Below are 72,089 nucleotides of genomic sequence, written 5' to 3' on the forward strand. Positions count from 1 at the left end.
TTAACGTTCTTATTTTGATTGCTTAAGGAAAACTGTTTGGTAGTGAATGGCTCTCCAATCAAAGTTCAGAACAGGAAAGCACGACAATTACCATTGCCGGCAACGCCCATTTTCTCCGTTACGGGGAAAGGAAGCATATTGTTGAGCACTTCAGTCGGGATTTCCATTAGTAAGAATAGTAATAGTTTGTCATTGGTGGATCAATGCAGGTTTTTTAAATATGATCTCTATTAAATCGTGGGTGGGACAAAACTTTGACTTTCCAATCCAGGTATTTTCGTGCGTAGGACATGTCCCATCTGTCCCACCCACTCCTCACGCCTCTGCTAATTCCCATCACAACCTTAATAATAATTTAAAACAAAAATGAAAAATCCCGTACCGCTCGATGAACCTAATCACAAAAACTCATCGGCAAAACCGTTTCCTGCTATATAGCAGAACAGAGTTTCAAAATCCATTTATCGAAAATGTAATTACCTCGTCAGCATCAAGTGTCTCTCTTCCAACGCTAAACAAACCAACCAACGTCGAGCTGTCTACCATTGCGGCGGTTGTTCCGATGATGCTAAGCCATATCTCTACGAAATGCCGTTCCAAAAGCCGAGTAGGTACTTCTCTGCCCGGAGGACACTTTTTCGTCGAACATTCTCCCTAGAGGCACTTGAGTACCACCATCAGCGAGCGAGCGGGGGTTTCAACGGCTGGCTGCCTTTGGCCAACCCAGTCGTCTGAACCGTCTGCTTAGCCCACAGCGGAGCACATTGCCAAAAGCGCGTCTTATTCGAGCCAAGCTGAAAGTTTCAAAGTGACTCGAGATTGGAAAACCAGCCAGCAGAACATCTCGGGGGACGGCGGCTGGTTGGTTTGCTCTGTTTCGGTGAAGCGCGCGTGCCTCAAAATTATGTTGGTATTTCGCCTAGTTGAAGGCCGCATCACACCACCCAGCCACCACCGACCGGTGCGGTACTTTGCCATCTGCGATCATTTAAGTGCGAGAAGATGAGAGCAGAATGGCAAAAGTGCAAAAGTGATTGGGTATGAAGCGAAGGGAGACAGTTTTCGGAGTTGGCACCGGATAGAGCCAGAGGGGATACAATATACCTACCTACCTATCTACTACAGTCCTACACAATGGAAGTTGTGCCGTGTGGCACGCAGTCTGTGAAAACAATTTCTGCTACTTAAAAGTTTCTGTTATTTTAGATGAAATTTTGTGGCTTTGTTGTTTTTGGGAACTTTGCTCTCATTTCGTCGTCGGTGCGAAGCCATGCTCTCTTTTGGCAGAGTGAAAACTGAAGCGCGCGGCAATGATGAGTGATTTTGATTCGCATTTTGGCAACCATTTATTATGGTCAGTTATTTTCCAAATTTGGAGTTTCAGTCAACTTTGCGGTCAGTGGTAACGGTGCTAACACCACAAACCAAGAGCAAATTTTCATTACGTCGAAAGTAACATTCCGAGAAAAATTAAGTTTTATATTGATGACCGAAAAGTGTATTTACCAGGATATTCTCCTTACGTTCATTATTTTAGGACCACCGAAATCATCTTAGCAACAAACAGTTCGAGTTATTCACTTTAATAATGAGAAATCGAAACGACGACTGTACACTTTTCATGGGTTTCTCTGCGCTGTTACTTAAGGCAAACGGCATCTCCATAGAAATCGGGTGACTTAAGTAACATCGAAAAATATGTTGATCGGAAGGTCACACACACACACACACCAAATTTTAATTTTCATTATCAGCGAAACGGTTTGCTGGATCATGATCAACAACAAAAATTCAGCTAACATAAACGGACACCCAGTAGAGAGCTGTCAATCTGTTAGCGTCACAGTCGCAAGTATTTGCATTCGTACGATTCGTACAAACCACCGAGGAGGAGGAGATAAACAAAACTACAAACATATAAATTTATGTTGGTAAGAGCACTAATTATAACAAATTTTAATAAAGTATGCATGGAAAAGACCCTGGCGATTTTGTCTTTATTATTTGTGTATTTGTATGAAAAATCATTAATAGAAGCTGCCAGTCCCAAGTGAAAATAAATTCGATTTACTGAGTTTATTCAGCAAAATTATGTGAGCTGTCAGAAATTGTTGTTGCTGAAAAATCAGTGAATAAATATTGCTGATTATCAGTAAAATGTTGTCATTTTGACAGAAGTTGGAATTGCTGGAAAATTCAGCAGCATTATTTTGCTGGAAAGTTTGCTGATCTTTCATCAAGTCTAAAATCAGCAAAATTTTGCTGGGATTCAGTGATTTAAATTTGGTATGTGATCCTATATTCAGACCTCGATTCGGACAGTATATTAGGGAAAACATGTCAGAAGGGTATAACTCGAAACGTAAACAATGACTTTGAACGTCGATTTCTCTTGAATGACCACACACCCACGGCATCTGAGTTCACCAGCTCATAGAACAAACATTGATCTTTCAGATGATTTAGTTAGTTTGAGCGGGTGTGTTGTCATTCGTAAGAAACCGACAATCCAAGTCATTGTTTACGTTTCGAGTTAGACCCTTCTGACATGTTTCCCCTGATAGTGTAATAGCAGGAGCATCGATTGACACTGATAGCTCGCCTTTATTTACCTTTGTTACTTTCGACGTAATAAAAATTTTCTCATGAAACGAAGTGACAGGCTCGGAAACTTTGGTGACGAAGCTGCTATTGGCAAATCAAAGTTGGCTGCCGCACGCTATGTCTGAAGGCATTTTTTTTACAACATTCATGTGCCTCAGATTTTTCTTCACAGAATGGTAGTATTGATCCCAACAATCAAATCTGCGATGGTTTTAAAATAGTTGATCTTGGGTTTTTTTGAGAAAAAGTGTTTTGAAGTTTACAAAGCCAATTGTTAGGTGTATATTACAGTTATGACCCGATCCTGTCAGTCTATTCGCGCATCAGACTGTTATTTTTCAATAACTCCACATAATTATAATTTCATATCTTCCTCCTTCAAGATGGATGTTTAAGATACACATACTTTGCTAGCTGACAAAATGGGGTCATTGCTGTATAATTATTCTCTTTTTTCAGCCTTCCAGTCTGATTTATTATTGATTAAAAATTATTTAAGTTTTCTTCCAGCTTTTCGATAACGGAACATTATTAGATTTATACTGTAATGATTTACTCTTACAGCTTTCACCCTGGTTTTGTCTGTTGATTTGATTTGTTTAGCAAACCCCACACGTATCAATATATTGACGCGAAGGGGAATTATTGACATTAATATTGATGATGTGAATACAGAAATATTGTCAATACCGATGTATTGACGTCAATATTGAATGTATTGACAATACGATTATTGTCAATAAAAGCAATCGTGTACGGTCTACATTTGAATTGGTTTTCAGCGCTTTGGTTTTGGCAGTCGCGGGCGGTCAATTTTGCTCATGCTCATGCTCTAAGTTTATTTTCAGCTTTTCGATAATGGAACGTCTTCAGATTTATATTATAATGATCCACCATTTTGTTTAGTAAATCCAAATCCAAGTATAATGCATGATAACACTGATTCATTTAAAACATGGTCGCATCACTTATCAAGGTGAATCCTGATCCAACGAACCCAACTTACTAACAAAATCTCCTTTCCTGTGTCTTTTGTTGGGGTACAGAGGTAAACACGGCCCACAAACAACAAAGGTCACTCTAATATTCCTTCCCTATTCCCACCTGATTGCAAGGACGTGGCCGGCGCCGTTATTGATCTACAAAATATGGAGTCACTGAAACTTGTACAATGAGAATGGACGATCACTCCCAGCCCCATTCAGTTGATTCATTGTACAATTTCACTGATTCTGATCAATCACGGAGTAGCAACCATTGATATGTGCAGTCAGTCTAAGCTAAGCTAAGCTAAAGCCAATTGTTAGGGTGTATATGGACTATTGACCATTCAAAACTATTATGAATTGAACAAATGCAGTTAAATAAGGTTCAAAAGTTGATAGAATTAACCCAAATGGCATTAAAGAAGTTATTTTCGACTCCCAAGTAAGATCCATATTGATTATGTCGACTTTGCGTAAAATCAATTAATATTGGTTGGTAGCACAGCGTTGTCAGATATACCGATTTATCGGTATTGATACCGCTTTGCAAACTTGATATCGGTATACAGATAAGGTTTCTCAGAATACCGATTTTTGAGATTTTATACCGATATTTTTAAATAATCAAAATGTGTATTGCCTAACCACACTTAACTGTCAGGAGAAACTATTATGAGAGACTTTAATCTTTTTGAACATCTTCCGTCTTCTCACAACAGTTTTTTTTCAACTTCCCCGGAACTTCAGGGATTCCAGAGCTTTATTTCAGTTCCATTAGTTTTAGGAAATCTACAGGAACTCAGAAGGTCTAAATTTTTGGGTCACTTTAAAGATCTGTAAGGGTTGGTTTCTATAAATCAAAGACAGTTACATTAATCTCAAAAATGTCCAGGGAACTCCAGTTAACTTAAGGAAACATCATAAATATTTTGGAAACTTCACAAGTCCAAAAAACTTCAAGGAAATTGAACAGTTTTCATGACAGTTCCATTCGTTTCAGACGAATTGAAGGGAAGCTCAGAGAGCATCAGTACAGATCAATTAAGTTCAAGTATATTACTGAAACTTTAAAGTGCTTCCGAGAAATTCATGGAATTTCCGAAAACTTCAGCAAAGTTCAGAGAGGTTCATGAAAATTTTGGAAACGTAAGGTAAGTTACATGTGTTATTATAAAATGGGGAAAACAATTGAAGGAAGATCCGTGTTTGTGAGGGCAGTTTGAAGATCTTTTCAAAATCGGGAAGATCAGAGAATTTCAATGCTGATGTTCCATTAATGTCATGAACATTGTGAGAGCACTTAAGAACTCAAGCAGCACAAAGCTGTGGCAGAAAGTCCCATAAAAGTTGCCTGAAGTGTGCTGCTAGGGAAATGTTCACGAAAGTCCAGAGACCTTCAAAGAAATTTTGATATTTTCCCGTAATTTAATTGAAGCTCCAAATACTTCGAGAATGATTAGAGTACTTCTAAACAACCCCATTCACTTAAGGAAAATTGCAAGAATTTTCAAGGAGTTGCGAAGAATTATGGGAGTACATTTCAGGAATCTTTCGAAAACTTCAGAGACATTGCAACGGCACCGGTGGTGTAGTGGTAAGCGTGATTACCTCTCACCCCAGCAGGCCTGGGTTCAATCCCAGTCGGCGCCGCCGGGATGTTCTGAGGCATAACATCTCTGATCACGCCTTCCTTCGGATGGGAAGTAAAGCCGTTGGTCCCCGGTTCATGAGTTGATGGGTCGATAGGTAGGGTCCAGGTGTGGGAGCTGCCTTCCTGGCACGTCGGTAGCATTGGTGCTCAGCACGGAAAACAAGATCGACGGAAAAAACAAACCAAAGGAAAAAAAAACAAAAAAAGAGACATTGCGAGGTCTTCAGGGATATTTTATGAATATCAGAAAAACTGCTGCACAGTTCGAAAAAGTAGTGTAAATTTCTGTTCAGTATGATGCACATAAATGGAGCGTCACATATCATATAAGTTTACATTATAGGTATATCATGTAAAGTTCTGAAACATTTCATGCAATGTAGCAAATATTGTACACAAAAGCCCATTGTTGTAAACAACATTGTTTACAAGTTTCTCGGTTGCGTGAAATGAAATACAAGTTTACATCACTATTAAAATTCAGAATTTTTATCTGTGTACATTCGTCGTTTCGCTTTCTCATTATTAAAGTGAATAAATCGAACTGTTTGTTGCTAAGATGATTTCGGTGGTCCTAAAATGATGAACGTAAGGAGTTTTTTTCTGATATTAATAAAATATCCCTGAAGACCTCGCAATGTCTCTGAAGTTTTCGAAAGATTCTTGAAATGCACTACCATAATTCTTCACAACTCCTTGTACTGAGTACACTTTTCATGGGTTTCTCTACGCTGTTACTTAAGGCAAACGGCATCTCCATAGAAATCGGGTGACTTAAGTAACATCGAAAAATATGTTGATCGGAAGGTGATTGCGTCAAAAAGCCATTTGACTTAAATTTAAAAATAGAATGTGATCCTATATACGGACCGTATAATATAGTGTAATAGCAGGAGCACCGATTGACACTGATAGCTCGACTTTTTTTTTTACCATTGCTACTTTCGACTTAATGAAAATTTGCTCGAAGTGATAGGCTCGAAAACTTTCGTGACGAAGCTGCTATAGAGATTGCTGACGTTTATCATACGCACACTACGTCACGTATACAGGGTGCGTGACGAATTTTTGCAGTAAATGGCATATTTGAGAAAAAATACACCAGTTAGTTATTCTAGCAATGAATTTTGTGCGATTTATTTTCTTTCGCAACATATGGAAGTTGTAAGTAAATTTATTCAAAAAAAATTGCCTTCCCTTTCGACGACTGTAGTTAGACGCTTCCGGAAACTGCAGTATGCACGTTTTAAAATGTTTCGATCCATAGATGTCATCACTGCCTTGATTTTAGCTTTTAGCGACTTAAGTGTGGTGTGAGGGGTTCTATTGGTATCCCGTTGGACGACGCCCTATACAAAATAATCCAACGGATTGATATCGGGACTGCTTGGGGGCCAAATTTCTTCCTCCCAAATTTACGAAATATTGCAAGCCATTTCTGTGCTTTATTAGCAGTATGAGCAGGTGCTCCGTCTTATCACTTTCCCAAGCCTTTTTTAATATTATACACTGTTCTTTCAGACACATTGACCGACCGAATTATTTCTTTCATGCATACTCCGGCGTGCAACAAAGCGACAACGGCTGACAGATTGCTCTCTTGTTTCGACATCTTTACGTTTACTCAACATTGTTTGTTTAAATCTTACACCTAACAGTATAAGCTATCCAGTGCTGCCAAATATATCTAAATCATGATGCACAAGCATGATAAATTACTATTTGAAATTTACTGCAAAAATTCGTCACGCACCCTGTATGTATACGCAAAATGTTTTCATCGGGAAAAAAACTTCATAGCGATAAAAATTTCCCGATGAAAACAAATCACTGACACAATCATACTTTAGCAATCTCTATAGAGATTAGTGACGTTTAAAGCACGCACACTACCGGGTGCATAACCGTGTAAAGATGTTTATTATTTTCCTCTGGCTAACCTAAAAAATGTATGAAATTAGATCTGTCAAAATGAGTTTGACAACGATTTGTTATGTATTTTTCTCGGATTTTCACTAACACGCTCTCACATATTGCACAAATACAACCAGACGTTGAAAATCTCAATTGACAAATCAAAGCTCAAGCTATTTTGAGGCTACTCATTTTCGAGTCGAAAATCACTCATTCCAGCCAAAAGGGAAGTTACTTTTACTTAATAGAAATCCGGACTTAGGGAAAAAAATATATTAGAACCATTTACCCAGAATCTATAGGGTAGATCCCACTCCTCGGAGCAAATTCAGTTTACTCATTTTTTGTCAACTCCATACAGCATGCAAAAATGAGTTCGATCTACATACCCAGTTACTGAGTAGGGGAGCTATACGAGTACAAGCTTAAAATGCTTTTATTTTGCAAATGGAGCATTTTTTTGACGTAGGACTACGCCTGTATTTTCTATATGGGGGTACACTTTGTGAAAACCGATAATGGAATGTGTAACAAAATTATGAAAGATTTTGAACGTTAATAACTTAGTTGCCCCTGAACCAATCTCAAAAGTTTTATCATCAATCGATCAGAAATACTTCTACGCATGTGTTAAATTTAAGACTTTATCATTTTTCAAAATGTCACTCTTGAAAATTGTACGAATGTGCAACTGTGGTAGTTAAAAGTATCACCGATTACCTGCGAAAAGCGATTTCCCTAACACAGATTTCAAAGTTGAATTCCATCCGGTCTCACCAAGCGGTGTTTATTGAATCACCGCGTGCACTGAACGAAAACCTCGGCCAAATATTGTATGATTATTGATTCGATGGAGCCCTATAACACTAATCATTCGATATTTGGATGATTATCTTTTGCTCTTTCTTACACCTTATCCCATATGTTTCATATGCGTGTCATCCTGGTTTTAGAATACTAGAATACAATTTTAAAATGTTCGATATCTGAAAACCAAACTAAAATTCATCAGTTATGTTAATGAAAATACGCTTAAAACTGAACGAAATTTACCTCAAAATTTACATAATTCATATGATGTTGAATTGTTCCCAGCAGAAACATTTATAAAGACACTTTATTTTCCTTAAACAATAAAAAATGAAACTTAAGGACAATATTGCTCAATATGCTAAACACCACCGGTGGAAGTCCTACGTGTTCATGTTGGAATTTGAACCAACCCGAGTCCATAGCATGCACCGTGTTGTAGGTGAGCTGCATAATGGTTTATGGTTGCACCAGGATCAGATGATGCAAGCGTGTTGTCTCGGAGTTGTCCTCGTGCCCACGGGATACCTGTGCCAGAGAATACTGTTCCTTGTTGGCACGAATCCACTATTTGTTACGCTGCCGTTTCAGCACTCGTTGTAGTTCGTTCTCCACCTGCTGGATCTGTTCCACATTGACGTCGATCAGGATATTATTGGCAAGGTCGGTATTTGTCTTCCTGTTGTTTCGTGCCCTGAGAAAATAAAATAAATTATTGTGGGAAGCGGCATCGCTGGTGCTTTTCAAACGTTTGTAACTTTTTCTGGTATTTGAAGTGAAAACACTTTCTTTTTTGATCGTTCTGTATGGGAATAAACGAAGGCTAGATAGATCTTTCATAATAACGCGTTGCGAATTTGTTTATTACTTACCTGTTTGGATATAATCAGGTAATACCGAGGGTAATACACAAATTAAAGAAAGTTGTCTACAATATGTCTGACTAGCATGAGGACTAACAACATTTAACATTGTAGTTCTACTTCTTATCACACACCCTCACGAAAAATGAATGATTTTCGTTATAGGGTGTTTTGATCTATTTATCTGTTGCGTTTGAGATGAAGTTCTTTAGCTATGTGTCCATACAAATATCAATCATGAAGGCATATACATATCAAAGCCATTATCATCTGCAAGCAGGATGATTCGCATTTGATATAAGTAATCTGTGTCGTTTGCTTCTGTTGTCATTCGAAAACGAACCGATGGCATTACAGAGCACTTTGAATGACGATTCATTTGATATTTGGCATGTATTTTCGTTCGGTGTGGTGAGTGGTGGTGTTCTCCAGTACACAACGAAAGGCTTCCTGCAAGCAGCGAGATGCAGCCCACATGAGCATCCATAGGAGGAAGAAGCCGCACCATTATTGATCGGAATCAGTAGCTCTTCGTGAGTCGCTGTGGGTCATCTATGTCTAGCGCGTCATCTTAAAAAGTATAAACAAATAAGATTTATTTTATAAGACCACATAGTCCTACGTCGTCATTGCGTACAACCCCATAGGGCTGTCCCTTGTAGTTTATAATCTGGTTGCTGCTACGGTGGTAGAAAAGCTAAAATCTGTGTATTAAACTAAAACTTTGAAAACATATTTTCTCTATATTATATTTCTAAAGAGTACTTTTTTACTAACGAAGCATTAATTAAATTTTATTAAAATAATTTGTTCGCAATATAAATGCATTTTAAGGTTGCACTCGTATACCTCACCGTGCTAAATTTTGAAATCATCATCACATTCATATTTCTTCTATGCTCCATGGGGGCAAACTTTGATTTGCCATTTGAAATTTTTAAGTGTACCACATGGCAATACCAACCGGTGGAAATTAACGATTAAAAATTGGCTCACTACTTGACTAGCCTATTGCTCCCAAACAAATCGATTAACGTACCCCATTCTAGTCTAAATTCTAGTCAATTTAACATCGTTAGTTTCCACCGGTTGATACTACCACTCGATTGTACTAGAATTTTCTTCAAATCTACTAGAATGCTAGTACTCTTTCACTCTAGTCGAAAAAATGCACACAAATCCAACTTTGATTAAAGCAAAACAAAAAATACAAGCGCAGCAAACGGCTCGTGCCATCAGCTTCTAAGAAAATTACCACATTATTTTAATTGATTTCTTCACCAGTTAGTCGTCTTTCACTTCATTTGTGTTAACACTGCTTGACCATTTGATGCTCATTTGTTTCAACACTACAAGCACACTCTCTGCCGTTCCGTTCCGAATCAATACTCAATCTTTTCAGAATGCGACAGAAAATCCCCAAAAGTCAAATTGCTAATCCTCATTCTAATCGCAACAGTCTGTGGCCAGGCAGAAGATCTTCCAATATCTCTTTTTCTTCTTTTCACCGTGTCTACCTCCGGCGTTCACTCGTCTTTTGTCAGCCCTGGTTTTGAATTATCACTTCTGGCAGCCTTTCTTAAAATCCCACCACCCGGCGAAGAAGGAGGAGGACCCGGTACTAATGATAATGACGGCGGGTACCACCTCGGCACGTCGGAACCGGATTCCCGCAGTTCTCTCCGCTTAAGCTACCTAAGTATATGCGGCCCCTAGGATCCCGGGGGCCTCCACAAAAGTTAATCCCTTTGTTTCGCCAACAAAACGAGTTAATTCATTCACTCCGTTTTTGGCTCATTATGCTTATCTCTCTGCCTCTCTGCCCGACTCTTTTATCCGGCATTAAGCCCATCGCCTAGGAAGCCATCAGGATTGGAACAGCGGTTTTAACTCCTTTCGGTTTTCTGTCGGTCTTTTGCAAATTTGCATTTTTATGCGCAAATTTCCCACGTTTCAACAACAACGTCCGACCGACGGCTGGACGGCAAGAGAAAGTGTGAAAATTGCCGTTTTCACGATTTTCGGGCCCCGGAGATGCATATTCATGAGATTTTGATTAAACTGCAATCGTAATAGATTGATGAGAAGGTTTTGGCCAAGTCCAGTGAGTAAGAAAATTTCCTTCTCAATTTTTTGTTCAATTATTCTCCATGGTAATCTCACAAATATAAATGTCGGCTAGAATCGAGAAGAGGTGGGCAATTAATCACATCATTTGAGCAACTTAAATAGTGTTGTTTCCTACCACTCGAACTTTATTTTGAAGCAATATTTTGAGATTTCATAAAAAAATTCCTGCAATGTTTGACGTGTTCTGTTCAACTTCTTTTATCAAACTAGGGGAAATGGGTGTAATGTCGGCCTAAATGCCCCAGCATTCGACTAAATTTTCAAAAGCGACCAAAATATTCATTAGTATCATCCCAACTCATCTAGATAAAACTGATAAATAGCTGATTTTTAATGATGGGCCCAATCTTAGATCCATAGGCCTACATTAGAGCCATTTCCCCTATATGGTGAAAATAGCAAGAAATATGATTGAATTGGGTTGTTTAGGGATATTGCGGTTAATACATTTTCATTATCTGCATTAAAAATGGAACCGAAATCCAAAATGTCATCAATTTTGGTACACTACAACTATTTTAAATATCGGCACCGGTGGTGTAGTGGTAAGCGTGATTGTCTCTCACCCCAGCAGGCCTGGGTTCAATTCCAGTCGGCGCTGCCGAGATGTTCTGAGGCATAACATCTCTGATCACGCCACGGAAGGGAAGTAAAGCCGTTGGTCCCCGGTTCATGAGTTGATGGGCCGATAGGTAGGATCCAGGTGTGGGAGCTGCCTTCTTGACGGCGGTAGCATTGTTTTTTTTTTTTTTTTTTAATTCTTTATTTAAGAGATTTTTAGTCTTATTTAGGCTAGTTCATCTCTAAGACGGTAGCATTGGTGCTCAGCACGGAAAACAAGATCGACGGAAAACAAATCAAGGAAAAAAAAACTATTTTAAATAAGTACGATTACATTAGCGAAATCACCATCTTAGCGCCCCTTGGTGGGACTTTGTATGGGCTATCAGATGATGTATACAAATTGGTATATTTTTCGAAGTTAAACAACCCAATTGATTACCAAAAGAGCATTCAATCAATGAAGGGAATTGATCAATGTAGATATGATAAAAATTACCATACAATACATAATAGCAAATCAGTGTTCACTCGGCTATCGACAGAAGTAGGCCACTCTCGATGTGTGTCACGCGATCGTCTGTTTACTCGGCAGCAACCATTGTGTGGTCCTCCTCATTGTTCTTCATCAGCAGTTAATTCAGTCGATGCGTCGTCGACTTTGGAAAGCAACAGTTTCATGATGAGTGTGGTAGTGATGACCACTTTTTGCGTCCATTACTGCAATGGAAGCACTCTGACCTCCGTTGGCGATACTGCCATACAATTAAACCACTGGCTTATTGGAAAGGGTAAGTCACTCAGCACATTGTGCCGAAATTAGATTCGACACAACTTGAGCACATCCATCGGCACACCTTCGGCACAATCTCGTAGGCATTGTAAATAAAATTGCGCTGCTGGACAACTGTCATTGAAGTTGTTCACAACATTACGTGCTGTTTGACTGTATATTCAGGAACATCCTATAATTGAATATACCAGAGGAACTCAGACCAGCAGTTCACTTCTCGGTTCACTTATAGATCTAAATACGAAATGTTGGTTCTAGCGTGGGCTCTAGAGACTGAGGCAGTTAATCAGACCCCATTAACTCAAATAATGCTGTACATGTCTTGCAATGTCTCACAATACAAACTACAGAAGTCATATTCATCATGCTCTATAGTCGGTCTCCAACAATGTTCCCCACCGGTTCCAACTCTTTTCGGGCGCTGATAGACCGTTGCTTTTCACATCATAAAACCTTAAAACACAGGATTTTTACTATCGTATGACGACAAAACACCAAAATTTCGTACACCCGCCACTTCCCGCGTTATCCTCAATCCGATTTATCCTTACGATTTCAAACCAAAACATTCAAGGTGTCAGAAATACCGGGTTGCCGGGATGGGTATTTTACAAACAATCGCTGCTTGCTCTATGACCGGCACAATCGGCACACCTGCGGCCTGCGGCACACTTGCGGCACACTGAAAAAAAGGTGACCCAAGATTGGCGTGCGGAGTGACCTACCCCTGGTTTATTGTGTTGTACGTTTGGACTATAGTTTTAAGATGTATTGTATAGTGAACAAGAATCCTCGGCTCTGTAAAGCTAATTCAATTGAGCCTTATCTAATAAATTAATAAACAAACAAAAACATAACAGCAAATACACCGAGAAAGGCGTCACTTCTAAATCTCAATTCTATATGCTCGAAAAATCTCACACTAGCAAACGAAAAATAATTAAAATTAATCTCGAGCACGCACGGACGATCAGACCACCTTAGAATTGAACATTTTAATCAGTCTAGGAGTACAGCAACCTCAATATATGCCGTCCACTCGCTGCTATTTCTTGGCCGGCCTGTACCAATTGTGCTGATTTTTCGTAGATAACTAGTTTATGGTTGACAGCTGATATTGTGACGCCCTGGTTGACACTAATCACACACACAAAATCAGCGTAATTGGTGGAAGGACAGCCGAGAAATAGGTAGGACGGTACCACCCACCGCATATATGAAGAAATTACTGTATGCTAATCGACTGAGTGAAACCTCTATCGATTTTCCACATATTCCTGAAGTTTTTCCTGGAAAATTAGACTCACTTTCGAATAAATCCAGTGTTGACGAAATTGTGTCCACTCGCCTCAATTTTGAGTTGATCTGATCGTCCGTGCAGTAGCGATAGCACTCAATTATATTTATGGATAAAGCTTCTGGGGTTGTCTCGGATGTTACACGGACGATGTTACCACTCAAAAGTAAGTTGAATTCGACTCACTTTTGTCAAAGGAGGACTTACTCACAAAGTGAGCTTTTCCAGGAAAAACATTTTTAATATGAGGAAAACCGAGAGGTTTCACTCAGTCTATTAGGTGGTTTTATCATGTAATAAGAAAGTAGAGGCTAGTTGATAGTGGATAACGTTGTTATTTTAAAATTGATTAAAATCCATATGGAACTGATATGCGATTTTAGGCAGAATACATCTAAAAGGAGTAAATTTTTGATCGATTTTCATAATTTTCAAGAAGTAGGGAAATGGATGTATTGTCGGTCCCTAATTTGGGCCCATTCAACAATCGACTAAATTTTCAATAGCAACCAAAAATATCCATTAGTCCGTCCCAATGACGCGTTCATCTAGATAAAAAATGATAAATAGCAGATTTTTAGCGATGGGCCCAATCTTAGATCCAAAGGCCAACATTAGAGCCATTTCCCCTATTTCCTGTAAAACCTTGGAAAATTTTACTCACTTTGTGAGCAAATTCTCTTTTGACTAAATTGAGTGGAAATTCAGCTTACTTTTGAGTTGATTTCATCGTCCGTGAACGAGAAAAAACAAGCTTTAGCCAGAGCAGCAAGAAAGCTCTCAATGGTCGATGCTTTGTTTCTCGCATGCGGTGCACATTATATGCACGGCGAATGAGAACAACCCAAATTTGAGTTCAGTTATCTCATAAATCACAAAAGTGCAGGAACTCAGTGATGAGTAAATTTCTCGATGAACTTTTCAAATGGTCCTATCCAGGGTGCCTTCCATTCATTTTGACTAAAAAAATGTTTTAAGAAATTATGGCATGATAAGATATTATGAAAATATTTTGATTATGTAAACAACAAGAAAAGATTGTTAAGTTTGTGTTTGACACATAATACCTCCAAATTTTGCTACATGAGAGTCGCAATAAGCAATTTTGTAATTTATCTCACCCACTCTTCGCTCTTCACTCTTCGCGAAGAGGCGATCAGAAAAACGCTCATTGTGACTCTGTCAAAGCTAAATTTGCAGGTTTGATGTGTGAAACACAAACTTTACAATCTTTTCTTATTACTTACACATACAAAATATCATCATAATATCCTATTATTCCATAATTTCTTAAAACATTTTTTTAGTCAAAATTAATGGAAGGCACCCTGGTCCTATCTGCTTTGATCGATTCTCTTCAAAGAAAGGTTTTGCAGCTGAGTTATTAACGAAAGAGAAAGTCGATTAAGAGAACCAGTCAATGCAGATAGGACCCTTTGAAATGTTTATCTAGATTTGCCTCGTGTATTTCCAGGTTTATCCAGGAAAAACTTCCCAAATATGAGAAAAGTAAGGATTGGTTTCACTCAGTCTTTGGTACTGCTCCTAGACTAAGTTAACTTTTCGTCAATTTTCCTATTTTTCCGATCGATTTTTGAAACTCAAATTTGTGTTGTTCTCATGTGATGTGTGATTATTTAATTCTAATTTGAGTTTCATTCCCTTCAAATTCACATACGGCAAATGAACCCAACTTATATTTCAGTACCGTTCACTCAAATTCGTAAAAAAATAAGTCACAGCTTACTCACCGGGTGAGTCGATCGAACTCACTTGCGTCCGATGTATCGAGTTGTCAAAAACTGAGTAAACGAGAAACGTCAATCTGAGTAAAAGCCACTCAGACTTAGAAAAAATGCCTGCCATGTTGGAGAAGACGAACGAATATTTTACTCAAAACCGGCGGAAATGCCTTCAGGTAAGTAGGAATTGCTTAGAGAAACGGTGTTGAACCATTTTCTGGTCCGGTAGAATGAATCCAGGGCAGGCAATTTTCATTTCCTTGAATAAAAATCAAAACAAACATCCCCCAGCAACTGAAAATACCGCTGCGTGGATTTGAATCAGTGTACGTTAGAACGTCGAATACTCAAAAGTGAGTCAACATAAGGCTACTCAATTTTGAGAAGCGCTACTTGCCGCTGAGATGAGTACATTCGGCTCAATTTTGAGTTGACCAGCGTGGCACTCAAAGAATGAGTAGAAGATTATTACTCATATATGAGGGACATTTATTCATATTTGCGTAAACATTTACCAACTCTATGAGTGACCAACGTTTTTGTAAATTTGAGTCATTTTCATTTGCCGTTAAAAACGTAGGTTACTGACACGGCTGGTAAAATCGATGCAATATTGTGTGGGTTTCACTCAAAATCACTAAAAACGTCGGCTGCTCATAGACTGAGTAAAATTTTCCTCGGTTTCCTCAAAAATCTGCCCGAATATATGAGGAAAATCGACAAAAAAAATCTCAGTATAGGAGTAGACTGAGTGATGCCATTCTTTAGTTTCCTTATATTCCATAAAAGTTCCCTATCCTTTTCCTCTCATTTTGTTAACCGACTTTGCTCGGGTATCTTCGCTTTTCTCGATATTGCTTGATTTCATCCAAAAATTCTTTCCGATTGCATTCTCCCAGAACGTTGGCAACCTGCGCAACATCCACATTTCCCAGCTTGCTCATGCTGTGTGTAGCATGCATGAGCGATGAGATCAACTCAAAATTGAGTGGTTTTCACTCATAATCGTAATACCGTAGGTTACTCATAGCGAGCTCATAAACGGCGCCGGTGGTGTAGTGGTAAGCGTGATTACCTCTGAGGCATAACATCTCTGATCACGCCTTCCTTCGGATGGGAAGTAAAGCCGTTGGTCCCCGGTTCATGAGTTGATGGGTCGATAGGTAGGGTCCAGGTGTGGGAGCTGCCTTCCTGTGGCACGTCGGTAGCATTGGTGCTCAGCACGGAAAACAAGATCGACGGAAAAAAACAAACCAAAGGAAAAAAAAAATAGCGGGCTCATAGACTGAGTAAAATTTTCCTCGCTTATCCTCAAAAGCTGCTCGAATATGAGGAAAATCGGTGAAAATTTTATTCAGTCTTGGAGCATACCATACGATTTTCTTCATAACCGAAAACTTTCCGAGGAAAATTTTACTCAGTTTATGAGTAAGCTACGTTGTTAAGAATTTGAGTGAATGAAACTATATTCGAGCTGGTTTTGAGATTTGTTTATTTGTTTATTTGTTTATTTAATAATTCAACGGACAATAAAAGGAAAATTTTACTCAGTCTATGAGTAGCCTACGTTTTTGCGATTTTGAGTGAAAACCACTCAACTTTGAGTCGATCTCATCGGTCGTACATCCTACACACCGCATGAGCAATTGAGCAAGTTGGTAGATGATGTGGGTGATGCGCAAGTTGCTAACGTTCAAGGAGAATGCAATCGAAAAGAACACTTTTGGATGAAATCATGACACACTGCCGGTTAAATTAATCGCAACAATCTACGTTTTTTGCTGAATATATTGTTTGCTTACTGCAACCGGAATCGTATAGTAATTTTACCATTCAGATTTCCTGTGAATATTGAGGAAGTTTCTATCATACTTTATGTTGTTTTTACTGCGCATACATCGTTAGGCAAATAATAGAATCACAGACAAACAGACATAACACTCGCAATTTATACATCGAACAAGCATTTAACGGACAATTTAAAAGTATCGCAGTTGGTAGTACCGCCACCTGCGGCGCGCATAGTAAATTCCCTTGCGTTTGACGTTTACACACTACCGCCATCTGTTCAGCGTACTACCCACCACAGTGTATTCAACAGATGGCGGTAATGTTTTAGCGACGATGTTTTACAGTGAGAAATATTCAATATGTGATGTCTGTTTGTCTGTGATAGAATCATAGGTCAAACCGAGGGTCAAACATTGAAGTTATTTATTCTACTTTTATTTGTAAACTAGTGTATTTTATGAAACAAAATGTTTATTCATTTACCAAATTAAAAGCACTTTTCAATAATTCGAATCGTGACTTCAACTCCCAACGATAAGCAATAGGGATCGTTTAAGTTGGTTTTTATTTAGCTGTAGTTGAGGCATGGTGGCTTTCGATGACTGTTGCACCACCGGACACATGGTCGTTCCGGTGGTACTGATAAAGACTGTGGCTGAAGACGTTGGCGACGACGACTGGGTAGTGGCGAATAGCAACATCGGCAAACACAACCGCACCGGAAATAGGTGAATCCAATAGAAACTAAGTGATTGTTTCAGTCTCTGGCGGTGAATAGGAGAACCCTCAAAAGAGTGATGAGGGTGAATATTTTCACCGTGAAGACCACTTCCGATGTAAGTTTGCAAGTTGTGCAATAAAATGTACATTATTTCAAGTTTTCAAAATCTTCATTATGAAGTAAACAAATGGATTGGATGACATTCCCACTTAAAATCGGCTAGCGCACTCTACATTGATGGTGCATGAAAAGAGCCTATCGCTTTTGGTAGCACTTTTTGAATGCATTCAACCAGGGTTGCTTCCACTCACTTGCTATAAAAACATATTTTTTGGAATTATAATATCATTAGATGATATAATGATATGCTTTTCTTGTAAGTAACGAGACGAGGGCTTAAAGTATGTGTTTGACTCATAAAACCTGCCAATTTTGCTTTCATAGCGTCACAATAAGCGATCTTATGATTCGTGAGCGTTCACTCAGACTGAGCACTCACGAGTCGTAAAATTGCTTATTGTGACGCACTAAAAGCAATATTGACAGGTGTTATGTGTCAAACACATACCTCACGTTCTCTTCTTATAACTTACAAATACTTATTATCACTATACCATCTCATGATTTCATAATTATGAAAAACATTTTTTTTATTACAAGTGAGTGGAAGTAACCCTTCATTCAAATGCTCCTCGGTGAAGCAACCAGCCTTTAGCAACAGGAACACGTTCGTTGCATTTTCCAGAGTCTCTGTCTTCAAATCCACCGATGTAAGCAACTTAAACGCTCCGTTCCGTTTTTTTCGTTCAGTTAGGACATGTCCTTAGCGATCTTCCGCTTGGCATCCGCGTTGTCCCGGTTCTCTGTCAGGTAGCCATCGTTGCTTTTTTTATAATGCGGTTATTTTTCCAGGCTCATTTGTGGAGCCGATATTCATTGTTTGGATAGTAAAATTACTTAAAACTAACGTTAGTAAAGCGGGGGCCGATTACTCGCGGCTATCTCGAGGTTAGGGGTAACAAATTGTTACAAATGGATGGCAGGGTAGGGATTGAGAACGCAAGGTTTGGAGAGCAATGTGCCCTTGATCTCGAACTAAGCGACATACTGATGAAAAACCATCGTTGATCTCGGCAGCCAATTTAGATCCACGGGAGAGATTTTCCCGTGCCCGATCGATGGCCAGTTTCATGTTTCCGTCAATTAAATTTCTAGAAATCTTACTTTCTAAAATTGTGTAGAACCGAATCGCAAAAAAAAGGTATCGATAACGTGAACCCGTTTCAGCGATTGCAACATCAGCAACAGCGTTTTTTTATTTTATTTTTTTGTGAGGAACTTGATCGTCTTATCGAGGGCCAGTTTTGTAGGAATCCCAGTGCAGGTGTACACACGTTATCCAAACCGAACTACCGGACAATAAACACCCATCCCGGGAGTCACGTGATAACGAAGAAAAATAACAACCGCGGACTACGTTCTACGTGCGTCTTTATTTACAAGTTACAATGGACTAGTCAACACACATCAGCAATTTACACAGAAATTCAAAACAACCCAAAATTAAGTTCTTTTCACTCATCTCCCATGTTCCGTACGATAAGCCAAATTTGGGTAAACCGGCTCAAAGTAGTTTGCATTTAAGCACGGCAAAAAAAAATTACCCATCGCTAAGTTATTTTCAATTTTTTCTACCCAAAATTAAGTTCAATTAACTCAAATTTGGGTATATCGCATATTACTCAATTTTGGCTTCTCGTACGGAACTAGACGGTTGAGTCGAATCTTTCGTTCTATTTTTGACAACAATAGCGAGAGGAAATGAAACGGGCAGAGGTCAAATAACTCAAATTTGAGTTTAAAAAACCCAAGCGGTGGGTAGTTTTGTTTTTCTGTGTATGCTTCGTCAGTGTCTCTTTCTCACGCACTCATACACACTCATTCTTGCAGCTGTCATCAACGTTCCTGGGGGCTGCTATAGACACTCTTGTGATAGACACACATCCAGAGGCTTTCACTACATACTTCCAACAAGTTTGTCCAGCAGGCGATCTTATGGATCATCGTCGTTCATGTTTTTTGTATGTTTTTTTTTTTCAAAACAAAATATTATAACAGTCAACCGAGTAGCCAAATATACAATTTTTCACAAACAAGCAATGTCAGCCCGAAGACTGGCACTCTCGGCACTGACGGCACAGCTACGGTACGTGAGGCACACTGAGAAAAAAAAGTAGTGTGACCACCCCATTGACCCAGATAAATAAATTTTATTCCCATTTCATCAGTTCTTGACCAATTTAGATAAAGCAGCTTTCAATCGATTAGGAACCTGGTTCAATTTTTTAATTTTGTGGGGGTTGAGTATAGTTCATGTTAAGCGTTAAACGTATTTAAGAAATATTTGGGTTTAAACTACATGTACTAAATTGTTTAGACTGAATATTTTAGGTACCGCAAGATAATGTTTTTTTGGGGCAACGACGAGCAAACTGGGACCCATAATTCCGAAAATATTTTTTTTTTGTGCAATGACAGGACCAATAATTCTGAAAATTGAAGATAATTTCTCTTAGAATCTATAGCAGGTGACCTTTCCGAACTGTTTCAGTATGTTGTGCAGTATGCATTTACAAAAAGAATATTGGTTTTTTATAACACCAAATATATATGATGAACATTTTTTCATAGTTAAGAGCTCCCTAGAATAGTTTGTTTACATAAGATTCCCCTTCAAAATGAAATCTGTTGTAGTGAATTTGGTTCAACATTGAATGTTAAGTGAGCCTTAATTTATTGGTTTTTGAATATACAAATCATCAAATTCAGCTGACTTAGCAACGTTCAACGTGTTGTCAAAAATCGAAATTTTATTAAATAATCCCTTTTTTTTAGAAGCCTAGAAAAATACAAAATAACAAAACTAAACACATAATTTCTAGAGGTTTTGTCCGAGCTCCAGCACCTATGCGCCGTGCTGCAAAATATCGGCTATACACGCAGTGATGGCACATATACAGATTTATCTGTAACCATAAAGATTTGTTTCAATATTTTAATACAGATATCTGTATACACAGATTACAGATTTTTGAAAAATATACAGATTTTTTAAATAAAGAGAATATTTTTTATATTATTTTTATAATTGATTAATTCTGATCAATAGGGGAAATGGCTCTAATGTTGATCTATGGATCTAAGATGGGGCTCATCGCTAAAAATCTGCTATTTATCAATTTTATCTAGATGAACGCGTCATTGGGATGGCACTAATGAATATTTTTGGTCGCTATTGACAATTTAGTCAATTGCTGAATTTATGTATGGGCCCAATTATTTTTTTTTTTCAGTTTTTTATTAAGGAGATTTTTAGCCTATGGCTAGTTCATCTCCGAAGAAAGGAGAGGGCTCAGAGTGAGTAACCTCTGGATACATGGTATATTAACATTTAGTTAATAACTTTGGTTGCTGGCTCTTCAACTTATATGAAAAAATAACAATATATAAAATGATGAAACAGAGGAACAACAGAAAACAAAATGATTTAAGACAAGGTACAAACGATTAATCCTAACAAAACAGAGCTCAGCTGGCATGGGTCCAATAGGGGAAATCCATCCAGCTGAGATGTCCCGACGGCCGAAAGAAATTCCTGCTATACCAAGTGGTAGATTTTGGCTTCTTTTAAGAAGGTTACTAGTGCTGCCGAGGCCGAAGTATCATTCCCGAGCAGATCGCTGATACTGGAAGTTAGGCAGAGTGACTCCCGAAGATTTTGGAACTCCAGGCAGTTGCACAGGATGTGTTCGACGGTGTAGGGTACCCCACAGATAATGCAGCTTCTGCGGAACGGCAGGCCACCATAGTTATAGTAGAGTTTAGTGTGCCTGGTTCGAAGCCGCGAAATCACGCGTTGATCCCTCAGGTTGTCCAGTTCTCTCCATGGTTCAGTTGACCCTTTTACTTTGCGGATGAAGGCAGTTCTGTTGCGGAACCACTCAGCTTTCCATGCCGCTCGAATGGTCCGCATGATCCACCATCTGACGTCCTGTAGGGGTACCTTGTTGGTGAGTCTGGGTCCCGATGTCCCGGCTCCGGCAAGGTGATCTGCAGACTCGTTACCTGGCACTCCGCAGTGTCCGGGAATCCATGTGTACACGGTGTTCGGTGGGGCGTACTTGATAATCGCCTGGATCCATGGGTGTTTTGGTGCTTCCGAGGTGATCGCTTGAACGACGCTGTGTGAGTCGGTTAATATAAGTATCGGTTTGTTGGCTGGCGTCGTAGCGGCACGGAAGATCGCTGCACCCTCGACCGAAAAAACCGAGCATTGTGGAGGAAGACTGCTGCTTTCAGCAATACCGTCTCCAAAAATCCCGATACCTACTCCGTTATATCGATCGGGAGCCGTCGGTGTACCGATGTACGTGGTCGGCATAGTTGGACCCAAGTACCTCGGCGACCGATCTGCGCAAAATGATGGATGCATCCCCTGCTTTGAAGCGGTTCTTGATCCGATTGTCCAATTGGATTCGTGAAGAGTGCCAACTTTTCTCTCCATGCCAATGGACTTTGGCCACTGGGGGGAGGTCGATGTCGGCGGCCGTGCGGAGGACTCTGTTCCCCTCGTCGAGGAGAAAGATCCTATTGTTTCCGGAGGTCTTGGCGGAAAAGGCGGCGGCTTTTGTGGCAATATTTGCGTTTAAGCAGAACCGGAAAGGAAGAAGACCCGCTTCGATGCATGCGGCGTCTGCTGGAGTGGATGGCAGGAGACCAGATATGATGCGGATGTAGCTGTTGTAGACTGGTGCTAGGGTTCTAATCAGCTTCTCGGAAGCGATGCAAGTAATTTCCGTCCCGTAAAGCAACCTACTGTCAATAATGGCTTGCGCCACCCGGAACCGAACATCGCGGTTGTTGGATCGGTGAGGCCGAGAGATCGTTTTAACGAGGTTGAGTCTACTACGGCAGTCCTTTTCGACCTGTTGGAAATGCTGGTCGAAGGAGAGCGTTCGGTCGATCAGTACGCCGAGGACGCGAACTGTTTTCCTGTTTGGAATGGCTTGCTCGTGGATCGTAATTGGGGTGCTATTGACTCGGTGCTGAGACGGACATACGTGGCATCGGATGCTCTTCCTGGCGGATAGCTGGAAACCCATCGAGTCGGTCCATTTGACGACGGCAGAGACTGCCGCTTGCGCTTGCCGTAGGGTTCGGATCTGTGTAGGACCGGAGGCCACAATCAGCACATCGTCAGCGTAAACAAATATATAAATGCGCCCAAGTAGCCGGTCAAATACCCCGTTCATTGCCACCAGAAACAACGTGACTGCGATAACGGAGCCTTGAGGGACTCCGGTCTCCTCGCTGAAACTTTTCGACCGCGTGTTCCCCACCAATACACGAAATGACCGGACGGTCAAGAAGTTTCGTATGAAATACATCATATGCCCCTTCAAGCCACAGTTTTTTAGTTTTTTCAGGACGGCTGGCGTCCACGTCCGGTTGAAAGCCTTGGAGATGTCCAAAGAGATGATTTCAACGTGGTGTTCCTGATCGTAAGCTTCCTTGAGCACGTCGCCCAGAGTGGCAAAGTACGTGGACGTACCGAAACCTTGTCGAAAGGCATGTTGTCGGTGGTCGAGCAAGCTGTTGGTCTCAAGGAACATCTTGAGTCGACGGTTCACCATCCGTTCGTAAACCTTGGCCATGCAGGATGTGGAAAAAAAGGACCGCTGTCGGGATGAATTAGCAGTGATTTATTTCACTATCGGTCGACGGCAAACACTTCACTGTCCCAAAGGGGAATCTTCCGAATAAATTCGCGCACTAAACGATGATAAAATTAAGCGGTTAAAAAACGGAGCAAAAACAAACTCAACTTGTTCGTATGAGAGCCAGCTCATTCGGTCAAATTAGGTGCATTTAGGCCGACATTACATACATTTCCCCTACTTGTTTTTTTTTACTTTTCAGCAGTTTGAATTCAATCTGTGAGCATCAAATCCAAAATGTATTTTTCACTAAACAAAATATAATTGTATTATCTTCGAATGGGCTTGGAATCTTTTGAATGGACTTGTGATGTTCAGATGTATTGATTTATTTTTGGGAGGAATATTAGTTTCCCTTTCTATTTGTTTACATAGCCATGTTACAGATACAATATTTAATTAACTTCATTTGTAAGTCAAATCGGTAAACTAGTCAATTTAGTAAACCCAGAAAATTTTCCGTTGGAAGCAGATTTGTTTCTCACTACTACTGGAACTTAACGTTTTGTATTTTCTAAATTGTAGAAAATATACAAATCACTTATAAATCAAGATTATAGGACTTCGTGATTTAAAAAAAGGTAAATTCTTTAGAAATCAAACTTTAGTCATTTTTCAAGATTTTAAACATTTAACAAACTACTTCTGAACTATGAACGAATTCAATGAAGATTTAGGTAAATCCACACTGAGACCATAATAAATAAATTGAAGTAACCGTTCGATTTTAGCATCATGCCAAAATCGAACGGGGTTTGAAAATAATGTCCATGTGATTACAATTTTTAATAAAAGAATATCGGAGACGAGCCAGCCAACGGCTGAAAGTCTCCTTAATAAAGATATAAAAAAAAATTTAATAAAAGAATAATTATTAATAACGTCTTTGAAATAAAGATGACTCACGGTGGTTCATAATTATCGAAATCATAAATTAAATTTAAAAATAAAACCGTTCTATTTTGGCATCACTAAATTTTCGAGCTTGTTACCGATTTTTTTTTTCACAGATTTTTGTCAGCTAGATACCTACATATTAAAAAGATTTTTTGCGCTGAAAATGCAGATTGAAAATCAATAAAATGTGGCATCACTGTATACGGCGATATTGACAAAACAGCTTGCGACACTCACTCAAGCTAAAAAGCATCCTAATACCATAGAGGTAACTCTAAGACTAGAAGGTCCCGAAATAACGTGCTCAACTTTTTGGCTCAGCTCTGGTACTCTCTTCGGTCCCAAGCTAATCGATTCACCCCTCGAAACATAGGAAAAACTCGGGAAAAACCAATAACCCCTCATTTCAGCTGTCAAACTTTCATAGTGAATCAAAACAAACATTGCGTAGTACTAGAATTTCGACTGGAATGGGATACGTTAATCGTTTGCTTGGGACCAATAGGCTAGTCAAGTAGTGAGCCAATTTAAAATCGTTAGTTTCGTATTGATTGTTGCTAATACCCTGGACAGACTATGGCTTATATCATGTAATATAGACTGTCTTGCAATGAGTACTCATACATAGGATTTCCAGTGAAAACTAGATGTATGAGTGCTCATCGCAAGACAGCCTATATTACATGATATAAGCCATAGTCTGTCCGGGGTATAATACCCCGGACAGACTATGGCTTATACCCCGTTCACATTACAGCGTATATCACGTGATATACGCTGTCTTGCAATGAGCACTCATACATCTAGTTTTCACTGGAAATCCTATGTATGAGTGCTCATTGCAAGACAGCCTATATTACGTGATATAGGCTGTAATGTGAACAGGGTAATAGTCTGTACGGGGTATAAAGGGATATCATGTCAATTGTCAGTGACAATGCAAATCTAACCTGGACAAATGGTCCTCTTAGAGGTGGCGCTTAAGCCACTCATTCTTGAGTCACAAAGCGTATTCAGTGGTTAGGTTGTGAGACGCGCGTTACACTAGTTGAAAACGGAAAATTCATAGAAATAATTAAACATTACTTACTCGTTAACTAAATCATTAACATTGATTTGTATGGATTTGACAGTCGGATTATCGGATCAACCCCGCTAATCCGGTTACAAATTCGTTGGATTAGCGGGGGATACTGTAGTTGAAGACAAACTAACTCATTTTTTCTTTGTTTCAAGATCATCCCCGGTTGAGGCAACTCTTTAGCCGGCATCTTAGAAGGAAGAAATAAAAAGACAATCATTTTTTACTTTGGCATCATTTATTTACAACTATGAAAAAAACTGTATCTAAAGAACAGCTACAAACCTTTCCAATCAAGCAAAAACAAAATCCTAATAACTACACCTACACTACTAGTACTGTAAGATTCCACCCAATAGCCATTCATGCAACGTCCTTCCATCTTTGTGAGCTGACCTCCCATTATTTGATCCCCGAAGAAAAAAAAATAAACCCGCCATCAATTTGCAGCATATTTCCCATGTTCGTACTGCACGTTCGAAGTCAGCACCGTGTTCAGTCCCGAATTGGATCCATTATGATGGTGGTGGTGCGGATGGTGAGGATGATGCGGATGATGATGGTGCAGCTGCTGCGCCGTGAGCATTGCCGAATGGCTGCCACCCAGCGGGGAACCAGCATAACCGGTTATCACCTTACCGCAGCCGTGCGTCATTCCGGAGCCGACGACCGTTCCCATGGCCGAGTGCTGTTGTTGGGGACTGCCATTTGTCGGTGTCATAGTCACTACTCCTGCTCCTCCTCCTTCTCCTCCGGGTTGTGCACCGCTGCTTCCACCGGATGACGGCGATGGCGTTCCGTCGGACTGAACCATCTGCGAGAGGGGTGCCATTTTCAGACCTGTTGAATGGAACGAAACAAAGTGTGAAAGGTTTTGTTTATTGCAGTTTGAAAGGGAAAACCCATTATGAGCGAGGGGACAATGTTTCAGTCGAATATTTAACGGACCATAAATCATACAATCTTAATCGATGGCAAAGCGATGTTTCAACAGATTTTCGTTTGCTTTACTCTCGTGTTGTTGATGGTCGAGACTCTTTCCGTATCAATGTGTTCTCAAGTAGGCAATTAATGAAGTTAGGTTGAAAGAGGGGAAGTGGAGGAGGAATGGCTCAAATAACGTAGTCGTGGGGATACCGAGGGGCATATGAATGCTTAATACATAGCTAGATTAATAAATATTAAAGAGATTTTTGACGTTTAATCGGCGCACACTACTGCACCATTTAAATCGAACGAGTGCGAGCAAGAGGAAAACATATTAGTGGGAAAACAAACCGTCCATTAATCAGTGTGTGCTAGATAGAAAATGACGATCAAACGTCAAAAAGGTCCATACCTTGATATAACGTAACTGTCCGTTTTGGCTATCATCGTCGATTTCGCACAAATAACAACTCAATCATTCAAACCAACATTACCAATAGATGGAGGATTGTCTCATCTATCTGATGGTGTTTTTACGTTGCAAGATTGAATGGCCGTTTGCGAGAAAACGATGATGAAAATCAAAAGTAACCGTTACGTTATATGGAGGTATACCTGTACTTGAAACTGGAGAGGGTCTAGTATAACAGAAAGCAGACTGGCAGGTTTTGAGCTAAACGAACTGTCAAAACCGGAGCCAATCGAGCAGCGCCTATATTGATTACATTGACAGTGTTGCTAGAAATCTCCTAGGCATAGGTTGCCAATGCAGTTTGTTTGAACCAATGAAGAACCCCAGAGAGAGGTATTGACTAGGGGTATTCAACTCTGCACACATTAATTCGTGCCGAGTAATTGAGTTGTACTAAGGGGTAGGTCACTCCGCACACCAATCTTGGGTCATCTTTTTTGTCCGTGTGCCGCAAGTGTGCCGATTGTGCCGGTTATAGAGCAAGCTGCAATTGTTTGTAAAACATCCATCCCGGCAACCCGGTATTTCTGACACCTTGAATGTTTTGGTTTGAAATCGCAAAGGATAAATCGGATTGAGAATGACGCAGGAAGTGGTGGGTATCCGAAATTTTGGTGTTTTGAGTTCATAGGATAATAAAAGACCTGTGTTTTAGGGTTTTATAATGCCCTCAAAGGCATACCAGAAATCTAGCCTTTCGTTGTATGAAAGCAACGGTCTAACAGCGGCCGGAAAGAGTTGGAACCGGTGGGGAACATTGTTGGAGACCGAGTATAGAGGATGATGAATAGACTTCTGTAATTTGTTTTGTGTGAGTTGCAGCATTATTTGAATTAAGGGTACTAATGGGGTCTGATTAACTGCCTCTTTCTCTTGAGCCCACTGTAGAACCTACATTTCGTATTTAGATCTATAAGCAAACTACTGGCCTGAGTTCCTCTGGTATATTCAATTAGAGGATGGTCCTGAATATACAGTCAAACAGCACATAAGGTTGTGAACAACTTCAATGACAATTGTCCAACAGTACTCCCATTTTATTTACAACAATCCAATGGCTACGATGATGTGTGCCAAATCTAATTTCGGCACAATGTGCTGAGTGACTTACCCCTTGAGTTGTACAGAAAGCTATGCCAAGCGCGGTGCCGAACATGCCTGTCAAGGTCAATCAAAGTATGCCTATCAAGGCGTCAATATTCCATGAGTTTGGCAACACTCAAAGCTAAGACTTTTGTAATTGTGTTTACATTCTCAATTTCTCTGATGGATGGATGGCAAGCATTCAGCTTCATTCTCATTAGAGCGTTAGCGTGTCAAGAGGTGGAAGAGGAACTGGAAACCATCAAATCAATACGGTGTTCAAGCAAATTCCACAAGATTCTGGCTCGATGTCCTTTTGAATTGTTGATTCCTCCCCGACTAAAGTAAATCCAGAATTGTAGCGAGCGATAGTGTAATCCCACGCTAGGAGCAACATCGTCGAACCAGTTTTAAATCATCTGATCGACTCAGAAGTGCGTGTCCTCAAAGATATAACCCAAGCCTATCGTATTGCTGATTGCCACCTTCTAATTACACACCACCAAGCCTACCAAGCTACGATCTGATGCAGTAGAGGTACCTTCCGCACTGTACCACCGATGAAAACTACACAGATAAAAATTCTGAACATTAATAGTGATGTAAACATTCATTCACGTAAACTTGTATTTCATTTCACGCAACCGAGCAACTTGTAAACAATGTTGTTTACAACAATGGGCTTTTGTATACAATATTTGCTACATTGCATGAAATGTCTCAGAACTTTACATGATATATAATGTAAACTTATATGATATGTGACGCTCCATTTATGTGCATCATACTAAACAGAAATTTACACTACTTTTTCGAACTGTGTATCAAACATCTCCCCCTGAACATCTGTCTTGCTTCGAAAATAGGATTCTCGGCCACCGCAAACTTCAGCGGAAGCACTTTATCCGGCGCCTGTAGGTCTTTATAGAATATTCCGCCCAATCCACTCAGCTCCACACAGATGACAGACATGGGCGATTCTTGATTCAAGAACTTATAGCATTCTATGGCCATCCCTATAAAGTCCGGTGGTCATGCCATTGAAGTCCATGCCAATTAAGACTAATGACTAACAAGAATATCCGAGGAAAAACACAGGAGAAAATGTGAAAATTTCCGTGACCGTGATTCAAATCTGGCCACCCCCTATGATAAGCTTGTATGCTTCTTTATTTTCCATTCTGCATAGTAAAATTGTTAATGCACCTCAACTCTCGCAGAAGATCCTGCTCTGATCCTTCGTTGTACGCTTCGTATAAAATGCTGCGTTCAAAAATAAGAACTGTATTCTGGAATAACGCTTCCATGGGTGACCTTTGGGTAAACTAGAGAGGGTTTAGTATAAGAGAGGAGTGGACTGGCTGGTTTTGATCCAAACGAACTGCCAAAGCCAATCGAGCAGCGCCTATCTTGATTGCATTGGCAGTGTTGCTAGAAACCACCTAGGCATAGGTTGTCAAGGCAGTTTGTTTTGAATCCACTCCTCTCTTATACTACACCCTCTCTAGGGTAAACCATGTTGGCGATATTCCACGAAGTTCATCAAGGAAATCGCGAGTCGAGTCGTATTGAGTTTTGGTGAACTTTTCCAATACTGAATGTGAGGATTCATCATGATCGATGCTTATAGTTTCTTCGTAGTTCTTTTCGTACGAATAATAGCATAGCGTAGGTGTTTATTTATTTATTATTTCTTCATCAACAGGCTTCTTGGCCCCAATGATGGATAAGTTGTTGCCAATGAACTAAATTAATATACATTAAAACTACCCATATGTTTCAAGTTATCTAAAAACATTAAGAAATCTAGCACGTAGCAAGTCACGCGGAACTTTAAAATCAAATTGACTGGCAACCCGGTTGAATACTCTCTGTATCCCAGTAATGGCACTGTTCATTCCATAGTTGGTGCGGTGAGGTTGAGGTCGTAGAATCGCATTGTTCCGTAGAGATCTTGGTCGCACATACAAGTTGATTCGTTGTAGGATTTCAGGACCATCAACTCGACCCAGCAAGACATCAGAAACCAGCATAGCCTTAGCAACGTCTCTTCGTGTACTAAGTGTATCCAGACGAATTAGCTGACATCGGTGCTTGTAGTTTGGAAGACGAAATGGATCCCGCCATGGCAGTCAACAAAATGCGAATCGAATAAACCGCCGTTGCACTGATTCTATTCTTACGATTCCATTTTGGTAGTGAGGGCTCCAAACAGTCGAACAGTACTCCAATGTCGACCGAACTGATGCACAGTAGAGCGTCTTTAGACAGTAAATGTCCGCGAACTTTTTTGTTAACCGGAAGATAAAGCCTAGAGATTTTGAAGCTTTATTCACTAAGAACGACACGTGCTGCTTGAAGGTCAACTGGGAGTCGAGGATAATTCCCAAGTCCTTGATTTCGTTCACTCTTACCAGTGGTACTACAGAAAATGAATAATCGTGGAGTTTTGGATCTTTCAGTCGAGAAAACGTAATAACTGAGCATTTCGCAGGATTTACGGTCATACGATTCATCTGGCACCAATGAGCGAATGCATCAAGTTGTTGTAGAAACTGAGCGTCAGCCTCAGAACGAATCTTGAAATATAGCTTGAAGTCATCAGCAAACGAAAGCCTTGGTCCGTCCAGCACTGCATTGACATCGTTGAAATATAAAAGGAAGATGAGTGGTCCAAGATGACTTCTCTGCGGAATCCCTGACGTGATTGGAAATGAAGCTGAAGTGGATTCGCCGATGACTACTTCCGAGCGACGACCGTTCAAGTAGGACTGGAAACAATCCAAAAGAGTTCCATGAATTCCAAGCTTTCCAAGCTTCGCTACAGCAATTTGATGGTTGACCTTATCGAATGCTGCGGATAAGTCCAAATATAGTACATCCGTTTGTGCTCGTTCAAGCATACTGTCGGTTACGTAAGAACTGAGACATAAAAGGTTTGATGCGGTTGAACGACCGGGAATGAAACCATGCTGGTCTGGGCTTAAAATTTGCTTGCAATGAAAGAATAATTGGTCCATCACAACAAGCTCAAAGAGTTTGGAAACAGTGCATAACGAGGATATTCCGCGATAATTATCAACATTCTTGCTATCGCCGTTTTTGTGTACAGGGAACATGTATGCACGTTTCCAGCAGGACGGAAACACTCCGGATGAAAGCGACAAGCTGAAGATCACTTGAAGTGGCTCGAGCAAGCTGTCAATGCAGTTCTTTAAAAACACCGACGGAATTCCATTGGGACCTAAGCACGTTGACACTTTTAGTTTACGTGCAGCTGCCATAATCGCATTATTGTTGACAGTGACTTCAGGCATAGCTAGCCCTGGCGGCTGTGTGTTACTAGATGCTGATGATATTTGTCAATCGGATAGCAATTCGTTGGAGTAAATCCTAGAAAACTTCGAGGAAAACATATCACATATTTCTTGTGGTTCAGAGGCTACGGTCCCATTCCACTTCATTGAAGGAGGCAAGTCACACTCGTTACGTTGCTGTTTGACATAATACCAAAAAGATTGTGGATGGGATTTGAGTCGTCGTTGTAAGCCCGTCTGATATCGAATATAACATCTCTTGCTAACGCGTTTATAGATTATGTTCAACTTCACGTAGTGGTCACGCAGCGATACACTCTTGTTTTCCGAAAATCTTCTTAGGGTGGCTCTCTTTTGTCTTTTCAGCCTTCGGAGTTCGGGAGTGAGCCATGGGGTACGACCAACGGCTACCGTCTTCTTGGGAACATGTCGGTCGATCACATATGAAAGAATATGACAGAATGTCTGTGCAGCTATGTTAACATTGGTTCCGTCAAGAATGTTCTCCGAGTCTAGCGTCTCTAGCGTGTAGATGAACTCGACTGAAGTGAGGCCCAAATAGAAGCTGTGCTAGATAAAAACACGATCCGCTGAGATTTGTGCTGTGATCAGGAAGGGACGGACTTAGTTTTGCTAGGTTTGAAAAGATTTACGATTCAGACAATACTTACAGAATTTTTCGAAAGATCCTCAACACTGGTGGGTACACGTTTGTTGTTTTTAAATTGATTAAATCCTTGTATCACCAGTTTTATGATCCTAGGTTTTATGTATGACACCCTCTCACGAGCTTCATTTGTGAGTAAACAAAGTATTGAACCGAGTAGTAAACCTTAGCAACGATTGGCAAAATGTCAACACTGAACAGTGATGCCATTTTATATTATATTGTTTGTGTCCTACTTATCAAAGTGTGCCTTGATGTGTCCATGCTGTGTTTCGGCACAGTGTGCAGAGTTGATTGCCCCTTGGGTATTGAGGTAATTGCATGTTTCTAATCTGTATGACAAATGAAAGCGAAATCCAAAATTTCATCAATTTGGAGCACCTGAACGATTTTAAATAAATGTGATAGCATTAACAAAAATCACCATTTTAGCGCCCTCGGTGGGACTTTGTACTGGAGCGAGCTGTCAATTTATTAGTTTATTGTTGCTTTAAATCTTGATTTACAAATCGAGATGAATGTTTTTGTGTTCGAAAAAAAAAATCGTTGTGCGCAGAAAACGAAGCTCTATTATATTTAAAAACCGTTATTTTTTTTTCAAAATTATGGAACCCGGACAGTTAAAATTTTAAGAAAAGTGGTGGGTTATTCAAATTTAAGGGTTTTAAATGCTTGTTCACCAAAAATCAATTAGGTAGACTTTTTAATCAATGCATCTCCACTCTCTAAATGGGTTCTTAAATTTTGAAAAATATTCTTCTTCTTCTTCGCATTTCAAGCTTATTGGATATCGCATATTAGCTTATTGCGTGCTCTCAACTTAGTGTTCTAGATGCACTTCCACAGTTATTAATTGAGAGCTTTCGATGCCTGTACCATTTTTGCATTGGTATAATTGTGTGGCAAGTCCAATCATGCCCAGGGAAGTCGAGAAATTTTCCAACCCGAAAAATTCCTAGACTGGATCGGGAATTGAATCCAGCCACCTCCAGCATGGTCTTGCTTTGTAGCTGCGCCTTTACCGACTGAGCTAAGGGAGGCCCAGAAAAATATATCGGTTTTTATATATCATCTGAAAGAGCTTCGTTTTCTTAGCACAGCGATATTTTTTTTTCAAACCCACACGCTTTCATCTCGATTTTTAATCAAGATTTAAAGCAAAATAATAACTTCACTGTTTGACGCTAAACTGACAAACTAACAGCTAGCTTCCATACAACGTGACATCGAGGGGCGCTAATAAGGTGATTTTTGCAAATATAATAGTTCTTATTTAAAATAGTTTCAGTGTACCAAAATTGATGAAATTTTAGGTTTGGGTTTCATTTTTAATGCTAATTACGAATATGCATTTACCTCAATGCCCTTTAAGAACCCAATTGGGTTCTTTAAGGGTATCGAGGTAAATGCATAATCGTTATCTGCATTAAAAATGGAACCGAAATCCAAAATTTCAGCACTGAAACTAATTTAAATCAGTATGATTACATTAGAAAAAAAAAACACCATCTTAGCGCCCCTCGGTGGGACTTTGTAAGGGAGCGAGCTGTCAATTTGAAAGTTTACTGTCAAACAGTGAAGTTATTATTTTGCTATAAATCTTTATTTAAAAATCGAGATGAAAGTCTACGAGTTCAAAAAAAAAAAAATCGTTGTACTCAGAAAACCAAGCACTTTCAGATAATGTATATAAAAACAAATAATTTTTCAACTTTAAAGAACCAAATTTCTTATATTATTCCAGTTACAATATATGTAGGTTGCAATTGGGTTCTTTATGGGTATTGAGTTAACAACCCATTATTCGTAAGGTTCACTTCCAAAAAACCTTAATACATAAGGTTAAAACTTTACCACACAATCGTTCATGTAAAGTTCCATAACCATTTCAGTTAAAGTTTAGCAGGGATTATAAACAGTTTTTAACCATTTTTGGTAAGGCCAAGTTATGGTTCGCGTTTATCCGGGATGGAGCCGAATTCCAAAATTTTATTAATTTTGGAGCACTAGAACTGCTTTAAATAAGTGTGATATCATAAGCAAAAATTACCATCTTAGCGCCCCTCGGTGGCACTTTGTACATGGTAACCATAAAATACCCTATAATGACTACAAAATAAGCATTTTCAAGTGATACTCGAACTACTCATTAAATTTTTACCCATTTTTGAGGAATTGCAACTACAGAAATAAGTAATAAGTATTTATTTGTGAGTAACAAATACTCATAAATGGGTATTTTTTTTACTCATTTAATGGGTAGTCGCCGCCTCTCTCGAAAATGCTTACTTTGTAGGTAATATCGAGTCTTTTATAGTCTTTATTGGGTATTTTACTGATACCGTGTATCTGGGTATTGCGAACTCTGTCGGATTAAATTTTTCAAGAGAGCAAGAAAACATCTTGAAAATCTTTCGAAGCTTCAAATTGTTTTGCTGAAACAACTCACAAAATTGTATATATATGCTGTCAAATGAACTCTTAGCTCCTCCTTCTCTGCTCCACAAATAACGTATACATGGTGTTGGGAGTGCACCTGCCCACAAAGCTCACATGACTCTTATAAAGTTTGATTAAATTCTTGTTGCAGCGATTTGTAACCCAGTTTTGGCATTATTATTAATATCAAATGAAAACACTTATTCGAGCATCACGCTCGATGATTTACATTTTCCGCCTACTAAGGTTGATGTTTCGACGGATTCATAATTATAATTCTTAATTTGTTTTCAGTAGGTGGCGATACCTTTACTTGTGGTTGAAACAGTAACTACCCACATAACTTCTGAACTCTTTTGAATGTTTGGCTCCCGTTCGACAGTTTGACTCGGCTCCCAGATGACAAGCATTTTGAGTTAGTTCGCAGTACTGAGCCGTGTATGGGAGCAAGCTGTCAATTTGTAAGTTTTATGTGAAACAATGAAGTGGTTAATTTGCATTAAATTTTGATTTAAAAATAGAGATGGAAGTAAATGGGATCAAAAAATTATCGTTGCGCTCAAAAAACAAAGCCCTTTCAGATGATGTACACGGAGAAAAAAAATACCAACAATTTGAGGTTTTTTTTGCTTATTTTTGAGTTGAGCCTTTCACTTGCACTCGTTATTGTTGTCAAAGGAACAAGAGATTCGACCCAACGATATAGTTCAGCCCAATAAGTTACTTTTGAGTAAATTACATATTCTCAAATTAACGTGAATTAAACTTAATTTTAGATAGAATATACTTAAGAGAAAGTAATTTTTTGCTGGTTTTAAATGGAAAGTACTATATGCGATTTACTCAAATTTGGGCTATTGGGCTGAACCCGGGAATAGAGGGAAAAGTACTTAATTTTGTGTAGGTTTTCATCTCCGTGTATAGTAACCGATATATTTTTCAAACTTAAAGAACCCAATTCTTTCATCAAATAATATCCAACATTTTCGCACCCCCCGAATATCTGCTATCCATTCATCTTTCACTAAATATTCATTTTATTCCCCTCGGCTTAAACGACAACTTGTTGCATACGCGCTTGTCTGAATGAATTACGATTCTTCCGTCTCTCGTCAAAAGATTAACGACCTAAACGGGAAGGTCGAGGCAACAATAAGCGAAACTGTCAACAGGGCACATTCGACATCGATTAAGATTCCTAGTAGCTTCGTGATCTACTCGCTAGCTTAAAACAAAGAATCCATTCTACTGAAATCATACACAGAAACGCACACCCGAAACACTTACCATTATCGATGTTGTACGAACTGGCAGCGAACGAGTAATTGCCATAATCCAGTACACTTGAGCCTTGGTTCTGCTGCTGCTGCTGTTGTTGTCCCGGCGAGCCCGGAGGCGGCTGATGATCGTGCAGGGAGGTGTGGGTGATTTTCGAATACTGACTCAGACCTTCCGACGGGTAGTGCCACGAATCCGCGCCAAATGTCTGCCCATTTGCGTTCGGATAGTCGTACGAAGCGTACGGCTGCGAGATGTAACCGCTCGGTAGTTCGGGAACGGAAATTTCGTACCCTCCGCTCCCAGCCGGATAGAACGCACTGCCACCGGTGTAGGCTTTCAACTGTTGCTTCCGGCGGAAGCCACGTGGCCGCCGCCGTAGACTTCCCTCATCTTCGAACATGTACTCGGCCGAAGCATCGATGGTCCAGTAGTGGCCCTTGCCCGGTTTGCCGCACTCTTTCGGCAGCTTCTTGAAGCACTCGTTCAGACTAAGGTTGTGCCGGACGGAGTTCTTCCACCCGTTGTATTCACCGTTGAAGAAGTCATACCTGGAAGTGAGGAGAAAATATGGTTTAATAAACTCTCCACCATAAATGAGATCTCAGACAAGACTGCAATCCAGTGCAACCATAACCTGATTCCAGCAATTTATGCCACTGAAAAGTGACAGCATTTTATTTTAAATGCAGAAAACCGGAGAAATGCACTCTCTCCCCACTATTGAAAGCACAAAATAAATTTTCGGAATGTTGAAAATTTATTAGGTTTCAAGATCGGAATTTTGAAAATTTATGAGGTTTCAAGATCGCAAAAACTAGTTACATGGGCCTGCCCCAAGGCTCATGTCTCAGCCCTCTTCTTTATAACTTTTACGTCAAAGATATCGACAACTGTTTGGCAGAACAATGCACGCTAAGACAACTTGCAGATGACGGTGTGGTTTCCGTAAGAGGTCCACATGCCGTGGACTTGCAAGGACCATTGCAAAATTCCTTAGATAACTTGTCTTCTTGGGCTATGAATCTAGGGATCGAATTCTCGCCGCAGAAAACTGAACTGGTAGTGTTTACTCGAAAGCGGTACCCAGCCCAAATGCAGCTTAATCTTTTGGGCAGAAACATTACTCAATCATTGTCTTTCAAGTACCTTGGGGTCTGGTTTGATTCAAAGTGCACTTGGAATACCCATATTACGTATTTGAAGCAAAAATGTCAGCAGAGGATCAACTTTCTCCGTTCAATTTGCGGCACATGGTGGGGTGCTCATCCGGGAGACCTCATAACGCTTTATAAAACAACTATTCTCTCTGTTCTAGAGTACGGCTCTTTCTGCTTTCTCTCGGCAAGAAAAAGTCACCTAATAAAATTGGAACGAATTCAATATCGTTGTCTGCGTATTGCTCTAGGCTGTATGCACTCAACGCATAACATGAGTCTCGAGGTTCTGGCAGGAGTAACACCCCTCCAGAACCGTTTCTGGGAGCTCTCTCTCAGAATACTAATCAAATGCGGAGTGACGAACACACTTATAATTGCTAATTTTGAAGAAATTCTTGGGCTGAACACACAATCTCGATTTATGAGAATCTACCACCACTACATATCATCAGATATGTGTCTTCCTTGTTATACTCCAGACCGTGTTCACTTCACCAATCGCAGTTCCTCAATTGAATATGATCTGACCATGAAACAAGCAACTCATGGGATTCCCGATCAACTTCGACCTATTATTATTCCGCGTATTTTTACTGAAAAGTACCAACAAGTCAATTGCATGAAAAGATATTTTACAGACGGGTCTCGTCTCAGTGGATCCACTGGCTTCGGTGTCTTCAATGAAAACTCTAGCGCCTTCCGCAAACTCCAGGAACCTTGTTCCGTTTTTGTTGCTGAGCTGGCAGCAATCAACTTCGCATTGGGGATGATTTCCAACATGCCCGCAGACCATTACTTCATTTTCTCGGATAGTCTCAGTTCGATTGAGGCTATTCGGTCGATGAAACAAGGTAGGCACTCATCTTATTTCCTTTCAAAGGTAAGGGAGCAGATGTGTGTGCTGGTCGAAAGATCATATATGATTACCTTTGTATGGGTCCCCTCACATTGCTCAATCCCAGGCAATGAGAAGGCGGACTCTCTCGCAAAGGTGGGCGCGCAGGAAGGCGAATTGTATGACAGGCAAATTTCACACGATGAATTTTACCATTTTGTGCGTCAGAGTACCTTTTCGAGTTGGCAAACCGATTGAGACACTGGAAATCTTGGACGGTGGTTACATTCAATTATTCCTAATGTTTCTTCGAGAGCGTGGTTTAAAGGCTTGGGCTTAAGTCGTGACTTCATTCGCGTGATGAGTAGACTTATGTCCAACCACTACTCGCTAGATGCTCATCTCAATAGAATAAACCTCGAGGACAGCAACATCTGTCGGTGTGGAAACGGTTACGATGACATCGAACACGCAGTTTGGCAATGTACGGATAATGACGCCACCAGAGAGCGACTTTTGAATACCCTCGAGGCCCAAGGAAGACAACCCTATGTTCCTATCAGAGACGTGTTGGCAACCCGTGATCTCTGCTATATGCAGTCCGTTTATGTTTTTCTTCAAATGTCTAGTATAAGAATTTAATTCCTTTTGTCTTTTGCCTCTCTTTATTAGTTTTTGTTTGTCTTGTCCCCCCGTCTCGATGAGTCTCATCGTCGCCCACTGGTCACCCACCATAGCCGGTCGAACTCCGGACGAAGCTAGAACAGCACTACCGTTCATACTGGCGACAACGCTCTGATGAGACAACGAAACCCTACCCCAAGCTCCTCCCCTGATCCTATCCTTCGAAAATGTACCCTTCTAACCTCGAGTAAGCCGCGAGTAATCGGCCCAACTCCTACTAGACATAGAATTAAGTGAATTTTGTTACACACAGTGAACAATTAATTATCGGCTCCGTAAAGCTAACGCGATTGAGCCTTCCAAATAAACGAACTAGATAAAAAAAAAGATCGCAAAAAAAAGGTCAAATTATACTCCATAATTTAGATAATTTTATGGAGTCCAAAATTTGATATATTCTTAAAAGACTCGGAATTTTTAAATGTATCTAGTTATATAGCCATTCCATAGCAAAAAGATATAGTGGTTCTCAAAATTTCGTAAATAAATTGTAAATAGGGTTAATTACCCCATTTTCGGCCTATTAAGCACAACCCACACTTAGTCTTTTTAATCTAGCGCAGTTTAGCACCAAACGGAATGTTGTTATTACTGATGGCTTCCAAATTTATTTACCTCTCCGTACGTACCGTAAGATTTGATAAAGAGAAACCAATCGTTGAGATATTGTCAAAAGTCTAACACTGCTTCTTGACGCCAAACTCGGCCTACGGATTCTAAACTCGGCTTAACGCATTGAAACGCCATTGAAACGCCAATGAATTCACTTCGGCCTATCGGATGAAGATAAAGTTTGATTCGTTCGGAGCGCTTCATTTGTATTTGATAATATTGGGTGCGAACATTCATATCTCGCGTTCTTATTGACTTCGTTCGGTAGCATTTGATTTAAAGTATCGTACCAAACGCATTATTTACCTGTTAACGCTGAAATCATGGATTTATTTGATGTTTTCTGCTTGATAGGCCCAAAATGGGCGCTTAGGCCGCAGTAGTTCTCTACCCTATATATATATTTTTAAGTTATCAAGTTTTGGGTTTTCGTTCAATACTCCTATGCGACTAGACTTATGACTTAGATTATATGACTATGTTAGCTATGTATCAAAGGAGAATCATGGTAGTCTAGCATAGGATTATTGAACACCCAAAACATTGGTAACTAAAAAAATAATAACTCAAAATCAAAAAAAAAATAGGGAGCCCCACAATAAACAATAGATCAGGGCCGCAAATAGGGTTAAGACTGCCCTGTGTTGCGTATTAAAAAAGATCTCAGATTTAAAAAAAATATGTGGCTGTTGGACTTTGATTTTTGGACTATTGTAGGATTCTGACACTATGAACAACCGGTCAACACTCGTGTTTATTTCAGTTACCATGGGAACGTAATTTGTGATTAGCCCCGGTGTCCCTTTCAATTTATCAAATTATTCTTCTTCTTCTTCTTATTCGCAGTGTATATTAGCTTATTGCGTGCTCTCAACTTAGTGTTCTAAATGCACTTCCTCAGTTATTAATTGAGAGCTTTCCATGCCAATTACCAATTTGGGAGGGGGCCCAGGGAAGTCGAGAAAATTTCCAACCCGAAAGATTCCCTCGACAGGACCGAGAATCGAACCAGCCACCTCCGGCTTGGTAATACCGTGCCTTTACTGACTAGGCTATGACGCCCCTCATTATTAATGGTCAGGTCTCATTATTAATGAACAGTCCTATTGTTGCGGTACGTTAGCAGCGTTAGAAGCTTATTGTTGTGTATGGAGACCTCCATACACAACAATAGGCTTCTAACGCTGCTAACGTACCGCAGTAATAGGGCTGTTTCTCCTATTTGAAATGACGTTTCACATTCATATAGTGATGTTCGATTTTCATTCGAACAGATTAATCTATTAACGAACCGAAAAGTAAAATATTTGTTGTCGGTTATATCACGCCGATATGAGCATTAACTTCTCCAGAGGATCATCACCCATAGTTTCAAGCCTGTTCTGCAATCTCATTGGTGGGAAAATGACAGCACAGCGAACAAAAAATAATTGATTTGTTGTTAATTGAACAATTAAGAAATGGGATATCTCTGATTTTGGGTTTGATTGTTTTGATTAAAAAAGCGCATAATTTCAACTCATCCCAGGGGGCAGCATAACCACAAAAAAACATTTTGCATACGGGGGGTATTCATTGGATGAAAGGGACCGCAAAAGAGGACTCTAAAATATAATGTTTTTTCTCCTGACAGTTTCATCTTGCTATTCTTCTTTGCTATGAAGACTAGAGAATTACGATGAGAATGCCAAATAAATTTAGAGGATAGTTGAAGAGGAAATTTACGAATAATTCTAAAGGTGGAGAATTGCAATTGAATTTGGTAAGAAATTTCAGGACATTTTTAGATTTTTTCTTTTGAAAATTGTAATGACAAGTTTTAAGATAGTTCTGAAGAGACTATTATGGGAATTATGATTCTAATTCCAGGGAACTCTAAACAAATCGAAAGGATTTCAGGGATCACTCTACTGGAATTCGGAGCCTCTTTCCTTAAAAGTAAATTATCATTTCGACAATCTGAACTGCATGACTACAATCCTGAAATAATCTATTTCTGAAAATAGCTCATAAATTCTTAGCAAATTTTAGATAGTTTGATAGTTTCAAGAGAATTCCTAAGAGAATTGATAAGAATTTCGAGAAAGTTTCAAGGAGTTTCTGGAAGGGTTTGACAAAAAATGTTGCGCACATTTCCGAAGGAACTATGAGTAGTGCTCCTAGAAAATCTGAGGAAATTTTGAAGAAAATTCCAAAAGGGCATTTTGAGAAGAATTCTGATGTTATATACAAGGAATATTGGGAGAATACATTTCTTAATTCTAAATGGCATAGCAAAAGATTTCCGATGAATATTCAAAGCGAATTCTTAAGAAAATTATGGACCGAAATTAAACAAATTCTCGTGAGAATATTTAATTGTGTGAAGAATTCCTAAAGTGTTCTGCACAGAATTTCTCGATTATTATGAAGAAAATTTCTAGGGAATACTGGACAGAATCATAAGATTATTGAGAGAAACTCTGAGAGGAAAACTAATTCTGAAAACTTTTTGGAATGATCCTAAGAAAATCCTTGCAACCGTTCTGTTACAAAGGTCCAATAAGATATTTTAAATTTGCACCATGTGATCGAGCATTCAAGTCAATCTGTATAACACTTGCGGTGAAACTCACTGGGCAGACGATACGGCCATGCTTAACGGCGGATTGCTGAAAAAGGCGTGCATGGCCGCGGCTAAATGGTGACACGGCGCCACGGGGTATGAGCTGAAGGGTTCTGCGATGCTTAAGGAACGGCCGTTGTTCATGTTATCTCAGGCGAGCGTGTAGACCAGAAATGTCTGTGAAGTATAATTTTAAGAGAATACCAAGTAGTAAATCAAGGTTAAGTGTAAATCACTAATTCCGCCGATTCAGGTAAATTCTAAGCCTACCTCAAAATTGGTCGAAGAACGGCACTAATGAATTTCATCTCCTCGCCAGGACCTTTTTCATTCAATCAAATCAATATCTGGTAGACGAGTCAAGGACCGCCATTGCACGCTACGGTTTAGGTGGCGTTTTAGTTGCGTTCACCTAAACGTAAAAGACAAGTAAAGAAGAATTTCCCTTCACGGTTCGACAGAGGGGCGGCCTTGCCATCGTCGACCGGCTCCGTCAGAAGGAAGTGCCTGTGCATCGGAACCATCTCCACAAACCGCTATACCAGCTGAAACCAACCTGCATCGCACTACAGCAGACGTCCGATAGACGCACTAGTTCGATCGCCATCTCGCTGTAGTCGCCGGTAGACTAGTCAGTGGTACCGCCATGTTTCCGACAAGGTCAGCCTTGTAAAATCCACCAGTGCCAGAACTTTTATGGATTCCAGCGAGCCGTGTTACCACCATCTTGGCGACAGGATCGGCTTTTCATCATCCGCCATCGACAGAATGGTTCTGGAACCACAGCGAGCGCTCCCTGAACTTCAGTCGTCGTAGGTTTCAGAAATTCGACAACGCCACATAATCCACACCACAAGAGAAATACAGTGTTTAAATTGATCCTATCGGTGTTTCAGCTAATTTGAAACCTTGAGTGCCCTTTAGTCCGCGTAACCCCTCCAGTTTGCCCAGTGGTGCGCCGACTCTGAGACACAGTTCGAGGAGTCTCGTGCTGCTGAGTTGTAGTCGGGCAGAATTCAAGTTTCATTCTTGACAAATTTGCAAAGGTATCCAAAGATGAGTTTCTTAGAAACAATTAGTAAATCCAAAACTTGGAAAATTTTCAAGATTCCTTGCACAGAACTTCAAGATCCAGGATTCACAAAAAATCTAAAGATTCTGAAACTTCTATTGAGAACAAATTTCAAGATCCCGGTCTTTAATGTTTCTAATAATGGAGTTAGACATTTCAGAAAATTGTAAGAGTAAGGTATGTGAGAAGAATCCTCTATAGACGTGCATTCAATATCTCATAAATAAAGAAATTTTACAGAAAATTTGTAGCATGAAAAGTTGTAAAAGTTCTAAAATAATTAAAAATAAATCAAATTACCATACTCTGGGACTTTGCAATTTTTTTTTTCAGACTTAATTTTTGTTATTGTTAAACCTAATTTTGTTACAATTAAAAGTAAAGATTCCAAGCTTGAAAAAATATTCCAGTTTTTAAGAGAAGCATTCAAGATATCGGACTTAGAACGTTTATTAACCGATAAAATATTGTAAGGTTCCAATCAAATTCCCGGTTATTCCCGATTTTTCTCGGTTGTTCTCGATTCCATGTTAATTCCTGGTTCTCCTGGTTTTCCCAGTGCAGTGGCCACCCTTTAATTCATTAATCATAGAATATTAAATCATAGATAAATAAATCTTGCATTGGGAACCTTTAATCATTAACGCTTTGATTGTGATAGGTAAAGTTAAACAATAATAACAACCTTGGCAAAGTTAAAGCTTGAGCATGTGTACATGATTGAAGCTGTTTGTTATATACAACATAGAATAAAATTACGGCGCCGGTGGTGTAGTGGTAAGTGTGATTACCTCTCACCCCAGCAGGCCTGGGTTCAATCCCAGTCGGCGCCGCCGGGATGTTCTGAGGCATAACATCTCTGATCACGCCTTCCTTCGGATGGGAAGTAAAGCCGTTGGTCCCCGGTTCATGAGTTGATGGGTCGATAGGTAGGGTCCAGGTGTGGGAGCTGCCTTCCTGGCACGTCGGTAGCATTGGTGCTCAGCACGGAAAACAAGATCGACGGAAAAAACAAACCAAAGAAAAAAAAAAAATAGAATAAAATTGGGTAAATATTCGACTTGAGCTTTTCAAAGTCAGTGCTACATAAAACCCAATGCTTCTACGCTTACATTAAACTCAAAAATATAACCATCCGATTTATGTGCTTAAGGCTGACTAAAAGTAAATTGGTACGCCCCTCGCACGCCTCTAGTGATGAGAATCGAAGATCTTTGACAGTGATTTGTTTACACTTCTTCTAGAGCTTATTGACGTTTAATCAGCGCACACTACTGCACCATTTAAATCGAACGAGTGCGAGCAAGAAAGAAACAGATTAGAGGGAAAACAAACCGTCCATTCATTCATGTGTGCTAGATAGAGAAAGACGATTAAACGTCAAAAAGGTCTATAGAGAACAAATGGTCCAAGTTGGATCAGAGTAGTAGATCGCGTTCAGAAATAACGTCAAATGGAACTCGAAAGAAGAAGAAAAAATTGTGCACAAACACCTGGAAAATCCGGAGTGGTCCGGTTCCAAGCTGGCTAAAGTGCTGAAGATGCCGAAAACAACAGTTTGTCGAGTGCTCAAAACCTACAAGGAAACCCTCACTGTGGAAAGGAATCAGCGGACCTACGAAAAAACTGGAACCAGGGATCGTCAGCTGCGCAGCAAGGTGTTAAGGTGAGTTAAAACCAACCCTGGTCTTTTGATCCGAGATGTGGCCAGAAGCTACAATGCCAACTTTCAAATGGTGCGGAACATCCTTGCCAGGGAAGGATAGAAGTCGTACAAAGCCAGTAAACATACGAACCGGCACATGAAACAGAATTCCGTAACCTGACAAAACACAAGGGCTACACTTTGATCGATGACAAAACATACGTCAAACTCGATTTTAAGCAGCTTCCCTTTCAAAAGTTTTACATCGCTACTGGACGTGGAGATGTGCCGGGATAATTCAAGTTCGTGTTTGCCGACAAGTTCACGAAGAAGGCCATGATTTGGCAAGCGATTTGCAGTTGTGGCCTGAAAACGTAACTATTCGTCACATTCTCGACGATGACATCCCAAGTTTACATTGAAAAATGCCAGAAAAAGCGTGTATTGGCCGTTCATCCGCAAGTATAGGGGCAAAGTCATCTTTTGGCCCGATTTGGCCAACTTCCACTACTCCAAGGTGGTTCTGGAGTGGTGTGCGGCCAACAATATTGATTTTGTCCCCAAGCTTATGAATCCTCCGAATTGCTCTGAATTTCGATCAATCGAAAAATACTGGGTATTATTACAAAGCAGCGACTTCGACGAAGCGGCAGGGCAGTAGGATATCAAGGAAATGCGGGAAAAATGGAAGAAATGCGCTGATTCCGTGTCCGTTTCCACTGTACGGGCGCTGACGGGCTCCTTCAAGAGGAAGGTTCGAGATTTCGTTCGAACTGGAGAAATGTAACCATCTAATGCTGTAACTTTGAAGTTTTAATAAAAGTACTGTAAAGCAACCATTAATGGGCTTTTTAAACTTATTGAATCACGAATTACAGGTCTTTTTGTACGTACCAATTTACTTTTAGTCAGCCTTTAGTAATCTAGATGGATGACCAAAAATTTTTACAGTCTGGCTTAGAGGAGCGCATGTATATCGAAATGGCTGCGTCCAACAAATATTCTGCATAGCTGATTACTTATGCACGAGAACAAATCTGTTTCCATTTTCATGAATAAATAATCATGAAATAATAAAACTTGCCATCCCACGAAATTATGACAATGATTTTTGACTTCATGATGGAAATTCATGATTTCATAATGCAGCGGAATCATGACCGCTACAAGCGTTAAGGCCCAAACGCAATGTGGACGGAAGCGGAACGGAAATTGAAATCAAAATTTGCTGTTATGATGTAACTTATTTTGAATACATCAGTTGATCTCATTTTGGTTTTGGTTCACGGTTAACACAGCAAAAATGAGAGCAAAATTTTACACTGTTGAAGCAAACGGAAAACTAATCCTGCTTTCAATGAAATGATTACTGATTTTGCATTCATAATGTTTAACTGAATACGGGCCTGGAGTAAATGGTTACCATTCATGTTTCTCAAGCTTAAAGACTTGGGCTCCAATCTCACCCCGGGCAAGTCACAAATGACCTAAAATGTGTTAAACAAATCAAATAAACAATAATCATTAGTTCAACGACAGATAAATTTCAATTAAATTTTAAACAAGAAGTAAACAGCAGAACTTCAAGTTAAGTTGCTTTCATTTAAAAAGTCTTGACTGCATCATGAAAGCACAATATGATATCAGACTTATGTCGCAACATTTGAAATCAAAATGAGTTTTCATTATGATATGAACTGCACACTTTAATATCGATTTACTTTCATTTTGTTAACCGACTTTGCTCGGGGTCTTATACAAGTACTGATAGTCTGGTGGTCAATGATCCCGAGATGCTTGGTTCGAAACCAGTCTGACGCTTTATTTTATTGTATTACATGTTTTGCTTTAAAAGCTGAATGATTTCAACTAGGATGATTCTTGATTTTAGGAATTTCGGCTGCGTTACGCAAAAATAGCTCATGATATCAGGAATATTATTCATGGTGTATTTTCATAACATAAAAACAAGCTATGTTTATGAAATCATGAATATTTTTTTCTCATTTTGGAGATTGGATTTATTCCCGTGTGGAGTAACCATCAGAAACCACCATGACTCAAATGAGTAATCATCAGAAACCATCATAGCCTCAAAACCATCATACTAACAGGCAAAATCATCATACAGTAATTCAATTTTATCACTGTTACACTGCTTGATTTGAAAACTGTTTAATAATGAAAATCAGTCATTGTATACTTCAAGTCTCCGCGTACATCGTACGGGTTAGGCAAAAGATGTGCGTCTAACTTTAAAAAATGTCGCATTAATGGCCCTTCGCTCATTTTCAACTTCTATTCAATTTTTCATACTGCCGTACTCTAACGGAACTATCCACCTACTATCTTCTAAAGATCATTCTCTAGCTAATAAATTATCACACTAAAGCTTCATGTTAGCATTTCCAACCAACTCTGAAAATCACTAACTTCGCGTATGAAGCAACATAAAAAACACTTTGAATGAGTCATTGTATGCCCAAAGCACGATTCAATGGTAAAGTTGTGTTTTTAAACAGAATATTTGTTCATTTATTGTTTATAAAACAAAACATAACAAAATTATTGCTGAGTTAAATTTCTCAAAGTAAGTTCGTTCATTTTTTTTTGTTATAAATCTAAGACATTTATCAAGATAACTGGCAACCTTACCAGCATTTTAGAGTCAAGTAAAATAGCGCTACGCTTGAACTAATGTTCAACCAGCGAGTTAAAAAAATATAAATTCGGAAACCGCTCTTTTGAGGATGGAGAGTCAAACCAACCCGAGGTTGAAAATCTATTTCATGAAGTAAGTAATAAATCCATGTAAGTTGGACTTTTTTTTCAATTTTATTATAGTCACTTTAAAACTTTTAAGTTTCTTCGTAACTGATGTGATTTTGTCTGTTTTTTGCATGAAAAACTCTAAGAATTGTCACATTGATATTTGATCTTGATATAAAGGTAACACGGAATAATCCGGACACATTAAAAACGCTGCCATTAAGGCCTTTTTCCTGTAAAAGTTTTTAAAGTTTCACTGAGTCAAGCTTAGAGTGTATAGAATCACAGTTGGCTTTGATTGTAAGTTAATTTGTTTACATCATGGCTTCACTGGAGCAAGCTCGTCGCAATTCAATCCTGCAGGCTCGAAACGAAAATCCCGGTCTATCCGCTCGAGAGTTAACTAAACTTTTGTCGAAATCCACGGTGTGGGACGTTCTGAAACGGACTTAGCAAGCTGCCACTACTCAAATTTCACCAAACAGTATTACAGTGAGAATGGCGTCACAGTGGATCCCAAGGAGATTAATCCGGCCAATACTCCGGAACCAGAGCTGGTAAATATTACGGCCGTCATGTGACAATGAGAAAACAGATCCTCTCACTATCATGGTAGAGTGAATATATTATTACGATTTTCTCGGTAAATTTAAAAACAATATAATGAGCTAGTAATTACGATAAACACAACACTGTCACGTTTTGTCATGACGAAAAATTCGATGAGATTTTGAAGAAAATTTCTATCATCGTTTTCTCAACCGATGATAGTGACAGAAATATCTCTGTAAATATCGCGTGAGATCTTTCATTGAAAATGACATTTGCAAGCCCTGTCCAGAACTAAGGCTAATTGAGGAATACTGTTCAATTGCGAAGCACATACTGAAGAAAAAGGGTGGAACAAAGGGTAATCAACTCTGCACTCTGTGCCGAAACACAGTATGGCACACTGTTCGGCACGTTAAGGAATACGTTGACAAGTATGTCACGAACAATATTATATAAAACGACAACACTGTTGAGCGATGAAGTTTTCGATTCGATCGATTTACCCGTTGCTTAGGTTTGTTTGCAACCAAGTGAAAAAAAAAATTATTTATTTGATAAGGCTCAACCGAATTAACTTTACAGAGCCGAGGATTCTTGTTCACTTTACAATACATATTAAAATAATAGAAGATACAACACAATAAACCTTTTATCTTCCGCTATCCAATAAGCCTCCTCTTCCAGAACGGGAGCCACTTCCAGTGGTTTGCTTGTATGGCAGATTCGTCAACGATGGTCAGAGCGCTTCCATTGTAGCAATGGACGCAAAACGTGGTCAGCACTCACACATTTATCACGAAACGGTTGTTTTCCAAAGTCGACGACGCATCGACTGAAAGAACTGCTGATGAAGAACAATGAGGAGGACCACACAATGGTTGCTACCGAGTAAACAGACGATCGCGTGACACACATTGAGAGTGGTCGACAGCCGAATAAACACTGAGGCGCATTTTTGGATCTAGAGTATGAAATTTATTTCCTGCAGTCCCTGAAACACCTAACGATAGGTAAAATTGCTGAGGATATGCGACGTATGGCTGACCACTACATCGAGCAGCAGCTGAAAGTGGGGATCCTCTCCATGAACCGTATGGGACTTTGAATGCTAAGCAGCGCCGAGCTCGAGTTCCTGTAAGAGGAAATGATGTGCCTGCTCGATTTACACTGTACACTATAAACGCATGCATCCCACACGTATTGTTATGTTTCTAATATTAATTTTTTTTAGCATATTGATATTAAAAATAGGTGTCCTCCCTGTCTTGACTTTTTTCTTCCATGACTTGGTTTAGGTTCGCACTCTCTAGCCTGGTTTTGTTCAGTTCTGGAGGCCGTACTGATGCCTAAAAATTTTGAAGTAAGTGGCATCGTCATTCGTGTTTTTTTACCGGAGTCGAATGATAGTTTTTCTACTTCTGCCTTTTCCGAGATGAATCAAAAATCAGAATCTATGCTTGTGATGATGCTGGCGTGGTGGTACTTGAAATCGTAATCCTTGCTGTATTTTCTACTGTGATCGAATTTGTCGTTCCTTAATGAAACACTCGTTTGACACCGTCGAACCAAGAGAAAGGAATGACTCACGCGTGTTATTTTATGCTCATTTTACTTTCAATAGGACTGTGATACAAAAATACTCATATAACATATAGGTACTGTTGGGGGTAGATGTAGTGATACAGAAATCGTAGTTGAACTCTAAAATATATTGTAGATAAAAACAGGTACATATTTATTATACAGAATTGAGTATTTAAATAAAAATAACAACACGGTTAAAGGTTAGCACAACCCAAACGCTCACTGCATCATGTTTGGCAACCAGGCATGTAATTAACGCAAAGCCTATGCGTTTTGGCAAGGACACAATCTTGCTTAGTGAAAGTGTAGAAAGTTTTCCGAAGTGAACCGACATTTTTTTTTAGCTTAAATTTTCCAAATGGTGTCCAAACTTTTCTGAAGTGGTTCAAAACCTTCCTTAGGGAGTTCAAACTGTTCTGTTGAGTGATTGAATTATATTGAATATTAGTCTGAGCTTCCTGAAGTGATTTACCTAACTTTTAACGTAGATTCCGCTCCCGTAGATCCCTTCCTCGTGCTTGTGAGATTCACATCCTTTGAAAATTAGGCTGAGATTTTAAAGAATGGACCTTCGTGTGTTCATATCTGATGGTAGTTTTTTTTTAAAGCAAGCACAATTGTTGAGAAAACTGGGTTTACAACCACAAAAGTACGTATTTTTATAGAAATTTGGGTTTCTTGATCAGCCAAGTTGGATTTTGGCTCCGTCCTTTGAAAAACAGGCTTGAATGTGAATAGACCTTTGTGAGTTCATACGCGATGGTAGATTTTTTTGAATCCAGGTTGGATTTCGGTTCAATCTTTTGAAATTTGTGCTTGGATTTTATAGAATGGAACTTGTTGAATACCGGAAGGACGAACCTGGTTAATATTCACAAAAGAAGGTTTTTTCATTTGGCTTCTATCTTTGAAAGATAGGCTTGTATTTTGATATAAGTTGCTTAAGCCATACGTGAGGGTTGAATTTCTTCAACTTTTGAGAATACCGAGTTTAAATTCACAAAAGTACGTATTTTCGTAAAAACTTTGTTTTTCTGTTCTGCCAAATTGAATTTCGGCTCCGATCTTAGAAAATAGACTTGAATTTTATAGAATGGCCTTTGCTGAATCCATACGTGATGGTAAATTTTTTGAAGCATGCACATTTTTTTAGAAAACTGGGTTTGAATTCTAAAAAGTACGTATTTTAATAGAAATTTGGGTTTCTTGTTCAGCCAAGTTGAATTTCGGCTCCTTCCTTTGAAAAATAGGAGTGGGTTTTACCGAAAGGCTGAATCCATTCGTATTTTCATAGAAATTTGTTTTTTCGGTTCTGCCAAATTGCATTTTTGCTTGAAAAATAGGCTTGTATTTTTTAGAATGGACCTTGCTGAATCCATACGAGAAGGTTGAACCGGGTTTGTAATTCGAAAAGGTTTATTTTTTGTTTTCCTTTTCTGCTAAGTTGGATTTTGATACTGTCCTTTGAAAGTTATGCTTAGATTTTATAGAATTGACTTTGCTGAATTCATATGTGATGATTATTTTTTTAAGCACTTCCAAAGCCAGGTTTAAATTGACAAAACTACGTATTTTTGTTGAAATTTGGTTTTTATGTTCAGTCAAGATGGATTTTGGCTCCTTTCTTTGAATATTACGCTTGGATTTTGTTGAATAGACCTTCCTGAATCCATACGTCTAGTTAGATTTTTTGAAGCACGAACAATTGTTGAGAAAACTGAGTTATATTTGGATAGGGAGGAAGTATCGAAAACAGAACGTTTTTTTTTTTTTTCATAAAAACTGTTACGTTTGTGGTATTCCACTTGATGGTTTACCCGGAATTTATCAACACCCAAAAATCAATTCCTTTGATCCTATTCATCTACATTATTACCAATGTTCTTCCTTGAAAGGATACAAAAACTTATGCGCGAAATGTCTTGTTGATAACTCGAGTGTTACACATAATATAGTCAACATTTGTGGCATTAGTGTCAAAAATAACGGCTTCAAAGAAGTATAAGGCTAAAACGGAGGCTAAGTAAAAATGTTAGCGTTTGAAATATACGGTTTAGATATAATGTAAAACGAATTTTACATGTTTTTTTTTTTTTGGTTTATTTTTTATCCCCCCACCCCTCCTCGACTAGTGCGAGCATCGAGTGACAAAAGAAAAATTTGTGATTTGTTCAGGCCTAATATGCTGCAGAAAGTACGGAATCTTACAGAAAAGCAATTATGGGAACATACCTATTAAGGAACAGTTCTCACGAATAGATCTTAAACCATTTCTATGTAGAACCCGAAATTTCAAAGTGGTTTATTGGGCACAATAATAATTCACCATCGGTAACATTTTCTAACGATGTTTTGCAGTACATTGATGACAATAAATCAATGATAAATATAAGTTTTCAGCTCATTCATTCAATTCTGAAACATTTTTCGTGATAAAACCGATATATAAACTGAGGGTGAAAAAAAACGATCGCTGATAAAACCGAAATATCACTGTACAACCTATCTGGATAAGGCTCCCTTCATGCTTAAATCGTGCTGGGAACCGGTACTCACTTCGACTGCAAATACTTGTAGATCTCACTGAGCGTCCTTCTCCGGTGGGGCGAATCCTTGATCGCCATCACAATCATATTGATGTAGCTGAGCTGAGGCTTCTCCTGCCTTCGGCCTCCATTCGTTTTCTTCGATCCGGTTTCTCCGGCCCCGGTCGTACTGGTCAGCTGCTGTTCGCCACTTCCGTTTCCGGCGGCAGTGCATTTCTTATTCTGCCCCGCTGCCGCTGAGTTGCTCATCCCCGACGTTGGTTGCGATGAACTGGACAGAGTCGGTGATGCCGCCGGAGTTATCGGCGACGATGATTGCGATTTGTGAAGCATTGGATTTTGATTGATGGTAATGTGACCTCCACTGGTGCTACTGGTGGGATGAACCACCATCGAATGGACGTTGCTTATGGTGGGCAGAGGCGTCGAGTTCATAGACGAAGTCGGCGAAATATGACCTCCGCTGCTGCCGTTGCTTCGACAGCGCTGCAGAGACGCCATGTCTGGGTGCGATAGGGACTGATAGTTAATCAATGGCGGTATGGAAACGGAATCCGAGAGCTTCATGGTGTTGATGGAATTGTCCAGCTGAGAAAGGTACGAGGCACGAGGCTCGGCATATTCGGAATCCTCGTTCACTTGCGATATCAGATACGGCGATCGGTTGATGTAGTACGAGGAGATCTTGTCGAAGTGGTGATACATCGAAGGGATCTTGTCCGTTTCCATTTTCACATCCGTCACGTGGTAAGCCGGAGAGTTGCGATCGTCCATCTCGTTCTTCACGTCGATTTGCGACGAAGATATAGCACCATGATAATGGTAATGGTTATCCATACTTTGCAGTGCAGGGTTCTCAATAATGTGCGGCGTGGCCACCACAATGTTCGAGGAAATATTTCGATAATGGTAGCCTCCAGAAACGGCAACCGTACTGGAATCTGCGTGTTCTTCCGTTTTGATCATTTTTCCCTAATTCTAAAAATTCACCAATCAGTCACAACAAAACTCAATTAACACACAATTGAATTGCTATTTCCTCAATAGACACACCGGACGAATCCCGTAAACACACACTGGCCCTGTCTACACATGGGATTCAATAATCAAATCGACTATTTGTAAATATTTGGAGCACTTGAATCAAACAAAAAATAAATATTTGCCTCTTTAATAGATTATTAAAATCAACCACAGCAGTTCATTTGTCTACAAGAGGTCACTGGATCTCTATTCCAGCTCCGAATCCAGGCCCAGCTGGTTCCAAGTGAGAGGCGCACACGACTGAACCCGACGAAGCGAAACGATGAACTAATTTGAGAAATCCTTCGTACAAACAAAAAAAAAACCAAACAAGACATTTTCCAACTCTCCGCTTTTTTGTGCCTCGGTAAGCAATAATTTCCCTCCTCTCAACCCACGCACTTACACTTGTCGGTTCCTCCAGAAATTCTATACCGACGACGACGACGACGACGACGACGACGATCGCACGCCTTTCGGTTTTCTTCCCGCCGCCGCTGCCGTCTTGGTAGCCGATTTTCGGCAATCGCAGCACAACACCCCAAATCTCCGGGAATCGATCGCAATCACATATAGGAATAACCCTTTCCCCGACTGGTGTTTATTTGTAATAGTGTATGAGTTTGTTATTTTTAGAAATACGTTCCGAAGATTTGTGCGGAGGAATAAAGTATCGACTCTAGGATGACGACCGACCGGCTGGTTTGCTGGATAGTGGACAAGCCGAGGCAAGATCGAGCCGTTCTTGGGATGAGGATGATCATGGAGTTCACAAGCAGTAATGCGTGTGTGGCTTTCCTTCTGGCTGGACTACGATTTGATGCCCGCAGGATAGACGACGATAGACGCATGGCAGAGTTGAACGGTTTTCATGGCGTATTTTATGAGAATTTTTTACTCTCTTCAACGATCGTATAATCGGTTTTATGATCGTGAGGCGCATGAAATTATGCGTCGAGGGATAGTGAGCCAGTTGAATATTGGGTTTCCTGGGAAGTATTGTGACCAGAGCGTTATCATAAAATTATTCATGATAAATGATTAATTATTTAGATTAATGATTAGTCTTAATCCCTTATTTAGAGATTAATCATTAATCTATTGATTCATGATTGATGAGCGTTTTAGTAGAACAATTGTATAACGTTGTTTTTCCTTTTAATTCTACTACTATTGTATCACTTTCACATTCAATCACTTTCACTATTTACATTCACTATCACTTAAAAAAAAAACTATAACAGATAATTATTTCGTTTACTACTTGCAAACTTCTTCAGTGTCTAGTCTGAAGAATGTTGTAGTAAATCCATAAATTGAATCTGGCGTTCGATGACTGTTAATTAAGCCCACCGTCTTCGATTTGATGATGACTAAGCTATTCAATTCAGCGTAATCATAATTACTGCAAAAACCACCAGTTCCGAAAGTGTTCCTAAACGTTGCAACGATGTTTTCGGAAGCAATTTTAAAATTTTGTTTTCTGTATCAAGTCACATATACAGTTATACAATATTCTGGTTAAAATGTGTTATTTTGACAGCCACCATAGTAAAGGCTTCCCCATACTGGCGCAACTTCTTGTTTAGTTTACAAGCAGAGGAAACTGCCTGGACTTGTAATATAACATAATCATTTTAATAACATAACCATTGATCTTGTTGTCTCATGCGATTTGAGTTTACGGATTTTGGCCACTTTCTGTGCTGGCACATGACCAGGTTTAGCCAATGCGGTTTCGCATGATAGATTTTGTCTCATGTCAGATTTTGACAGATGGAACACAAAGCCTTACTCACGCTAACTGGGACTCATCGAGTGCAACAAAGTCGATTTTTACAGTAATTAACCTAGTCCAACAATTCAACAAAACCAACTGTCCAACAATTCAAAACACGTCTTTCAGATATTCTCGCATGATACCAGGTTACTTAAAAGATATTCCAAAGATTCAGGTGATCAGAATTGTCCATAAATTCCTCTAGATATTTATTTAAGACGTCTAAATGATCAGGTATGATACCTGAAGATATCCAACTATCCGACAATTCAAAACCCTTTTCTCAGATATTTCCTCATATGATACCATTCTATTATAGTATGGAGATATCTTGCAATCCATCAATCCAAATCACATCTCTGATATTTTCTCATTTGATAGCAGCTGACTTAGAAATTATTCCAAAGACTTTCAAGTGATCGAGGATATTGATAAGGATCGCTCGATATTTCACACTTTCGACTTCAGGATGATCAGGTATTATTCTGAAGATCGTAAACTGTCCAGAAATTATTCTAATGTTTTTCAGTTGGTCAAATACCTGCATAATGTTCTCTGGATATTTTGACAATTCTTCTGGTTGATTGATGATTATCTTGTCATGTCGCTTCGATATTCTTGCAAGATAGCAGGTTGATCAAGAATCATTCCGAAAATGTTCAATTCATCAATGATCGTCATAAAATCCTCTGGATAATTATTCAAGGCTATTAGTTTATTAGGTTTTATTTTGTAGATCTCCAACTCAAATCTTTCAGAAAACGGGTTGATCGCGCACGGACAGAACTTTTCCTACGTTGTGTTTACGGATGTATGAATAATAGACACAGTTTGCTTGACCGTCCTGCCATGGCGGAGGTATTCGAGATACTACTCTATTTATTGATAGTGTATAGGGATACAATACAACACACAGCTGGTAGGGTAGGAACTCAGGTAGAGGACGTTTGCACAAACACGGGTAGATCCGGAATTATTCTTAAAACCTTAAATTGATCAAAAAACTGCATTAAGTCTTCTTGATATTTTGTCAAGACATCAGGTTGATCAAGAATTATGTCAAAGAACTTCAGATAATCATTTATCTCCAGAAAGCTCTTTGGATATTTTGTCAAGGCTTATCTTTCAATAAACTAATCTATATTTCTTAGATATTCTCTCAATACAGAAGGATGATTAGGAAGTATTTCAAAATCTTCAGTTGATCAAAGTTCTCCATATTGCTTTCTGGGTCATTTCTTAAGACTTCAGGTTGATAAGGAACTATTCTGAAGATCTCCAATTGTTCAATAGCTCAAATATTTTTGCAAAATAGTAGGATAGTCAGAAATTATTCCAAACACTTTCAATTTTTCAAAGACCAGCGTAAAGTACTCTGGATATTTTGTCAAGGCAATGACCAGGTATTATTCTGAAGAACTGTAACTGGTCAATAATTCAAACCATGTTTCTCAGACAATTTTTCAGGATTGCAGTTTCATCAGCAATCTTTTCACAGACTTTTAGCTGATCAACGACCAGCATAAAGACCTTTGGATATTTTGTGCAGACTTTTGGTTGATCATGTTTTATTCTGAAGATCTTGAATATTCAACGTACCAAATCATGTCTCTTAGACAGTACGGCAAGATAGCAGGTTAATCAGGAATTATTTCTTAAACCTTCAATTGAAAAAGTCCTTTGGATATTTTGTCACGCCATCAGGTTGGTCAGGAATTATTGTTAAGATCTCCAACTGTCCAGTTTTTCAAATATTTTCCTAAAATACTGCGTTCAGAAAGCAGGTTGATCGGGATTTTTTTTTTTTGCACAGACTTACTTTTGATCTAAAACCTTTATAAAGTCCTCTAGATACTATGGCAGGCAAGACTTCATGTTGATCAGACAATATTCTGAAGATCTCTACTGTTCAATAGCCTAGATCATGATTCAAAATATTCTCTAAAGATCGCAGATTAATCAAAAACTATTTCAGAGACCTGTAATTGATCAAACATTTCCGTAAAACCCTTTGGATAATTACAGAATTCAGATTGATAACATATTATTCTGAAGATCCACATCGATCCAGTTATTCAAATCATGTATCTCAGATATTATGTACATATAGTGGGTTGATCAGGAGTTATGCCAAAGGCCCTCAGTTGATCAAAGATCTCTATAATGTAGCAAGCAAGGTCTAGAAAGATCACGTTTAATTGAGAAGATCTCCAAGTATACAGAATTTCCAATTTCAAACATGTCAAATAAAATCCATAACTCTCCCCTTTATACTGGGCATAAGAGCAACCGCACCAATGCGTTGCTATTCGGGCTGCTAGTTTGACAACTTTAGCAATTGCTATTTTAGTTAGCACCGGTCGTTGCTATCTTCTTCTTCTTCTTCGCATTTCAAGCTTATTGCATATTTATCGCATATTAGCTTATAGCGTGCTCTCAACTTAGTGTTCTAGATGCACTTCTACAGTTATTAATTGAGAGCTTTCGATGCCTGTACCATTTTTGCATTGGTATAATTGTGTGGTAAGTCCAATCATACTTCTATGCCCAGGGAAGTCGAGAAATTTTCCAACCCGAAAAATTCCTAGACCGGACCGGGAATTGAACCCAGCCACCTCCAGCATGGTCTTGCTTTGTAGCTGCGTCTTTACCGACTGAGCTAAGGGAGGCCCCTATGGTCATTGCTATCACGATTGTGAATTTGCGTTTTCGGCTTTCGCACCGATAGTTGCTAAACTTATCATCGAACTTCGAACTGAAATTGATCACAGAGTTTCGTGATTGTTTTTTTCGGCGATATTGATATACCTAACCACTGTTACCGTTTTGGTTCCTGTACCCTATTGATTCTCTTCGAGCGAGAAAAATCAGGAGATAGCGAGAGCGAGGAATAGGTTATATGTGTGTTCATTGTGAATTCAATCTGTATGTCAGTTTCTTGTATGCAATATTGTCTTGTTTTGAATGTAAATATAATTAAATATGTAAGGCAAATGAAAGACCACTCCCAAACCAACGTTCCAATTAAATATTGTAACCCAGTCACACCAACAACACATAACACAGAACACATAACGGGAAGGAGTAAGGATGAAGGTGGGCGTTGGAAACAGGAGAAGGATATGGACAAGGAGTGGTGGAAAAGTGGGAGGGAGGTGGAAATGGGCTTAAGTCAAGGGGGAAGCTACTGGGTCAAACTGAAGAGAAGGTTCTCTTTCACTTCAGCCATTGCGCGAGATAGTTCGATCTGCCAAGTTTACTTTAAGTTTTGAAAAATAGTGAAGAGTTACCAACAAATACCGGTTAATACCACCGAATACGGAGTCAGGTAGGACCCAATCAATAACCCGGTAGCGGAATTCCCCACCCTAAGACCACCTCTCATATTCCCCTCAGGACCCATTAATTACGGGCTAAATCACGAGGGCGTCCGTTAACACGCCAACACCCGCGAAGCAAGCGTCCATCGGTTATATACCGACGACCACTGGGAGACCACCGTCGATCACCCGATCGAGTCCCACTGCAACATCCGTCGTGCCACATGGTGACATCCGTCGTGTACTGGCATCCACCGTGAGCAGTCCGTTCATCCGCCGCCGAAAAACCCCACCCGCTGCAGAATCCCGTCATCGCTGGCCAGCACTACACACACATACACACTACAGACACCGAAATCGTAAGTAATAAAAGAGTAAAAGTGAAAAAAGGTGTTTTGTTCTTTTGATCAGTGTCGACAAGCCAGGAGCCGACCTTGAAGCTCCAGGGTTTCAAGCTCGAGCTAGCCAACTAAAGAGGCGAGTGTAGCCCACCCCAGACGATCTCCGTGGCTAGACCAGAATACGAATAGCCCAGCATTTTTTTTTAATTGCTTGTTGTGATGCTACATGAATGAATTTGAATTTGGGACCAGTATGCGCACACTAGTTGTCACAAAACTGTCCTCTGGGAGACCTAGAACATCCAAAAAAGTAGTTAATTCGTAAAAATGATCGAAATATCGATCTCCGCATGCTCCCTCCTCTTATGAAAGTTGCGCAACAAAATGCATCAAGGTATTTTCGGATGCCCATCTGGATAACTAGATTACATATTTTAGCTTATGAATGTATCAAGCTCGGTTGGTCGAATTTAATACGGTAGATCTATTAACATCAGAAAAACATAAACCTTTAAGAAGTTCTGATTGATATAAATGTGGGGAAGCTAAAAGATCTTTAAGAGTAAGTTTCGACAGCTCCAGGGCAATCTAAAAGATTTCAGGAAAATATACTTCAGCGAAGATCAAGAGCTTCTGGGCAGTTCCATTATTTTCTAAACAATTCCAGGAACATCATCAGGAAAACATAAGGGAAGTTCCGTAAACTTCAGGAAACAATATAGATCTTCAGGAGAGTCTGAGGAATGAAAAGAAGTAATGAGAATGTGAACTTCAGATAAGCTTCAGGATTTTTAAAGTTGTTCCAAAAGCTTCAGGAAACTGCAGGAACTTTTAAGAAAATTAGTGAAATTCAGGGATATCCAGAGAACTTTAGGGAAGTCAAAATAATTTCAGAGATGTGGAGATAACTTGAGGAAAATTTACATTTTAAAGAACTTCCAAATACCTCAAAGAAGTTAAACTAGAGAGCTTTAGGGAATTTCAGAGATATAAACGGCACTTCCAATATTTTCATAGCTTCAAGAAATTCAAAAAATTCCAGACTTTCAGGGATGTTCGAAGATTTGTATGCGTAAGCTCCGATAAATTCAAGTCAATTCTATTTAGTTTATTTTAAATCGTTCAACGTTCAATTGAAAAACAAAACAAACATTTCATAGATAGCAACGCTTGGGCCGGTTGTTATCGTGCTGCTATATTTGTCAACCCGCTGTTCACCGAGAGGCAGATTGTTATTTTCCGCACTTGAATAGCAACCCCTGTCGTGAACCGGGGGTAACGGCTTCACGAATCTGCCGGGTTGCTGCTCGTCAGCTGAAATGAGGGTCGGAATTCTCTTCGGCCCTCGCTGATGCATGCGGTCAATCGCACTGGCAAGAGCGGTCCGCTGCCGTTGTTCTGCTTCCATCCTTGCTGATACTGTTGTTGTTACTGCTGCTTGCTGCGTCATCATGAAAACGTGTCACAAGAATGAGCTTAGCGATTTTTTTTAGTTTAGTTTAGTTTAAATGATCTTTATTTTAGTTTAACTTGGACGATTACCATATAAATTTTTACTAAGTGATTTAATTGCTTTCTTCATCTTTAGGTATGGGCAAAATTCAAAATTTGTTTTACAGAATTAGTCCTAGACTTAGTACACGGTCGACCACCTTGGTGGGATTGGTTTGTTTTGTTTTTAGAATTTGAAGAGAAACTACTTAATACTACTATTTACAGCTTAAAACTAACCTACTCTACTATATACACTTAACCTACTATGTACAAATTGCTTATTAAAGCATGTTCAGAAAGATTGCATTTTTGAATAAATTTAGTTGTCATATCATCAATTTTGGAATCTACTTTGGGAATTTCTGCCTCTTGATGGAGGTCTGCTATTCTTGTGTCGAATGGACGATCTAGGATCATCCTCAACACTCTATTCTGTGCAACCTGGATTTTGTTCCTGTGGGTCTGAGCGCACGATTCCCACACCGGGGCGGCATAGAAGATCGCGGGGGCTATGATCTGTTTGTAAACAGCCAGTTTGTTTTGCCTTGAGAGGCGGGATCTGCGGCAAATGAGCGGATACAAACACCTAACCAAGGCGGAGCACTTAACTAGGGTTTTCTCTATGTGCGAGCGGAACAGGAGCTTCTCATCGAACAACATCCCGAGATAAGTAACATCAGTGGACCACTCGACCCTTGTACCATCCATTATTACGGTACAGGAGGGAGACGGTTTAAGTTTTAATGATTGTCTGTGAAGGAACATGATCGCTTGGGTTTTCGAGGCGTTGATTTTGATTTTCCACGTGGTGGCATAATCAGTAAAGGTGTCAAGGCATCGTTGGAGCTTGTTCGTAATTTCACGAGGCATCCTACCTTTGACGGCTATCGCGGTGTCATCTGCAAACAGAAAGAACACGCAACCGTCTCCTAGAGGAGGGATGTCCGACGTGTAGATGCTGTAAAGCAGTGGTCCCAGCAGACTCCCTTGCGGAACACCTGCTGGGATCGGAAATTGTCCCGAAAGGGAACTATTCAACGACACCCTGAACGACCTTTGCTGGAGATAGTTACGGGTGATTTTCACAAGGTATGGTGGAAAGTTGGAGTTACAAAGCTTGTATATAAGTCCGTCGTGCCAGACATTGTCAAACGCCTTTTCGACATCTAACAAGGCCATGGCTGTGGACTTGGATACAGCTTTGTTACTTCGGATGTTATTCATCACCCGAACTAGCTGATGATTGGTGGAATGCCCCTTGCGGAACCCGAACTGTTCCGGAAGAAGAATGTCATGTTCCTCCACAAACTTGTTTAGTCGGCTGAGGATCAATTTTTCGAACAGCTTGCTCAGCGCTGAGAGCAGGCTAATCGGTCTGTAGCTTGACGGTAGTGAAGGGTCTTTCCCAGGTTTGCGGATCGGGATGATTTTTGCCACCTTCCAGATGCTTGGAAAGTAGTGCAGCTCCAAGCATCTGTTGAAGGTGGCAGCTAGCAGCGAGTGCACCCTCGGGCTGAGATTTTTCAACGCTAGGTTGAATATTCCGTCAAACCCGGGAGCCTTCATGTTCTTACTGTATTTCAGCGCTGAGCAAATTTGTTCCTCTGTAATCCGTTCTTCTGGAGGGACGGCACAAGGGGAGGCATCTAACGTCAGGACGCACTGCGCAACCTGGTTCTCGAGTGGACTTGGGATTTTAGAGCCAAGCAAATGCGACTGGGCAATGTGCTCCCCAATCGCATTGGCCTTCTCTTCGTTGGTGATAAGCCGTTCGTCATTGACTCTAAGTGGTGGAATGGGCTTGGGGTGAGACTTCAGCACCTTGGCAACCTTCCAGAATGGTCTGGAACGGTCGTCCAGGTTCTGAACGAGCCGCCCGAAACTCTCGTTCCGGATTGAGACCATTCTGGAAGCGATCTGCCGATTCAGATCGACCATTTCGTATTTACGCTGCAGATCCCCAGTCCGCTGAAACTGGCGTCTACGAACATTTCTGAGCCGAATCAAGAGTTTGGTGTGGGAATCAATTGCTTGAAACTTACCCCTCACAGGAACTCGTCGAACGCACTCTTCGTCAGCCACGGATATGGCTTGATGGAGACCCTCCAGGGCCCGGTCGATGTCATCCACTGTGTCGAGCGGTGGGTTGTCGTCGATGTGGCGGTCGACCACGCGTCGAAACTGGACCCAGTTGACTCGATGGTAGTCCTTCCGCTGGCACGGTGCAGGGGCCACGTTGTAGCCCAGCTCGGTCAGCACCGGTTGGTGGTCCGAACTCAGGTCGTTGACGGCAACCGGCTTGGCTAATCTGGTGTTTGCCAAGAACAGGTCCAGCGTCGATGGGTTGCCCGTCGGTGATGTGAAGGTTGGTTCGTCCGGAAACCAGACGGAATAGAGACCATGCTGGGAATGGTCGAATAGCAGGCGGCCGTTCTGGTTCTGCTGGTAGTTCCGCCAGGCCTCGTGCCGGGCGTTCAGGTCCCCTCCGATTACAAAGCGGGCATTGGTGTGGGTTATGATGGCAAGGTCGTTCTTGAACTGCTGTGCTGTACCATTGCTAACGGTACATTGCCGGGGGCAGTAGACAACGATGAACCGGACGTTTCCGGTCGATGTTTCCACCTCAACGCCGACGGCCTCGATGATGGAAGTGCGGTAGTGGGGTAGGGTGCAGTACTTGATGCCTTTCTTGATGATGACCGCGACACCGCCCCCCCTGGAGCTGGTGCGATCAAGCCGGACAATGCTGTGGTCGGGTAGCCAGAAGCTGTCACCGGTCTTGAGGTGGGTCTCGGTGAGAAGGCCCACGTCGATGTCGTGCTTGCGGAGGAAGTCTGCAAGCTCAATGTTTTTTGCCCCTACGGAGCGAGCGTTCCAGTTGGCGATCTTTATGGGTTCACGCACAGAGTTCACGGTCCATAATTAGCGACGAAGGAGATGATAGCTTGGAGCTGTTGTGTTCTTGTTGCGCAGGTGCGCTTGATGATGATGGCCTGGGCCAACAGTGTGACGATCTCATCCGTTGACAGCGGAGAATCGTCTGTAGCTTCACCGGTTGTACCGGCCAATTCCGGAGCAGGGGGATCCGTCGATGGCCCGGAGGCTTGACCGGGTACTGCAGCGGCAGCCAACTGGGCAGCAGCCAACTGTTGGTTGAGCGGGAGCGGCGGCAACACTGGAATTGGCCGTGATTGGACCGGTGATAATGAGCTTAGCGATCACAGGTACCTCGTATTGATACCCCATCTAATTTCGCCTCTATTTGCTAATCACCAATCAGGGAGCTTTCTAATTTCCCCTCTTTAGGCAGAATAGGTATTCTCCGCTTTCAGATAAGGTCGCATGGAATGCAAGGTAGAAGTTCTCAAAAAGGCTTATCGTGATAATAATTCATCATTAGCATTTATTTTTCTTTTCTTCTCTTTCTTCTTTTTTTTGTTTTTGTTTGTTTATACAACCAAGCTTTAACTTGATGTGTTATTTAAAGATATTTAATTTGTTCTTGTTTATTCTGGTATATTCTACAACCCCCAGTGCGGTTATTGCGTTATGGTGAAGGTTGCTAAAATACTTTAGCAACGCATTGGTGCGGGTGCTCTAGGGAAGACGCATAAGTGACGCAGAATTTTAGGGTGACCAGCCATACAGCCAAATACTCAAGGCACAGAACAGATAGATTTCAATTGGTAGTGACACCTAGCGGTGGAGAGAACGCTTTTTACACTCAAAATTTAGTTACACTTATACCACCTTTTACCATTTATACCAACTTTACTGGTATGTACAATTCAAACATACCCAAGATTTATATATTGAAAGGTGTGTACGCTTCTGTTGGTGCTTATGTATAGAGTGTCTGTAGGCAACATCTTATTCACAGATTTCATCAATGCTTCCTGCAAAAGCAAAGGATTAGTAAAATGCTAATCGTGGAGTGAGACATGTATTTATGATTTTTCTGCTAATTCTAGTACGATTATCATAATTCCATACTTTTGGATATTCAAAAACACATTTGGAATAAAACACATTCAAAGATTAACGATAGAAAATATGGGAAATGTCGGATTCAGCACTTCTTTGCCTATTATCATTAGCGGGTATTTATTTGCATCATGTTCCAATGCATTGTTCTGCAAAAAAAATAACACTCTAAGTCTGGCCATGTGCGTTTGTGTTAAAAAGCAAAACATCTTCCTTCTTTCACTTTTCATGCGTAAAAACCGTCGTCCAGAAAAAGCGAAATGATAATGCATTTCGTCGTAGAAAAAAATCGTTCCATTCACGACGGATGACCCCATTGTTTACGATTTATGAGAAGGAAAGCGAATACGAGCTTATCTGTCATGTAGCATATACTTGCCGTCTCTTTTGTTCTTTCAGTCCTCCTGGTAGCAGTTAGTGGGACACCACACTCGACATAGGAATTGGCGTTGACGAGAGCTCTGTAACTCTTTACTCCTATCATGAAAAGCAAATTAGTGGCGCCTTGTTGCCAGTTTTCCTAGACTTTCCGATACGTTGCGTGTGTGATAATAATTTTTGCATTCCTTTGCTTAATGCCTTTGATGTTTTGATCGAATAATTCAATGAAACAATTAAATAAATGTTGTCATGTTACTTTGACATGTAACATTTGTATGCTCATCAGTACATAGTGGCTTTAGAAGTTTTTAATCCAAGGTTAGTTGTGTACTATGATTTAATATTTTTCTTTCAATCTGGCATTGCTGGTACTGGTAAAATTGACAACAAGAATCGTACAGTACTATCCTAATATTTTGATCATGTGAATCAAATGAATACTTTACCGTTTTATTAAAGTACGTTAAATTAATTTTACTAAAAATTGCTCGTATTGAAAAACCAAACGCAACAGATTATAATTATGTTATGCATGCACAACTTATTTGACACATGATCTTTATTAGCATATTTGTATAGCTATAGCTTATTAGTGAATTTATGAATTTAATGAATAAACATCAGTAGAAATTCATCAAAAAATATTTGAAATTATATATTGCACACAAGAGGGTGTCAATGCAGTCAGATTTTAGTTTTGTTTCAATAGTTAATATTTTTGGGCTATTTAACATGACGTAAATTACAAATAATACACGCAGTCGTGACCCGCAAATTATTAAACTTCCAACAGGCGCGCTGGTGCACTTGATGAACGCGCAAAAAAGAAGTTGGAGGGTAAATTGGGCCAAAACCACACAATTTTAAGTTCCGTTCCTTGTCAAATTCATATTTTAGCGCGGAAATTAGTTTTAAGCATGTATTCATCAATAATATATTTACAACTGTTGAAGAGATGGTTGATTTAAATCAAAATCTCATTTTACTAAAAATCTATAAAAACTGGACCATTGACTTTGGGGCAAAAAAATACATTTGACCATAAATCTCAAAATAAGTAAATGCAATGTAACTATTAGGAGTTCATTTGGAAATGATCATAATTTCAATCGTATACATGAATAAGGATCACGTTTAATCCATGTCTATCCACATAAAAATGTGTTAAAATATGTGATTATCAATGGGCAATTTTAAGCAACGCTTTTTAAAGGTAGTTATGGCACTTAACTTTTGAACACTATTTAAAAAACTTGCAAAGCAAGTAATGAATGTAAAAATCAGTAAAATTGTGGGTAAAGTTTCTAAAAAATTCTGAGACTCCTCTTTGGCACAAACCTGCAGACAGATCTTTTGAACCATATCATTTTTTCCGCGCACGGACTTTAAACTTTTACGTTGCGTTTTCGTTGTTGTGTAGTTGAATTGAACAAAAAAAAATACACCAATTGCTTGACCATGAATGGTTAAATGGCGGAGGCATTTTACCTTATTATTATCATACAGAGTCAGAACAGCAAGTAGCATAGTTGTACATACATACATAGTTGTTACATAAACAAATTTGCAATCACCATATTTAAAAACGAGAGATTTCACCAACATCCCATCAAATATGTTTATAATTGGTTCAAACAAATTGTAATATTAATAGTGATTATATGCAAAGCAATGTAATACCCCATTCACGTTTTCAAACAAAACCGCTGGAATTACATCAATAATGATTGGCCAAGCATTGAAAAAAAGAAAAATTAATCATTGCATGTTCAAACAATTAGGAGCGTACTGTAAGCAAAATGTTTTAACGGTTATTATACCAATTTATACAAGATTTAAAATCATCATGTGCACTGCGAAATGGAAATAGAAAGGAATAGCGAAAATCACAAGAAAAGCATGAACTCAGTTTCAGATGAAACCGTTTGCTCTGAGTTACCTATCTGTTCTGTGCACAAGGGGAAGGAGATCAAAGTTGGTGCTTCATGAAACAAAAAAAAAAACACGTTAACCGTTTGTTTACGTTTGTTTACGATTGAAGAAGCACCAATTCTACTACGTCATTTATGCATCTTCCTTAAAAGGTTTTCTTGAGAATTTTTAAAGATATAATTATTTAATTTATCAAGCTTACACAAAAATTGAGCACTTTTCAAAACTGTTAGAGCGCTCAGTTACAGAGAAGTCCATCAATTTGACCTAAGCGGCCGATTTTTCTAGTTTCATAACTAGAAATTATGAATGAGTACAAAATAATTGGATTTTGAAAATCTCGTGCAAAAAGTTTACTGATTTCAGCGAACTTGCTCAATTTTTTTGGAAGCATATTCAAAGAACAAATTATAAAATAATAAACTATTGAATGATGAGACCAATGGTACACTATATTTCAGAGAAAGCAGAGATTTAAAATATCTTTGCCCTCATTTACCATTTTCTCCTCATTTATAATGAGGATATACATTTCAATACAGGTATACCTCGATATAACGTAACTATCACTTTTGACTTCCATCGTCAATATCTCCCTAATAACAATTGAATCATAAAAATTAATATTACCAATAGATGGAGGAATACTTCATCTGTCCGATGATGTTATTACTTTGCTTGTTTGAATGATCGTTTGCGAGAAATCGGCGATTTTTTTTTTTTTATTCTTTCCTTTATTTAACGTCGGTCTCTATTCCGCAATCTAGTGCCAATCACCGACGGACATCGATTGCCATGCATTGCTTCCACACCTGCGTAGGATATCGCACCACTTCAAACACTCATGGCCCGGGACAAACGGCTTTACTTCCATTCCAAAGGAAGACGTGACCAGGGTTTTTTATGCCCCACCGACCTCGGCTGGGATTGAACCCAGACCCATTGGGCTACACCACCGGTGCCGGCAGAAATCGGCGATGGAAGTCAAAAGTGACAGTTACGTTATATCGAGGTATACCTGCCACCATATTATTATCTAATTTTTTATTTAAACAATTTATTTAACTAAATTTGATTGCAATGTGAGGTCCGACGATCGAAAATAGTGAGTGTATATAAAACAATATTTAAGTCACGCAAATTCCGAACCTCCCCACGAGCACATGTTCTTCAAACTTAAACCTCAATGTGCATCCAGCGTGAAACAGAACACCCCGTGCGAAAGAAGGCAGTAATAAAAAAAAACAGAAACGATCACCACACCGGTTTCACCAGCCAGCAGCATGGGGCTGCAGCAGCCAACGATGCAGCGAACACTGCGCAAACTCGTCCCATCACCTCTACCGACTCAGCGATCTCCTTTGTGTTTGTGTGCTGCCGCTAACGAAACTTGAAAAATGAGGGCGGAGTTTCAGGCGATGGCTGACGTGACGACGACGACGACGACGACGACGACGACGACGTCCGTCGTCATCCGTTGATCGATTGTGAGCACACTGCTGTTGAAATCGTAGCAGACGCTTCGCTAAAGAAGAGATCAATCAAGATGAGCTACAACAACGGCCAAGAACGGAAACCCCCTCGCAGCTCACACAAAGGCAGAGACGACGGGCGACGATTGGTTGGTTGCTCGACGATGTCGTCTGCCTTGCGGTTGATGTGTAACATCTGGATAATGATGGGGTGATGCGCGATGCAAGGGAGTCTTCTGTAACGATCACTACTACACATCACCCCGTTTCAACGGATGGGTGGAAAATTGATTGCTGCCATTTTTTATTTTTCTGGTAAATGATTTTGTGGTTGAATGGATAGATTAATCCCATTTTAAATTAGTTTGTTTTTTATTGGAATTTTTAACACTGATGGGTTTATTTGGCAGCCTTAAAAAGTAATTTTGTATTTATTACTTGCAGAAAGCTTGAAAATCAATCCTAAAGAAAATACCATGAATGGAGCCACAGGTCTCTGAGAGAGTAACTATATGATGGTGACTCGAGATTTATTCGTATCGTTTTGGTTGAATCTGTAAGAAGTTCGAGCAATTTCATCATACGTCATCTATATTGTTCCATAATAATGAACAGCAAAAGGCATAATTATATTGGAGCATATTTCATACAAGATGTCAACAAACATTGTTTTTATATACCTCTTAAGAACCGCTCATGTTTCAAAGATGGAAAAAAATTAAACTCGAAAAAACTGAAGGAGAAGAAGGAGAAGGATAAATCAGTTATGAAAAATCGGAGGCAAAAAATTCCTCAGCTGATATTGTTTCTTTATTCAAAAACACAAGATTTTCTTCTAGCCTTAATTCTCAAAATCAGAATCTTAAATAGTTTTCGAAGTCGGTTATCTCATATTTCGGATCAAGTACACGATCCATTCGATTCTTTGAAATAAGATTTGAAGTTTTTGCATTCAACGTATGTTCAATGAGAATAATAAGTATAAGAATTCAGAATCTCCCAGAGTCCCATAGTGTTTAAGAGTGTTTTGAAAAGCATTCGATATTCGATGGGGCCTAAACCTTTGCATACAACCCTACCCTGATGGCCCTACACCTTTGCAATACAACCAACCAAATATTTTCAATGCATCCTACACATACATTCTATGTCTGAGAATCAATTAAATGAGTGATCACAGTACCTTTAGGGTAAATGGTAGGGTGAACGCTCCTATAGTTTCGGTACGTTAGAAGCGTTAGGTGCCTATAGTTGAGTATTGAGTCTCCATGCCTAACACTTCTAACGTACCGCAACTATAGGAGCGTTTCCCCTAGTCATGAATTTCATGGCACTTCACTGTGCTTTTGTTTATGTGATCCCAATGAATATTATGTCGACAACATTGTTCTGCATAGCATTCCCAATATATTCCCGAGATTGGGTGAAATTTGAGCAATATTTGAATTTTTGGCAAGCAAATGAATACGTAACTAAATTAGTTCAAATTTAGCACCGTTGTTGTGGACCTCAATACACATCGGAAGAGCAGTGGTCCACCATACAAACTTGACCCACCCTAGTCATCATTAGAGTGATGCGAAATTTTAAATTTTTAATTTTTTAAAGTTAGCCTCCCAAAACTTGAATTAATTTAGTAACGAACTGACTGAGGCACAAACCATTTACAGTTCATATGGAATTTACTATGGGAAAACAATTGTATATCTAACAATTCACCATATCGCTCTGCTTTAAAAAATGATGGCTATGTTTATAGGCAATTTTTTCAGCTAAAACTTTGTTGAAGATCACTTTTGGAAAAAAAAAAACTACAAGGGACAACCCAATGAGGTTGTACGCAGTGGTATTATATAATAAATGTTATTTTTTAACTGCAGAAGGAGCTTGTTTTTTGTGTAAGAATAGAAATTTGAGCGGGGTTCTCTCTGTTTATGCTCTTTAGTATGATTATGATTGCCCTGAAAAGAACCTTTTGATATAAATTTTAGTTGGGACATGTTCAGAAATTTAACTCTTTAGGAAAATTTTGGTCAGAGCGTACAATTATTGACTGCTTAGGCTGAGTGTGAAAGCACTGCACTATTCAATCCAGTGCTCTGTGCAGACCGTTTGTACCAAACGGTAAAAGACGAGGCAAAGCTCACTCACGAACAGGCGACTCACACCGCTTGCCTTCGCTCACACAGCGTGTAATTGAGGCATTTTTCCATAAAAAATGTACGCTCAGTCATTCAAAACAAATATTGGGTAACATCACAGAAGAATAAACGTGCTAACTGAGCTACTGACTGAGTGCTCTGCTGTCAGTGACTCGTTTACTTCCCAATCATGCAGACTCTCACGAGGCAGTGAATGATGAGGCAGATGGCAGTTCATATTCATATGAAAATGACTCATTGAACCTGACTGTTTTGTGCACTGATCTTGGTGGCTCTGAAAAGGGCCGATGATAGTACAGGCTTAAAGCCTTTGAAAGATGATGATGACGTGTAGGCAACTGGATCAGCAAATCGGACCGGACAATCCCATAATCTTCGGTTCAATGATTGGGCACTCGCAAGAGTCTCGGCCCGTCTGCTGCTGGATAGGGGTTGTACTGGTGTCTGCGACAGGTTGAAAGGCTGCAGAATATCAGTGTCCATCCATCTAAAGCACCTCTTAGTTTTTCTATAAACTCCTTCTTTCATCATGTTGGTAAATCTTAGCCTTTAACAGAAAGACACTTAACACTTTTTTCGGCGAATTTATGATCCTGTTTCACGTCATGGTTCTTCTCTATGCCTGTTCAGATAAATTAGTACTTTTATTTATTTTCTCTAATGCACTAAATCAAACAAGTAGAAACATTTTCTGCCGATTGAACCACCTTCCAGCAGCATTGTCGTATCATGGAACTTCTCTTAACTCCATGGCACTATCGTATCCAGAGATGACAGCACAATATGTTTATAAACATAGAGGTAAAAAAAAATCTGGCAAAGCGTACTATGAAATATGCCCTATCAGCATACCTGCTTTTCTGCTCAAATCAAGGAAATCTGCAATCTGAGTTCCGAAAGCCAATTTCTGTTTTCTGGAGCATCAAATTGACTTGCAGCCTTCAACAAAGTTGTTTATTATAGTTTTAAGTATAACATATTTTAATTTCATGCAAATCGGTTCATTAAGAAAAAAGTTAGAAGGATTTTAGTGGGGTCATCATTTTCTCCCATACTAGTTTGACGAAAATCCCAAACAAAATTGAAATCGTTGGCGCGACCTCTTAACGTTGACAAATTTAGCTGATTCTTTGCACCGATTGTGTTTGTGTTTGTGTTATGAACTGAACTATGGGGTGGCCTATCAAAAATATCAATCTTTTTCCAGAATGAAACACCCTACTGCGGCACACTTGCGGCACACTTGCGGCACACTGACAAAAAATATAACCGATGGTATGCGAAGTGACCTACCCCTTGGGAAATGTACAGTAATTCGGGAAATTTTCTTCAGCAAAATTAGTAGACACCCTGATCTGGTCACCGGATAAAAATATTTCCCGACTCCCAGGAATTCTCAGGAAGAGCCATCCATTGTTTCTCGATTCCCGAACAGCCAAAAAGGTGCCTCCCTTAGTTCTGTCATGCCCGCGAAAGTCGAAAAAACAAATCATACCGAAATAATCCTAAACCGAACCGGGAATCGAACCCAGCCGTCTCCAGCTTAAAACTCTTAAAAACCGCTCAAACGCCAATTGACAGCATGCTCGTGCATATTGGCCCTTATTACGAGTGTCACTTCACGATGAAAACAAAGTGAAGTGTCCAGTTGTCACTCCAATGAAGTGAATGCCGTGTCAATCAAATGGGAATCACTTCACCGTGAATGATAAGTTGTCACTTCAGCGTGAAGTGACATCGGTAATAATTTTCCATACACTGATACAAAAACAACAGTAATAACAATGGTTAACGCCACAACATAAAGTAATTAATGTTTTATCCTGAAAACTAATTCGTGATCTTTGCGCAGTTGAATTTCGAGAGATTTGCGTTTTTGAGTTTTTCGTCAGAAAATTGTGTCAAACCAGCCTTGCCATTTTTGTAGTTGCTTGTTAACGATCTAGTGGACTGTTTTGCACGAACAACTTCGGTTTGACAGCCTCAAACCCGTCCTAACTATAGATACTATAGATTCCATAGATAAGCGGAAGAAAAGTATAATGTAGCCAAACGAACTGTCAGTTAGTGTAGCCAAACAACGGCGCCGGTGGTGTAGTGGTAAGCGTGATTACCTCTCACCCCAGCAGGTCTCAATCCCAGTCGGCGCCACCGGGATGTTCTGAGGCATAACATCTCTGATCACGCCTTCCTTCGGATGGGAAGTAAAGCCGTTGGTCCCCGGTTCATGAGTTGATGGGTCGATAGGTAGGGTCCAGGTGTGGGAGCTGCCTTCCTGGCACGTCGGTAGCATTGGTGCTCAGCACGGAAAACAAGATCGACGGAAAAAAAACAA

General features: G+C 39.8%; 1 protein-coding gene across 1 annotated transcript; it reads right to left on the reverse strand.

Moving 5' to 3' along the window:
• Nucleotides 1-25,953: 25,953 nt before the first annotated feature.
• On the reverse strand, nt 25,954-53,149 carry bin (biniou). The gene is made up of 3 exons (XM_065230459.1): nt 51,876-53,149; nt 35,811-36,352; nt 25,954-26,458 (listed from the first exon to the last, which is right to left on the reverse strand). Exons 1-3 carry the CDS (start codon nt 52,829-52,831, stop codon nt 26,058-26,060), a joined length of 1,899 nt encoding a protein of 632 aa, XP_065086531.1. The 5' UTR covers nt 52,832-53,149; the 3' UTR covers nt 25,954-26,057.
• Between the last annotated feature and the right edge of the window lie 18,940 nt (nt 53,150-72,089).

The sequence above is a fragment of the Ochlerotatus camptorhynchus genome, unplaced genomic scaffold (genome assembly GCF_037179485.1).
Source record: "Ochlerotatus camptorhynchus isolate MF236.1 unplaced genomic scaffold, CSIRO-AGI_Acam_v1.1 ptg000330l, whole genome shotgun sequence".
In the NCBI taxonomy this organism is placed as follows: domain Eukaryota; kingdom Metazoa; phylum Arthropoda; class Insecta; order Diptera; family Culicidae; genus Ochlerotatus; species Ochlerotatus camptorhynchus.

Bases quoted from the DNA above. Each gene is read 5' to 3' on its own strand.
- bin (XM_065230459.1), bottom strand. From the start codon at position 52,831: ATGATCAAAACGGAAGAACACGCAGATTCCAGTACGGTTGCCGTTTCT. The intron at 36,353-51,875 runs GTGAGTACCGGT...CCTCACTTCCAG, and splicing joins TACAAGTATTTGCAGTCGAA to GTATGACTTCTTCAACGGTG. The intron at 26,459-35,810 runs GTAAGTGTTTCG...TCCATTCAACAG, and splicing joins TTCGTACAACATCGATAATG to GTCTGAAAATGGCACCCCTC.